This window comes from Myotis myotis, unplaced genomic scaffold (genome assembly GCF_014108235.1).
Source record: "Myotis myotis isolate mMyoMyo1 unplaced genomic scaffold, mMyoMyo1.p scaffold_m19_p_3, whole genome shotgun sequence".
NCBI classification, from domain to species: domain Eukaryota; kingdom Metazoa; phylum Chordata; class Mammalia; order Chiroptera; family Vespertilionidae; genus Myotis; species Myotis myotis.
Window position 1 is genome coordinate 123,246,026 of NW_023416335.1, and position 63,451 is coordinate 123,309,476.

At 45.9% G+C, this 63,451-nt stretch overlaps 1 protein-coding gene and 1 pseudogene across 1 annotated transcript; one reads left to right on the forward strand and one right to left on the reverse strand.

Moving 5' to 3' along the window:
- Positions 1-31,125: 31,125 nt before the first annotated feature.
- FGF6 (fibroblast growth factor 6) lies at positions 31,126-42,591 on the reverse strand. Its single transcript, XM_036297111.1, has 3 exons — positions 42,246-42,591; positions 41,150-41,253; positions 31,126-31,302 (listed from the first exon to the last, which is right to left on the reverse strand). Exons 1-3 carry the CDS (start codon positions 42,589-42,591, stop codon positions 31,126-31,128), a joined length of 627 nt encoding a protein of 208 aa, XP_036153004.1.
- A 4,864-nt stretch (positions 42,592-47,455) lies between these two features.
- LOC118650572 lies at positions 47,456-50,488 on the forward strand (annotated as a pseudogene).
- Positions 50,489-63,451: the final 12,963 nt, after the last annotated feature.

Consider the following 63,451-nt stretch of genomic DNA (forward strand, 5'->3'; position numbering starts at 1 on the left):
TTCAGAACTATAAATTTTGAGATGGGAGCTTACATTTTAATATTTTGAGATTTGTGGAATAAAGTCCATATATACCCTAATTACACTTAACTAAACTATCTTGCAGACTTTGATCATATCACATCCTTTTTCTTAGTATGCATTTTTTTAAAGTCTTTTAAAACTCAGGGCAAGGTTTGGGCTGATCTAAAAGCATCATTCATTTTAAAGCCAGAAAGGACCTTCAGGAGTGAAAGAACAGCTGTTCCCTAGTGTTGGTTAAGTGTCCTTCTCAGGAACTTTACAAGAGAAAGTTTACTTACTGTACTTATACTGCAAGTTTTGTACAAGAATTATTTTGGATGCAGTTTTCATGAAGAAAGCTACTATATACGGTGACATTAATCTGCACTAAAGTTGTCTTCTGGAGACGGTCCTCTTATCTCTCCCCATTTGTGTTGTCTTCCTGGTGAGACCCATCACTGATAGAAGACAGGGCATATTTCTAATAATTCTAGTTCTGCATAAACCATGCCCCATCCATAGTACTACACTGGTCTGAGCATGCAGAAGGCCCTTCGTGAATGCTTATTCAATGAACGGACTAAACCAATGGATGCAGCCCAATGAGAGAGACTCTTATTTCTTTAAGGCAAAGAGCGGCAAGACATACAATCATGCTAATTCTCGAAACAGCAACAAGGATACTATTCCCGTAAAGAATAGAGAAGACCTGTTTCCGGCTAGCATCTGCCAAAGTTGGTCCAGGAAGGAGGGCAGCAATGATGATCATTTCTCAGAAAGTGTTTTTGTCCAAGCACAGATGCAACGGCCCTGGGAAACGACACCACGCAAAGGTGCCGAGTCCAGGGGTCCTGCTGGCCACCCTCCCTTCCCTGACCCCAGCTTTCTCCTCTTCCTGCCCCTACTTGTCAGCAGTGTACCCCTGAGTATGCTTCAGATTCCAAGAATCTTTGAAACTCAGGAAGGGCCTGAATCATAAGGAGAGAAAGAAAGAGAGGCACTATACAGAGGCCTTGAGTGTCGCAGGGTAGAGCTTGATTAGTTAGGAATTCCCCATTTCTCTGCTAATAAGGAGGAAGAGATGGATGATGTGGAAAAGTGGAAACTTCAGACATGTTGGTTATGAAACTTCGGAGACCGTGAAGGAAGCCTTAGCAGATCGTCTCTGGAGCACACATCTACTGATGTGAAGTTCTCCATAGAGATAAGTTGCAGAGGCTTAGTGTCCTAGCGTATGTGAGGCCAGCAACAAGAACTGGCTTATTCAATTTAGTGAGGTCTGAGTGAAAGGAAGAGTCATTTTTTGGTTTTTGATTAACAAAAAAATGTTTGTTTAAGTTCTGATTTTTCAACAAGTTGTCTTCTCTGCGTAAACCATCAATTTGACCATTTTCTAAGAGATTTGATCATCCCAGTCATCTTAAGGAGGACAGTCAAGCACAAAAATCAGGTAACAATCTGGACTAATTCCTAAGAAAGCCTCAAATGTTGACCTAATCTAAGGGAGACTACACGTAGCTGCAACTTGTGGCACTTGGGACAAGATTTGGTGTATCACTTACTAGTAAGATGGGAAATGTTGCACTCTTCTGATTTATGGGTCTTTATAAAATTACAACTGGTGTTAATTCTTTCCTCCCCTCCACTTGCAGCGGACTTGAAATTAAGGATGGCATTCAGTTTGAGGCTGCATGGAGGGGAAGGACAGAGCCAGCACTCCCTTGAGTTCAAAGAGGAAGTTTAAGCTCATTATGATATAATTATAGGGAATATTGGGGGCAGTGCCAGCGACTGCCTCGGAGGCTCACATATGGGAGCCAGATGTATAGTTTTTATGAGATTTGAAAGGCAGTATTGTCCCCACATAGTGAGAAGTGACCTCAAAGTATTTATCCCCTCTGAGTCTCAGTTTTAAAGTCTGCGTGATGAGGGAGCCAGCTGGCATTCTTCATTCTCGGCCCAGGCTGAGTTATGCCTGGGAGTCATAAAATGGCTCTATGCCCAGGTGAGCAATTCAGAAATGATTCTGGGTTAGAATACGGAAGTGATTAGGGGGAAAGCCAGGCATCAGCATCCTGAAAAAGCCCTGCAGGTGATTCTCGTGTGCAGCCGGGGCTGACGACAGGCACCAACGGACAATCGCTGTGCTCTCACACAGCACTGACTTTCCCATTGTCGTGTTCTGAGCAATGGATGGCCAGCTCAATGGTAGTACCTGCACTGCAGTTATTCCTTCTTATTTGTAAGGGGCCTCTAGTCTAAAGGGATATTGTAGAAATCTGTGTACTTTATAACTGAGGGTGGGTAAAGATGTTATTTTTGAAAATTTTAAAGGGCTTTCATTGAAACTCGAACCATCTAGCTCCGTAAGCTCTTTTTTATGTGCGGGATGTACACATGAATATGTTTCTTGGGACTCGGGGAAGAGCATGGGCAGGAAAGCATCATCACTTGAAGAAAGGCTCCATAATTCGCTGGTCAAGCAGGCAAACAAGGAACCTTCAGGAGTAAGGCTTTAGTCCATGCAATCATCTATTCACCCAACAGTACTTAACAAACGCCTACTTTTTACAAAGCTATTCTGCCAGGCCAACTTATTGAGATTGCTTGGCAAGTGAGCCCTCTTGGGCTCCCATCAGAGAGGTTTCACTGAATAGGCAGTGCTAGGCTCCAATGCCAGGGAAGCTTTTCTGCTCAGATATTGTCAAGGTGGTGCCGGTGAGGGTTACATGGGCTCACCTTCTGTGCCCACATGGGCATTTCTGCCTCTTAGTGTCAAAAGAGTAGCAGCTAAAGTTTATGAAGAGCTTACTGTGTGCCAGGCATGCTGCTTTACATGTATGATCTCCTATACTCCTCCCAACCACGGTAGGAATCAGGCTTTATCATTATTTTTATAGGGGGAAAAACAAGGTTGAGAGGTTAATTAACTTGTCCAAGGCCATATAGCTAAGGAACGAGAGTTGTAACGCCAGCCGGGACTCTCTGGTTCCCTGCTGGACTTGTAGTATTGCCCACATCCCAGAACAGCGCCTCAGGCCCTCTGTTCTCCTTGACATTCCAGTCCTGCTTCTCTTTCAGGATCCAGTTTGAGACTCACATGTGCGGTGAAGCCTCCTCTGAGCGCTCAGCCCCACCCAGTATTTCCCTCCTGTTTGTTCATTCAGTGCGTGGACCTGCCCTGTGTGAGCCCCGCTTCTAGTGGTACGCAGTGCCCATAGGGAGGTCAGCCTTAAGGCACAGGCTTGTTTCCCTATATGTATTATAGACCCTCTGAGGGTCCAGGCTCAGCTTTATACTTCCCTTCACTGTGCCCAGCTCAGACCTAGACCTGTGTGAAGACCCAACACATGCTTTATGATTGCTGAAAAGGAAATAGATTAATAAATATTCTAAGTTCTTGTTTCCAGAGAAAGAATCAACCCAAATACCAAATGCACCCTCACTGTTGATTCATTCAACATGTTGGTTGAAAACATGTCAGATGAGAGCTCTTCAAGCATTATCTCCAAGGATTTCATCCTCACCATTTTCTTAAGAGTTAATCTGAGACCTGGCCGGCGTGGCTCAATGGTTGAGCATCGACCTATGAACCAGGAGACCACGGTTCGATTCCCAGTCAGGGCACATGCCCAGTGTGGGACGTGCAGGAAGCAATCAATGATTATTTCTCATCATTGATGTTTACATCTTTCTCTCTTCTGCTCTGAAATCAATAAAAATAAATAAATAAAGAGTTAATCTGAGCAAAAATCTATTGGAACAGGGCAGCACCCAAATCAAAAGTGGTTAGGAGTGCTCCTCACCAACTGTTTTTAGGTAGCCCCCAAATGTACTTCCCACCCTATAAAATCAAAGAAGCAGTTAAAAGCGGTCCTTGTTTTCTGAAAGTTGTACGGAGTAGTTTCTATCACAAATGATATCATGTAGCTAAACTGTGAAGCCAGAATCTGGCCAGGGTGGCTGTGCCTTCAGCCCCTTTCCTTGTGCATTATACTCCTCAGTCTCACCGTCCCCGCCCCTCCCCATCAGGCACCAGACGGGGCTGAGCACAGTGTAGCACAGTCAGAAAATGACCTGGTGGGGAGTGAGCTAATTGGAAAAGATGCTGGTTGTGGGTGAACTCCCTCACCTGAGAAATTTCCAGAACATGCATGCCAAGGCACCGATGGGTAATGTTCTGAAGACATCTAAGAACTGGGCAAGTGCTCTGAGTAGCTCATCTCGAGGGTATAGGCTGTTGGCCCCTGTAGGCTCCTTGCAGCCTAAGCACTCAGTGTCCGCTTCATTCCTAGAACTGCTGGCTGACAGAGAATGCTTACGATAAACCGCAGCATGGGACCAAAGGTGACAGGAACCGTGCCTTTGGCCTGATGCTTATCTCGTGGGCCAGCCAGCCACAGGCGACCATTTACTAGCATTTCATCAGCTGTTGTAGGGCTTTCCCCAGCAGCTTCCTTTCCAATTACAGTACTCAGAAGCACCATACGAGGAGGGAAAGGAGGACTTGTGGGGGAAGGGATCTCCCTCCTGAGCGCCACCCTGACAGGAGGCTGCAGGGAGCTTGAAGCGCTGGCCTGTTTGCTGTCGGGACTGGAAAACCTGATGGCCCACCTTCCAATGGTCCAGAGCCCAGAGCTTAGTTAATGATACACGCCACTCATGCACCTCATCCACTGATGGTTTTACTCTCTGAACAACAAAAAAATGGATTCATTCTAGGTCCTCATTGATACCACTTTCCTTCTAACTACTTTTCTAGCCCATCTCATATACTCCCAAGTATATTCATGCGCTCATTTATCCTTTCAATGCAAATATGTTAATGAGCACCTATCATGTTCCAGCAGGTGGGTTTGGGGTGGTGATTCTTGGATCAATCTAGCATCAATCTCTGCCCTCAAGGAGCAACCGGCAAGTGGGGGAAGCCAGCAAGGACTCAGAGAGTGGAGTGCGGTGTGAGAAATGTGTGTGCAGAGTGAAGGGAGCTGGCCCTGAGGCTTCCATTGGGGGTGACTTTTGAGCTGGGTTGTGAAGATTGCTTTGGGTGGGAAAGGGAGGAGCAGCTCATGCAGGAGGCAGAGACTCAGAAGGAGTTGGATGTGGGGGAACAGTGAGTTCTGTGTGACACCTGGGGGTAGGTATTGAAAGTCTCCAAAGATTAGATTGTGAAGGGCTTGTACAGGGAGTTTAACGTTGTGAGGGAGTTTAGCTCTCATTCTATAAGAGATGTGGGTCAAAGAAAGCTCATCCTAGTGGCAACATGCAGGTGATGCCAGAGGGACCGCGCAGAAGGCTGAGAGTCAAGCTCGACACCAGTTGTCACTGTCCAGAGCACCTATGAGGAGGCATGAGGAGGCTCAGCAGTGGTGCTGTAAATTAACAAGTTTGATGAAGACGTAGTGCACAGTAGGTAAGAGCCACAGCTTAGAGTCAGACTTCCCTGGGTTTGCATCCTGGTTCTGCCCCTTTCTTGTATGACCTTAGGCAAATTCCTTAACATCTCTGTCCCTCCGGATCCTCATCTGTCAGTGGGGAAATGGTCAGAGTGCCCACCTTAGAGACATGCTGTGAGAATTTAAGTGAGATGATGCCTGACCATGATGGGTGCTGTATGCACAGTGGCTCTTATTAGTAAGGAAAGCAGGAGGGGAGTCATGGGTGACTGGCTTCAGCAGCTAAGTGGGCGGTGCTGCCAGTATCAAGAAGAGGATATTGCCAGAGGGGCAGGTGTAGGAGAGGGACATGAAGAAGGGTAGAGATGTTGGGTTGGGCATAAGGCTTGAGAGGACAGGCTCTTCGTATCTAAAAAGGCTGAGATGAGGCCATCACTCCGTGTTACTCCAGCTACAGCCACTTCTTTGCCACAGGAACTTTGCACTTGCCGTTCTCACTCATTCCAGTAACGACTGCTGCAAACAAATCACAGTGAAACTTAATGGCTTAAAATCACATCATTTTATTATTACATCTCTCAGTTCTGGGGATGTCTGGGCTCAGCGAAGTGGTTCTCATTCGGGGTCTCTCTTGTGGGTGAAGCCAGAAAATGGCCAGGGTGGAGCCATCCCAGAGGCTTCCTCACTCATATTCCTGGGTTGATCCTGGATATCAGCAGGAGCACCTACAGTGGCTCTCCACCTAACCTGGACTTCCCCGCTGTAGGCTGGCTGTCTTTCCAGAGCGAGTGTCCCAGGAGAGCCAAGTGGGAGTTGTGTTGTTGGTGGTGATGCAGGCTTGAGGGCCATGTTGTGCCACTTCAAGTAGAGGGAGTGAGGACCTCATCTCTGAATGGGAGCACTGTAAACTCACAGTGTAGTCAGATCATGTGGGATGAGAGCTATTGCTGTGTCTGTCTTTGGAAATAATATCTGTAATTGCTTGCCTAGCCTGCTTCCCTCTCCCTGCGGCACCAGCAGCTAACGCCCCCTCCTCAGGGAGCCTGCTGCGACCTTCTGGCTAGGTCAGATGACCCTGTTGTGTGCTCCTGCACAATAGCTTTGTAATTACTTTGTCATGTATGTGACTTGAGGGTTATGTCTCTTGTCTCCAACAGTAGATAGGTGCTCCTTGAGGAGGGATTCTTTTGACTGTAATTGTACAATATTGTATTTCCAGTCTTTGGCAAAGTGCTTGCTACATATTAGGAGCTAAATGACTGTGAAAGAAAGAGAGAAAGAAAGAAAGAAAGAAAGAAAGAAAGAAAGAAAGAAAGAAAGAAGAAAGAAAAGGAGAAAGGGGAAAAAAGAAAAAGAGAAAGGAAAGGAAAAGAAAAAAAACGAGAAGGAAAAACAAAGGAAGGACAGACGGAAGGAAAGAGAATACTAGTTCTAGAAGCTAAGCTGGTTAGGGTTTGGACTCTAGGCCTCAGTCCCCATAAGGGCAGGAGAGACCCTGAGCTGTTGGGTGGCCTGGCCGTGGAGACAAAAGAGCTGGCTCTGGAGTAGGTTTTGTAACCTCTGTGCTTGCTGTCCACCTCGCTTCTCTGTCCACACTACAAAAACAACTGTGCATAGGTGCAGAGGATGGTCTTAGAGGCCTCTAGAGTATGTAGGGCACAGTAGTGATCATGGAGGGCTTCCTGGTGGCGATGACAGAGTTCAATGGAGCCTCTCTCCCAGGGCTCCTTCAGGGGAAGTCTCCCACAGCGAGGGATGTGCCTGACCCTGGGCTGTGTCTGCAGGAGCTTTCAGAGTGGGAAGACTCCGGGAGGGCCTATGACTGACCTGAGAAGCCCCGTAGCTACGGGCAGACGGGCAGGCTGATTGTCAGAGAGGGCTCTGGGGCCAGGGGAGGTTGGAAAGCAGCTGGCAGGGCTGGGATGGTGAGGCTGATGGGACCAGTCACAGTGCTGTGGAGACCCATACTGGGACCTGGGACAAAAATGGTAATACTGATTGTCTTTATTTAAAATTGTATTTCTGCCATCATGGATCATTTTGTATTAAATTAGGTTTTATTTACATTGATTATTGAGTTTTGGGGCATCCTTTAAAATTTTGTCCCTTACCCTAACTCTAATCCCAACCCTGCCTCACTCACCTGACCCCAGCCCAGCCTTGGTAGCTGGACTCACAGTGTCTCATTCTTCTGGCCTTGGCTCTGCAGTTCCAGGGTCAGAAAACTCTGCCCTGCAAATGGGGCAAAGCTCCCAGATGGTCACAGGCCACTCCTCACAAGGTCTCCCTGTGAAAAGCCTCGAGGCACAGGCAGTGCCATGGTTCCTTCCCTTGGGAAGTGCTCAAGTGCAGGCTTCCCCCAGGCCTGGAGGGGAGCACCCCCCCACCCCCACCCCCAGAGGTCTTGCCCTTCCCACGGGCCTTCTGCTTGGAACAAATTACTTCCATGGGTCACAGTGCAGCAGAGATGTCAAGCACCATCCCCCTGCCCTCCCCCCGCCCCCCTCCCTCCCCCGCCCAGCCCCTAGAGATGCTACAGGAAGCTACTTGGTGCCAAGCTACTTAGTGGCAAGGCACAATTCCTGCTGCACCTCCTGCAGTCAGGGCCCCAGATGGGCTGGCAGGCTGGGGGCTCAGAGTGGCGAGGGCAGGGGAAAAGTTAGGGGGACTGCCAAGCAGAACTTGGGGGGCCTCCCTATTCTGGGCCCAAGGAGGGCAGGAGAATTTCAGTTGCATGCTGGGCTCTCCTCTGAGTTCCTGAACCTGGACTCCCAAGACAGCCATGGATGATGCACAGAAGGAGCAGGGCTGCCCAGAGTGATGGGCGATTCTCGGGCTCTAGAAAAGCGCCCGTTTGCCCCTTGTCCGTATGCTCTCTCCCCACTCACTAAGGCAGGTAATACCTACATATGGGGGTGAAGTGGGAGTGAGGAGAACCTGTTACTCTGTAGTTAGAGCAAAGAAATAAATAATATGTATAAAGAAAATTCACACATGACTCTTAAATCCACACTGTGGAGCTGCTGTGATGATCTTCATTTCTGATGAGCTAAATGAAGCTCAGAGAGACCAACTGATTTTTTACCAGCTGGGTGTGGAGCTGAGGTTCGAACCAAATATTCTAAGTACAAATTTCCTATGTTTTTCACTTATATTTACTGCTTACACTTGTAAGAAAGTACACATGATGGTGGGGAGGGAAGTGTAGGAGATTCCCAAGGCTGTGGAGGGGTGTTAGGACAGGGTTGCCAGCTCAAGTACAAGATGCCCAGTTAAACTTAAATTTCAGATAAAGACTGAGTAATTTTTTTAGGATAATTATGACCCAAATATTGCCCGGGGGCATATTTATACTAGAACATCATTTGTCGCTTATCTGAAATTCAGTGTTAACTGGACAGCCTGTATTACTATTTGCTAAATCTGGCCACTTCCCTCCAAGAGTATGAAAAGATGCACAGTAAGAAGACCAGGGATCTGAAAGGAAAATTTGAATCCACATCCTCTCCTCCAATGTTTGTGTGTAACAGGCTGCCCTGAGGGGGCCCTCTGTGTCCACGGGTTCTGCATCTATGGATTCAACCAACTGCAAATTGAAAATATTCAAGAAAAAGAAATAACATTGGGCTGACATATTCTATGCAGTTCGACCTATGATAGTTGTGTCTGTAGTGAACATGTACAGATTATTTTTCTTGCCATTATTCCCTAAACAATATAGTATAACAACTATTTGCATAGCATTTACATTGTATTGGGTATTATAAACAATCTAGAGACGATTTAAAGTATGCGGGAGGGTGTGCATAGGTTATATGCAAATACCACATTTTTTTACTATGAGGGACCTGAGCATCCTTGGGTTTTGGTGCCTGTGGGGGTCCTGGAACCAACTCCATTGCAGATTCGGATGCCGAGGGACAGCTATAATCCTGTATGGAAGGTGTAAGTTGGGGCGAAAGGAAGGTTCTAAGGAGGAGAAAAAGGCTTAAGAATTTAGTCTGATACCACCACATAGGGGACCCACGATGACATTATGTTCAGCGAACAGGCCAGAAGCAAAGGCAAACTAGTGGCTGATTTCACTATATGAAGTAACTACAGCGTCACAGTCACAGAGACAGGAAACAGAATGGCGGCTGGCAGGGATGGAGTGGGAGGGGTGGGGCGTGGTGTTTAATATGTGGCAGGAATGTCTGGTTAAAACGAATTTCAGTTGGGGAGGATGAAAAAGTTCTGAAGAGGGGTGGGGATGGTGGCACGATGATGTGAATGTATTAAATACCACTGAACTGTACACCTAAAAGTAGTCAAGATGCTAAAACTTACAAACAAATCCATAGAAAATAATTCAGTCCAAGATCCTCCCATGTCCTTAGAAGAACTCCAGAGGGTTGCGGCCAGCTCACACCTGGGTCGCTCTGGGCTCTGGGTGTGGAGAATACAGAGGACAGGCTTCCCGCTGCTTAGCACCCAGCCTGTGGGGCCCGGGGTTCAGTGCCCACCCACAGGCAGAGGTTCATGTCACTCAGTTAAGGTCACTCTGGGCAGAGGCTCAGGGAGCCCCAGCCTCCCAGGCTCCAATGTGGGGCCATTCCTCTGCCTTAAAGGGAGAGGACAACACCAGCATCCTGCCCCCTCTCCTTCCACTCCTGTCCCCCGGAGCTGATGCTGGAAAGAGCCCTGAGCTCTTCTCAGAAGGGCGCTCTATAAATACAGCATCTTCTTGCTAATTGGGCCTCCAGCCGTCACGGTCAGATCACCCGCGGGATCCAGATGGGGGAGGGTCCCGTGGGGACTTAAATTTAGCCCAGGCAACTCAGCTCAGGTCACTGGCTGCAAAAGGCCTAGACGCTGTCCCCAGAGGAGCCATCAGGGGAACACTGCTCATTCTTTGTAATTTGGTGGCTTCCTCTTCTCCCAGTCCCAGCCTATGAGCAGAATGGATTAATATGGGGGCTTGGATGCAGAGTATACATTTTTACGAACAACCGTTAGGACACCCTCCCTGGTCCTTGCTGTAAGGTGCCGGGGCCCTGCTAAATTCAGACCAGACAGAGTTGCTGCTCAGACAGACCTTACAAGGAAGCCTCAAGGCCAGGGAGGCATGAGCTAAATGCGACAGTTCTCCTGCCTGAGCCATGGCTCGCCAGGGCACTCTGGATGCCAAAGCCGCACCTTCTCCAGTAATGTGAACTCACAGAGCAGTTCTCTACCCTAGCATGCAGAACAGTACATTTAACAAAAAGTATGTTATAGCATCATCTTCACTATCTTAAAGTGAAATTCAGAGTTAATATAATTTATAGATAGCATTAAAATCAATATGATGTATTAACTATAGGATAAGTGAAAGGAAAATAACTTAATAGTCCATATTTCAATGCTTTTTTAAAAACTATTTTAAACTTGATTTTTAGAGAGAGAGGAAGGGAGAGGGATAGAGAGATAGAAACATCAATGAGAGAGGAAGTCATCAATTGGCTGCCTCCTGCACGGCTCCCACTGGGGATCTAGCCTGCAACCCGGGCATGAGTTGGTGACCTCTTGGTTCCTGGGTCAATGCTCAACCGCTGAGCCACACCAGCCAAGCTGTATCTCAATATTTAAATGCTCAGGCGCAGCCACATTAACAGACTTATGAAGTATTCAGATGCTATTACCTAATTATAATGGATACATTTGAATTTAAGAGCAGTAAAAAAATGTTCAATTAAAAATTATGTGCCTAAAATTAAAAACAATGTACCTTTTGACATTTTTTTTTCTTTAAAAAATATTTTAAACAAAAAGAAACAGTGGGAAGGGAAGACCTTCCTAAAGGACAGAACGATGAGTGGTACACCTCATTATCCACTTTGTGGGGAAGGAGCAGTGGCTCTGGGTGGGAATACCTATCTATGTAGCTACCTATCTCAGTTGAATGATAGCTCCCCCCGACAAAGGATAATATCCCCAGAACCTGTGAGTAGGACCTTACTTGGAAATAGGGTCTTTGCCAATGTAATTCAAGTAAAGAGGTTGAGATGGGATCCCTTTTGACATTTAAAATAAGAGTTAAATTAGTATATCTGTATATATATATATATATATATATATATATATATATATATATATATTACGCTGTGAATGCGGAGCTACAAAAGCAGAGTGCTGATGACTCAGCACCACCGGCAGCATGATCATTACATGATTTTCCAAAACGGTAAACTACTGTTGAAAAATTCCAAACAAAAAAGGTAGTTTTACACCCTAATGGGAAAATTCAATGTGTGTTAAGCTCATGGGAAAAAGACTTTTTGCATAATTAATCAGTGTCTGCTTCTAGGCTCAGAGTTATAAACAGGTGTTTCACTTACATGAAATTTTATTTTAATTTTTTAAAATAATTTTTTATTTTTCAATTACAGTTGACATACAATATTATATTAGTTTTAGGTTTATACCCCAGTGATTAGACATTATATAACTTACTAAGTGATCATCCAATAAATCTTGTACCCATCTAACACCATAAATACTTATAATATTAATGACTATCTTCCCTATGCTGCACTTTACATCCCTATGACTATTCTGTTACTGTACTTCTTAATCCCTTCACCTTTTCTACCCAACCCCCCAAACCCTCTCCTATCTAGCAACCATCAAAAGATTCTTTGTATCTATGAATCTGTTTCTGTTTTGCTTGTTCATTTATTTTTTAATAGATCCAATTGTTGATAGATATATATTTATTGCCAATTTATTGTTTTTTTTTGTTTTTGGGGTGTTTTTTTTGGTTAATCCTCACTGGACGATATTTTTTCCATTGATTTTTAGAGAGAGTGGAAGGGAGAAGGGGAGCAGGAGAGGAGAGAGAGAGAGAGAGAGAGAGAGAGAGAGAGAAACATGGATGTGAGAGAGTCACATCAATTGGTTGCCTACTGGCATGTAGCCCAACTAGGGTGGGGAACCTGCAACAAAGATATGTGTCCTTGACCAGAATTGAACTCACGACCCTTTGGTTCATGGGCTCTAACCACTGAGCAATGTCAGTCAGGGCTTATTGTTCATATTTTTAATCATTTTCCTCCTCCTCCTCCTCCTTCACCCCCCCTCCTTCTCTCTCTTCTTCTTCTTCTTCAAGAAGACCCTTTAACATTTCATATAATAATGGTTTGATGATGATAAGCTCCTTTAGCTTCTTCTTATCTGGGAAGCTCTTTATTTGTCCTTCAGTTCTTTGCTGGCTAGAGTAATCTTGGTTGTAGGTCCTTGCTTTGCATCACTTGGAATATTTTTTTGCCAATCCCTTCTGGCCTGCAAAGTTTCTTCTGAGAAATCAGCTGACAGTCATATGGGACTGTCACTGCTTTTAATATTCTCTTTTTGTCTTTAACCTTTTGCATTTTAATTGTGATGTGTCTTGGTGTGGGCCTCTTTGGGCTCATCTTGTTTGGGAGTCTCTGCTTCCAAGACTTGTATGTCTATTTTTTTTTCACCAGGTTAGGGAAGTTTTCTTTTTTAAAAAATAATTCTTCATTGTTGAAAGTATTACATATACCCCCCTCTTCCCCCATTGACCCACTCCAGCCTGCCCCTGCCCCCCACCCCAGGCCTTCAGCTCCCTATTGTCTGTGTCCATGGGCTATGCATATGTGCATACAAAGTGTTTGGTTGATTACTTCCCACCCACCCTCCCCCGCCTTCCCTCCGAGATTCCCCACTCAGTTCCATGCTTCCTTGTCTCTGGATCCACTCTGTTCATCAGTTTATTTTGTTACTTAGATTCCACATATGAGTGAGATCATATGATACTTGTCTTTCTGTGACTGACTTATTTCACTTAGCATAATACTCTCCTGTTCCCTCCATGCTGTCTCAAAGGGTAAGAGATTCTTCTTTTTCACTGCTACATAATATTCCATGGATAAATGTACCACAGCTTTTTTATCCACTCATTAACTGATGGACACAGGGAAGTTTCCTGTTATAATTTTTTCAAATAGGTTTTCCATTTCTTGCTCTCTCTCTCTCTTCTCCTCCTGCCACCCCCATGATGGAAATGTCGGTATGCTTGAAATTGTCCCAGAGGCTCCTTACACTATCCTTATATTTTTGGATTCTTTTTTCTTTTTGCTGTTTTGATTGGGTGCTTCCTTATATTCCAAATCACTGTGTTAATTTTCAGCTTTATCTACTCTACCGTTGATTCCCTGTAAATTATTCTTCATTTCAGTTAGTGTATCCTTCAGTTCTGACTGGTTCTTTTTTATGGTTTCCATGTCCTTTTTAATGCTGTTGAAGTTCTCTTTAAGTCCATCTACTCTTCTCCTAAGTTCATTAAGCATCCTTATAACCAGTGTTTTGAACTCTGTGTCTAGTAGATTGCTTCTCTGTGTTTTGTTTAATTCTTTTTCTGGAGTTTTATTTTCTTCTTTCATTTGGGACATGCTTCTTTGTCTCCTCGTTTTGGCAGCTTCCCCATGTTTCTATATATTAGGTAGAGCCTCTATGTCTCTTGGGCTTGGTAGAGTGGCTGAATGTAGGTGTTCTATAGGGTCTTGTGGAACAGCCTCCCCAGTCACCCAAGCTGGGCACTCCAGGTGTGCCCCCCACCCTGTGTGGGCTGTGTACACCCCCCACCCTCCCTGTTGTGTTGAGCCTTGCTTGCTGTTGGCATGTCAGTGAGAGGGATTTACACCCAGGCTGATCAGCTGTGGGGACAAGCTGTGACCACCATGAAGGATCAGCTGTGCAGGGGCTCATCCCACAGAGCAGTACTCACTTTAGCGGGGCTCTGGTGTCCACTGAGTATGCCTCTTGAGTGTGTCGCTTGTAGAGGTGGTTGGATGGTGCTTCAATGTGGTCTGAAGCTGTCCAAAATGTGCGCTGGCTCTGGGGCCTACTGGGAGGTGCAGGCCATGGTCAGCCGCTACCTGTGTTCTGCCTGGGGCCACCCAACCTGAGCTACAAAGTCATCTGCAGATGCCTGCTACTTGTACTGGGTTTGGAGATGCCCAGGAGAGGCCAAGCTCTAAACTAAGGTTGGCTGCCTCTACTGCCAAGTCTTGGACCTCTTAGTGAGAGGTATGGTGCACACTGAGACCAAGTATTACTTGTTTGAGAAATTTTGGAAAAGTCTGAAGCATGAACCAAGACTGGTCATTCCTATGGGAAAGCCACTGGAAACAGCTTGGGTGAGCCCACAGGTTGGTTGGGTGGGATTTCAGGGAATCACTGGGGCAGGGCAAATAGTGTTAATTCTGCAGACTCTGTGGGGGGAAGTCTCAACATGGAACAATGGTCTCTGCTAGCACTTCTGTCTGGCAGAAAGCTGCCTCCCCCCAGCTCTCAACCTGATGCCAGACACTTAAGTTCCTCCCCATATGTCCCTTGCTTCTTTGCTGCCCTACTGCTAGAACTCAGAGGAAGTGAGTCCAAGTAAGTCTGTGTATGAATCCTTTAAGAAAAATTCCTGGGACTCTGCAGCCTCTGCATCACTCAACTCAATTCCAATTTTTTTTTTTTTTAAATAGCCAGCAGTTATGGGGACTTCTCTTCCTGGCAACTGGAATCCTAGGCTGGGGGCCTGGTATGGGGCTGGGACCCTCTCACTCCTCAGGAGGGACATCTGTAGTTATATTCCTCCTGATTTTTATCCAACTCACGTGAGTGTGGGACCAGTCAGTTTTGCATCTCCACCCCTCCTACCAGTCTTATGGTGGCTTCTTCTATATATCTTTAGTTACAGGACTTCTGTTCAGCTAGATTTCAGGTGGTTCTGAATGATAGTTGTTCTGTAGTTTAGTTGTATTTTTAATGTGGTTCTACATGACTTTTTAAAGTTGAGTAAAGTACAGGGCAGTTCATCATGAAGGGGAACTGTCCTGCATACTGCAGATATCTCTAATCTGTGGCCCCTGTCCACTAATGCCAGTAGCATCTCCAGTCATTGTAACAGCAAAGCACCCTCCCAAATTGCCAAAAAGTTCCCATGGATAACCATGGACATAACAGTTCTGAAGGTGCTTCCTTCCTTCATTTCCTTTCCTTTTCCTCCTTTTGTTTTTCCGTATGATTCCAAGAAGTGGGAGCAGGAACAGGGAAAGAAGAACTATATCTATCTTGCTGTGCAGAATGGCTAAGGAAGGACCAGATGAGTCAATTGCCAGGGGACCCATGGGCAAAGGTCTCAAAGATTTTCCCAAGAAGTCATCGTCAGCAAGAAAAGAAAAACTTCCTTCTTACTTCTATAGTGATTGCACTTCACACAACTCTCCCCAGCATGTCATTTTATTCGAATCTACTCACTAACTCTGCATGGTAGGTAGGGCAGGGTTATAAACAACATTTAAGAGATTAAGAAACTGAGGAACAGACAGCTTAAGTGACTCACTGGCCCAAGATTATCCACTATTTCAGCCTGTGTTTGTTTCCTTGCCAGCCCTCCCATGACATGTAATGATGTTGTTTGTTCTGTGGTGACTTAATGGACTGAAAGCTCCCAGTAGCAGGAGCCCACTGCCTCTCCAGGTCACCCATCGTCACGAGCACTAGCATGGTTATTTAAAGTGAATGGGGTTTAGAGGAGAACCAAGATGGCGGCATAGGTTAACGCCGGAGTTTGCTGCTTTGAACAACTACTTCAAAAGTGAAACCAAAAAACAGAAGGGACAGCACCCAGAACCACAGGAACGCTGGCTGAGTGGAAGTCCTACAACTAGGAGGAAAGAGAAACGCATACGGACACTCAGAGGAGGCGCAGTGCTGAAGTCAAATTCTGAGGTGCGGAGTGCGCGGAGCGGGCTGGCGGCGGAGGGCGCGGTTGGCATTTTCAATCGGGAGGGAGTCGCAGACTCTGAGCTCCAGATCCGGGCGAGTCTCTAGGGACCCAGACTCAAACGGGAGAAGCGGGACTGTCTGGCTTCGGTCAGAGCGAGTGCAGCTTTCTCTCTGAGCTTTGCAGCGGGTGCTGGGACTCAGAGAGGCAGAGCCCCTGGGGACAGGACTGAGAGCCGCCATAACTGCTCTCTCTGGCCCACCCTGTTGATCCTGTGCGACCCGCCCCGCCCAAGCCCTGCACAGAGGCATTTGCCGGATAGCCTCAGGCAAAGGCTAGATTAGCACCTCCCTAGAGGACAGAAGTTCTCTCACTGCTGACACAGCTGATTCTCATAGCCACTTGGCCTGGAGGTCAAACCCTCCCTGGAATTAGCTACAACAATCAAGATTTAACTATAAGACTTCAAACAAAGACCACTAGGGGGTGCACCAAGGAAGCATAACAAAATGCGGAGACAAAGAAACAGGACAAAATTGTCAATGGAAGATATAGAGTTCAGAACCACACTTTTAAGGTCTCTCAAGAACTGTTTAGAAGCCGCCGATAAACTTAATGAGATCTACAAGAAAACTAATAAGACCCTCGATCTTATATTGGGGAACCAACTAGAAATTAAGCATACACGGACTGAAATAACGAATATTATACAGACTCCCGACAGCAGACCAGAGGAGCGCAAGAATCAAGTCAATGATTTGAAATGCGAGGAAGCAAAAAACACCCAACCGGAAAAGCAAAATGAAAAAAGAATCCAAAAATGCGAGGATAGTGTAAGGAGCCTCTGGGACAGCTTCAAGCGTACCAACATCAGAATTATAGGGGTGCCAGAAGATGAGAGAGAGCAAGATATTGAAAACCTATTTGAAGAAATAATGACAGAAAACTTCCCCCACCTGGTGAAAGAAATGGACTTACAGGTCCAAGAAGCGCGGAGAACCCCAAACAAAAGGAATCCAAAGAGGACCACACCAAGACACATCATAATTAAAATGCCAAGAGCAAAAGATAAAGAGAGAATCTTAAAAACAGCAAGAGAAAGAAACTCAGTTACCTACAAGGGAGTACCCATACGACTGTCAGCTGATTTCTCAACAGAAACTTTGCAGGCCAGAAGGGAGTGGCAAGAAATATTCAAAGTGACGAATACCAAGAACCTACAACCAAGATTACTTTATCCAGCAAAGCTATCATTCAGAATTGAAGGTCAGATAAAGAGCTTCACAGATAAGGAAAAGCTAAAGGAGTTCATCACCACCAAACCAGGATTATATGAAATGCTGAAAGGTATCCTTTAAGAAGAGGAAGAGGAAGATAAAGGTAAAGATACAAATTATGAACAACAAATATGCATCTATCAACAAGTGAATCTAAGAATCAAGTGAATAAATAATCTGATGAACAGAATGAACTGTTGATTATAATAGAATCAGGGACATAGAAAGGGAATGGACTGACTATTCCTGCGGGGGAAAGGGGTGTGGGAGATGCGGGAAGAGACTGGACAAAAATCGTGCACCTATGGATGAGGACAGTGGGTGGGGAGTGAGGGCGGAGGGTGGGGCGGGAACTGGGAGGAGGGGAGTTATGGGGGGAAAAAAAAGAGGAACAAATGTAATAATCTGAACAATAAAGATTTAATTAAAAAAAAATAAAGTGAATGGGGTTTAAATAAATATTTTTAAATAAATGAGTTAGTAGCTAACTTGCTTCCAATCTTTTATCATCTTCACAGGATTTTTTTTTTAAATTAAATCTTTATTGTTCAGATTATTACATTAGTTACTCTTTTTTCCCCACCATAACTCCCCTCCACCCAGTTCCCACCCCACCCTCCGCCCTCACTCCCCACCCACTGTCCTCATCCATAGGTGCACGATTATTGTCCAATCTCTTCCCTCACCCCACACCCCTCCCCCCCCCCAAAGAATAGTCCATTCCCTTTCTATGTCCCTGATTCTATTACAATCGCCAGTTCATACTGTTCATCAGATTATTTATTCCCTTGATTTTTAGATTCACTTGTTAGTAGATGTGTATTTGTTGTTCATAATTTGTATCTTTACCTTTTTCTTCTTCTTCCTCTTCTTAAAGGATACCTTTCAGCATTTCATATAATACTGGTTTGGTGGTGATGAACTCCTTTAGCTTTTTCTTATCTGTGAAGCTCTTTATCTGGCCTTCACTTCTGAATGATAGTTTTGCTGGGTAAAGTAGTCTTGGTTGTAGGTTCTTGGTATTCATCACTTTGAATATTTCTTGCCACTCCCTTCTGGCCTGCAAAGTTTCTGTTGAGAAATCAGCTGACAGTCATATGGGTACTCCCTTGTAGGTAACTGATTTTCTTTCTCTTGCTGCTTTTAGGATTCTCTCTTTGTCTTTTGCTCTTGGCATTTTAATTATGATGTGTCTTGGTGTGGTCCTCTTTGGATTCCTTTTGTTTGGGGTTCTCTGCACTTCCTGGACTTGTAAGTCTATTTCTTTGATCACGTAGGGGAAGTTTTCTGTTATTATTTCTTCAAATAGGTTTTCAATATCTTGCTCTCTCTCTTCTTCTGGCACCCCTATAATTTGGAAGTTGGTACACTTGAAGCTGTCCCAGAGGCTCCTTACACTATCTTCATATTTTTGGATTCTTTTTTCATTTTGCTTTTCCGGTTGGGTGTTTTTCATTTCTTCATATTTCAAATCTTTGACTTGATTCTTGCGATCCTCTGGTCTGTTGTTGGGAATCTGTATAATGTTCTTTATTTCAGTCAGTGTATGCTTAATTTCTAGTTGGTCCTTTATCACAACATCGAGGGTCTCATTAGATTTCTTGAGGATCTCACTACATTTATCGGCGGCCTCACCAGTCTTTTCGAGGGCCTTATTAAGGTTATCGGCGGCTTCTAGACAGTTCTTTAAAGACCTTAAAAGTGTGGTTTTGAACTCTATATCCAGCCATTTGCTTTCCTCCCATTCTGTCGTTTGTGTCCTGTTTCTTTGTCTCGGCATTTTTTATGCTTCGCTGTGCCAATAGAGTTCCTTTCTGTGCTAAGTGTCCCAATTACCTGAGGTAGACACTCTTGGTGCACCCCCTTGTGGGCTTTGTGCACAGTCTTGTTGTAAGTAAGCCTTGATTGTTGTAGTTATCACTGTGAGGAATTGACCTCCAGGCCAATTGGCTGTGAGAATCAGCTGTGTCTGCAGTGGGAGAACTTCTTTGCTGGAGACACCCCTCTGGGGCTAGACTTGCTTCAATGGGGCTTTGATGCTCACTGAGTCTTCCCCCTGAGTGTGTCTTTTATGGTTCCACAGAGCTTCAAACTGGATGGTCCCACTCTGACCTCTGGGCTTCCTGGCTCCTGGATCTCTAGGGAGATGCTAATCTAGCCTTTGCCTGAGGCTATCCAGCAAAAGTCTCCCTGCAGGGCTTGGGCGGGGCGGGTCCCACGGGATCAACAGGGTGGGGCTAGCAATTATGGCTGCTCTCAGTCTTGCCCTCAGAGGCTCTGCTTCTCAGTGTCCCAGTAATTGCTGCAAGCCCCACGGAGAGAAAGCTCTAGAGCTCTGAGTGATGCCAGACAGTCCCGCTTCTCCCGTATGAGTCTGGGTCCCTAGAGACTTGCCCAGAGCTGGAGCTCAGAGTCTGAGACTCCCTCCCGATTGAAAACAACAACCACACCCTCAGCCGCCAGCCCGCTCCGCATGCACTCCGCACCTTAGTATTTTACTTCAGCACTGCGCCTCCTCTGAGTCTCGGTATGTTTTACTCTTTCCTCCTAGTTGTAGAACTTCCACTCAGCCAGCCTTCCTGTGGTTCTGATGATGTCCGTTCCGTCTTTTAGTTGTATTTTTGAAGTGGTTGTTCGAGGCAGCAAACTCCGGTGTTTACCTATGCCGCCATCTTGGTTTCCAGCCACAGGATTCTCCTCTTAAAGTAGGATCTCATTATGCCACCTTCCTTGCAAAAGTCTGCAATGGTTCACCACCATCTACAAGACAATGTTGAGCTCCTTAGCTTGGCATTCAATATCTGGCTTCAACTTATATTCCCCTCCACACCCATCCATGCCATCCATACTCTAAACCACCTGAACTACTTGCCTTTATCAACTAGCATTTATTGAACACTTATGTAAGCCAAGTACTGTGCAAATAATGTATGTTATTCCATTTAATCTTCACAAGGACTCTATGAGATAGGTAACATTATTATCCCCATTTTTGTGTGGAAGAGAAAACTGAGGCTTGAATAACTCACCAGCAGTTCTTAAATGGACATCCAAAACTCGGCCTCCCACCTGTCTACCACCCAAGCCTATACTCTTAACACCCACACTAAGTGAAACTTACGCTTTGCTATCTTGACGGGGCCTGCTTCAGGCTCTTCTCATCCTTGCAGTCCCCTATCTAGTGGCCCTTTCTCCATGAGTCTTCCCATCCATCCACTCCAGTGAGTCACTTTTCCCTCTGTAACCTCTTGTATTCTGACTTAAAGCAGCATCAGCTGGGCAGCTGATTGTCCTCCATTCAGGACTGTGAGCTCTTTCTAGGAAAGGACTGTGATATATTCATTTGTAGAGTCAGCATCCAAGTCCTAACACACAGTTGGCATTAAGTAACTCTTTCTTGAACATCTAGGGTTGAAATCCAGTGATAAGATCATTATTATTAAGGAAGTAACCACAAGGGCGCAGTAGCAAGGGACTGAAGATGGATTGCCCTGACTTCCTTCTGGGAGATGGTTGTTCTACATGAGGTTCTGTGTAAGAGGCACTCAGGGACAAAGGAATCAGGGTATAAAATAATTAAAATGTACTTAGTCAAAAACAGTAAATAACAACATGAAGTGTGAAGGAAAATTGAAGAAAATTAGAAAAATAAAAAATTTTGGAATATTTCACTTTTGAGATTTCTAAAAAATTTGGAAAACAAATTTATTTACATCTTTTGTTTCCCGAATATAATTTTATTAACAAACCAAAAAACATGCAACGTTCTATTAAGGAAAACATATATTTAGATCTGTAAAGACAACTAAAAATATAGTTGGTCTTTTCTATTACAACCCTCCAAATTTTGCCACCTTTCTCCCTCTACCCTCCAAATCATTATCTACAGATTTTAAATGTTTTAAATCAATAATTATGGATTATTTGCTTTTCATTTCTATGTTGTTTTGCTAGGTTTTCCCAGCTGGAAATGGATAGAAGACCACACAAATTTTGAAGAGTGTTATTTTCCAAGCACTGCTGGAGATCAGAGGACACCTACAGCTAACCCTGCAGAAGGGTGGGTTAGAACTGGATGGAGAAGAATGGAGAAGGCCCCCCTATATTGTTGAGCCATAAGTGCCAGAATTCATTCATATTGAGGTTCAGAAAATAAGAGAGTTTTGAGAAGTGGGTTCTTAGGGGGAGCCTTCTTAGAGGACTTTTAAGGAGGGCCTAGAGTGCCTTAACATGTCAAGAGAGAGATTTGGGTGGAATCCTGCAGAAGGCTGGCTATGTGTTCCCAAAGCTGAGGGCCGTGATGGGCGGCTGTGCTAATTCCTTCCTGGACAGTGTCCAAAGCAGCAGGGAGCAGGGGTCATTGCCGCTTCCGTGATAAGAGTGAAGGGCAGGCTGCTGCTGCTCTGGGGTCAGTCTTCACTCCTGGAATTTGTAGGGAAACATGCAGACTCAGTACAGGGCCACGCAGGTAAGAACTTACTGTCCTTCCTGGCTTCCCTTCTCCCCCCAGAGGGTTAGAAACAACAGCTAACAAGTCAAGAAGGAGGTGATGGAGGAAAAGGGGAGACTGAGCACGCCCTCCCTCCCCATCTGTAGCAGGCCCAGGGGAAAGCAGTCTTACCTTTGAATGAAGACCAAAGTGCAGATTACTTCATATTACCTGACATTATAATTTCTGGACTGTGGCTCTGTTTTGCAACTTTAAATGTCCAAATGCCTTTGTATTAACTTAGAGTGGCCAGAAACATCTTGGGAGTGGCTGGGTTTTCCTCCAGGGACACTAGCTCCATGGAGCCAATTGAAGGTGGGCAGGGAGAGTCAAAAAGAAAATCGCTTTGCAGTAACATCTCATAAGCTGTGCGTGTCCTATATAGTTTGTTTTACGTATGCAAAGCTGAAGGGAGATACAATAGAATCTAACATCAGTAGTCTCTGGGTGGTGAGATTATGAGTGATGAGATGATTTGTTAAATTTCCTGGAGTTTCTAAATTTTCTACCATGAACATATTTTAATTTTATAATCTTTAAAAAATGAAAATAAACAGTGTTCTTTGGAAAAGGAGAGAAGAAATTAAGGTGATGTAGGTAAGAATAATTTATTGCTAAAGTTCTGTAGAACAGTCCTGCATGGCCATGGTGGGGGTGGGGTGGAGGCTGGAGATGAAACCATGATCCAGGTGTAAGGCGCTGAAAGACAATGGCAAGAAAGAAGAGTAAGTGCCTGCTGAGTGTCTTCCGGTTATTCCCCTGGATACTAGTCACCTGCCCTTTGCTACTCCTTTGACCCAGAAACTCTTATCTGACACCCAGGTCCATGGTTCCTCAGTGCCCATCTGCCAACTCTCTGCTCTGGACAATTCTTGATAGTCCACCGGGACTTCCTGGGGATCAAGATGTGCATGTGAGGGTGAGAATGGCATCTGAAGCTTCTCTCCCAGCTTTTACTTCCTCATTGGTCTTCAGTGGGGTTAATTTAAGAATTTCAGGACAAATAAGAGGGTGCATTACTTTGGAGCAGAAATTCCTCAACCTTGGCATTATTGCTCTGTGGAACTGAGTCACTCACTCTTTGTGGCAGGAGGCTGTTCTGTGCATTGTAGGATGTTTAGCAGCCTCCCTGGCTGCTACTCATCAGATGGCAGTAGTACACACTCCCCACTCCCAGTTCTAGCAATCAAAACTGTCTTCAGCTAGTGCTAAGTGCCTCCTACATGTCAAAATCATCACTTATTGAGAACTATTACCTTGGAGGTAACTACCTGTTTCACCCACTCAAAAAAATAAGGCCCTGAAATTAGAACTATATGTAATTATAAGAGACCCTTGGGAGTCTGGTAAATGGGTGACTGATGATTTCCCTCCTGAAATGTTAGAATGACATAGGGTCTGAGGTCAGGCTTCTCCAGATAGAAGTGGGACACTTTTAGGATGGAACGTTTATGTCCTCCCAAAATTCATGTTATATTTGGAGATAGAGCCTTTAAGGAGGTGATTAAGATTAAATGAACCTGGCCGGCATGGCTCAGTGGTTGAGCGTCGATCTATGAACCAGGAGGTCACGGTTCAATTCCTGGTCAGGGCACATGCCTGGATTGTAGGTTCAATCCCTAGTGTGGGGCGTGCATGAGGCAGCCGATCAGTGATTCTCCCTCATCATTGATGTTTCTCTCTCTCTCCCTCTCCCTTCCTCTCTGAAATCAATAAAAATATATTTTAAAAAAGATTAAATGAGGTCACAAAGGGCAGGAATTTAATCCTATAGGACTTGTGTCCTTATAATGAGTGGAGAGACACCAGAGAGCTCTATCTGTCCACACTCACACACAGAGGAAAGGCCATGTGAGGACACAATGAGAAGACGGCTATCTACAAGTCAGGAAGAGAGGCCTCACCAGAAACTGACCCTACTGGGCCTGGATCTTGGGCTTTCAGAACTGTGAGGAAGTAATAGTGTTTAAGCCCCCAGCCTATGGCATCTGTGGCTGAGACAATGAAATGAGCACTCTGTGCATTCTCTAAGAGCAAAGGGACTGTGGTCCCTTGGAACTATGAGTAGCCTTGCCTCATGGGGACATATTATGACCCATTGGATGGAGAGTATCCCACCAAAACCAGATGGGAGGGCTCTTGTGCTACCAATAAAAATAAGTACTAATTAGCCATTGATATTTATAATCAGCACTGTGACCAGACAGTTAAGTGACTCTTCAGCCTCCCAAATGGCCACAGTCAACAGCCTCTCTTCTCTCTTGCAGGGCAACTCCAGGAGGAATGCTTGGAAATGGAATATTTTGATTGGCTAATTAAACACACACACACACACACACACACACACTGAGCATTAAACTCTTTTCTGATAATTGTTCAAAGTTTTGTGTTGAAAATGTTTTTAAAATATGCATTTATTCCTTAATAAGCACCTTTGTCACCTGAAGTTTCCATCGGTCTTGAGGTGTTCACTCTGAGTGTCACATCCTGTTGTGTGAGACGATAGCAGAATGTGGTGCGGAAGTTTGACCGAGTGCGGTCAGACTTCAGAATATCCCTGGAATAATGTTTTCACAACAAAAGAACTCCAACACCTTTTATTAGCTTGTTTCCTTGGCATTCGGCTCTTTCTCTGAAAGCCAGAGGAAAGCCAGAGGAAAGCCATGGCCAAGCATGTGCTTGTAAAATGAGGTCATAGTGTCCCTTTGCCTAAGTCAAAACCATCATGTGGCCTCAGGGCCTTGACAGACACAGATCGACAGAGGAGCTTCTTGTCCATCCATCCAGGGATGTGAGCGGTCATACACAGGATGTGCAACCTGTAGAGATCCACCTCAGAAAATGGTGGGGACTGGTTCCTATGTTTTTGGTTTTAAAATTTTTAATTAATTAATTATTATTATTTTTTAGAAGAATCAGGCTCATTCTACAAAGAGCTCCCTGGAGTCAGGGCTGTTGTATGAAGTGAGCAGCCTCTTTGCACCCTCCTGGCACCGTGCTGTCCTGTGGGCATCTGCTGCAGCCGGGCACTCCAGCGGCTCCACACTGCTCTCCCCTCACAGGGCTCACCTCCTCCAAGTCACTTTATATAAGACAGTTCCAGCGATCATTCTGGTCTTATTCCTTCTTAAACTCAATAAGGACCCCTCATTGTTTTAAGATGAAAAGGAAAGGTCCTTCAGTGAAAGAAGCCAAACACAAGGAACCACATATTGTGTGATTACACGAAATACCCAAAAAAGGCACAACTTTGAAAACAGAAAGGAGATTGATGGCTGCCTGGGATGGACATGGGAGGTGGGGAGGGAGAGTGAATGTGCGAGAGGGATCTTGTTGGAGGAATGAAAATGCTCTAAAACTGCTTTATGGTGATGATTGTATAACTGGTGGCTTTACTTAGAAATCACTGGCTTGTGCACTTGAAAGGGGTGAATTATATGGCAGGAAAAATTTAAATACGCAAGCAGCTGACCGTACTTACCAGGTGCCCCATGAGCCAGCTCCTAGCAGACTCAGACTGTCTTGAGCCCCATCTGGCCCAACTCCCCTCACTCTGTACCTCGTTCAGCGCCTCCAAGCTGCCCTGTTCTCCTCCTTGGCCCCCATCTGTGCTGTCAAACACCTCCCGTGCCCTCGCTCCCCCAGAACACTCCTTCCCTGCTGCCTGTGACCACACCCACAGGCCCTAAATCTGGCTGACCCCTTAGAGTTCAGCTTTCTCTGGGATGCATTCCTCATCCACCCACATGAGGTGGGGACCCTGGTCTGTGCCCCCATAGTATCTGAACTTTCTCTTTCTTGTCACTCGCCATGTTCCACCGTGATTATTTGTCTAGTGTCCATCTTCCCTGCCAGTACATAAGCCCATATGTAATCTGCCAAGTGATATTCCTGGCGCCCAGCATGATTCTGGCACACAGTAGGAGCTTAGAAACATTGTGTGAATAAACACAGCGCTGAAGTTGGAGGCCACGAGCGGGCAGCTCTCCTGAGAGAGCACATTGATTTATTCCGAGCCCACAGTGCTCACCTGAAAGCACAAGTTAGCCCCCTGAGACTGCATGAGGAAGCAGAAGGCGCTGTGGGGTGCAGGTGCAGGGGGCGTGGCGGGAGGATGACAGGTGCAAGGATGGGGAGGCGTTGGGGGGGAGTGCACCTGGGAGGGGAAACACAGCCATTGAGGGTTCTAGTTCTGGTTGCATGGTCCTGGATAAGAAACTGAAACTCCCTAATCTTCTTTTAACCTATAAATAGTTTTTTTTGTTTGTTTGTTTGTTTTTTAAAATAAGTTATAGAGTCTCTCTTAGCTCAAATGTTCTACACTTCCAGCCGTCCTGTGAGGCCAATGTCAGCATTACCTGGGAGGTGGGGTGTTGTAGAGCCAGACTCCTGAGCCTAGCATCGGAGTCTGTACATCTGTGCAATCAGCTGGGAAGTCTGCACTGTAACACATGCCTCGGTGACTTTGCTCAGTACGTGTTTGCAAGAGAATGGGGACTGTGTTTGCCCCGTGCACTCACATATCCCCAAATCCAGCCCCATGCAGCAGAGATAGGATGCTCAGTAGATGTTCCCTGGTGGGTCACTAAGGGACTGAGCGAATGTGCTGGCCACAGACATGTGGGCATCTGGCCTTGACCAAGGCAGGAGGGAAGGGCAGCTGCCTCACCATGTTTTATGGTCCACAGTAGCTTCCTTCCCCTCCCCGCTTTACAAACACAACGATCAGACCAAGTGACCTGCGTGACTTCCTCCTGCCTTAGCAACCCATAGCTCCGTGACTCTTTCATACCCACAGCAGGAATGTGCTTCTATTCCCCTTGCGGCCTCCCTGAGAGGTGGGAAAGAGTGAAGATGAAAATCGACCACAGCCTGGAGATTCACTGTCAGTTTTAATGGGAGGGTGGCGTCAGTGTAGAGGAACGTATAAAAAGGCCTTTCACTTTTGCTGGAACATGATATGGTTTGTGCATAGCACATACATATTAACAAAATGGAAGCATCACATTTTACAAGCACATGACGGAACAAATTCCGAGCTTTCCTACTCGCTAGACCCAGGCTTGAGAACGCTTTGCGCTGGGATCCAGCCTGAGGTACGTAGTGATTTGTAGAAAGGGAAAACCACAGTGATTTGTAGAAAGGGACACAGCTGCCCGAGTGCTGGAGCCTCAGCGGTTCGTGAGGTAAACAACATGTTCTGCGTGGCCTGTCTGCGCGATGGACTAGATTTGGGGTCTGTTTGGGGTATCATCACTCCCCCCTGTCCTGGGAAGAGGAACCCCAGCTCAGGTGCAGACAGGAGTGTTCCTGTCTATTCTCTCGCCTTGTCCCACGCTTCCCTGCCCTGGGAGCTTTCCTGGGAGGTAGCAGAATGAGTGGCTGGTTCCTTGGCTGGAGGAGGGGGGACAAATGTTAGAGACCTGAAGTGGCAAAGGAAACCTCTTCAGAGCCATTGGGGAAAGCACTGGGAGGGAGGGAGGTGGGAGTTTCCCAGTGTGCGCTCTCATGAGAGGCTCAGAGGGGACAGGGCAGAGGGGACAGGGCGACAGCAGTGGTGGAGGCGGTGCCTGTGGCTGTGGCATTGGCAGTGAAGCCCAGCGCGGGAGGCAGGAGAACGCCAGCTCATGGGCTTTTGCACCTGCTTCTTCCTCAGGACTTGCACATGTGAGAACTTGAAGGGTTTGAGGTGGAGGACAAGACAGGGCCCTGAGCCAGCATGGGCAGGAAAACTCCCAGCGCTCAGGGCAGGGTGGGGGTGGGAGAGAATGTTAGGCCTGGTTTATTGGCCCGAGGAGAAACCTACTTGTCTGCAAAGGAGAGAGGTGTATAGCCTGCATCAGATGAAAGAGAAAATATTCTCTTTCTTAAGTCATAGGATCAGGGTCCCGATTGGGGCTTGGAGTGTGTGTGCTGGAGGTATCGTGGGACGTGGAGGCAGAGGGGAGGCTGTGAAGAATAATGACAGGGTATTAATCACATCATTATATGCTGCTTTCCAAAGGTGGGTCAAAAATGTCTGGGCAGTGGGAAGGGAAGAGGGATCAGAAGGCAGCGAGTGATGACGCAACATAATCTACAGCTTGAGCAGGCAGCTGGCGTTTCCTGGTTCCCCTGACGTCCATCCATTACCCTGAAGGGTGCAGATCTCACCTGGCCTGGGGCTCCCCATGGTGTCTGAGCTAACCTCTTCCAGCTGAGAAGTCTGTCTTCAAAGGGGTCAGTATGTTGCTCTCTCTATCATTTACTCTTGAAGAGGGAACAAGGCGGCCTCAGGGCTGCTGGAACCCCAAGTTTGCATGGAGCTGCCAGAGAAGTTCAGGGTGGAAGAGAGACCAATTAGCTACAAAACTCTCTACACCAGTCTCAGAGCTCAGGGTTTGGGGGAGGGAGGACCACATCATTCATGGGACATTGTCAGCCGGAAGGAGGGGACACCTTTGTTCCCCTGCCTATGCAACGTTTTCTGCAGCCCCTTGGAGCCCACGGGGCTGGCATCGGAATTCAGATTCACAGACACGATGATCAGATAGGTGAGGACTCTGCACACCTGTGCGCCGACACGAGCAGGAGGGAGGGACTGAGGAGCCCTGCGCAGATTTTGCCCTGTTCCTGCCCCTTACCCTGCTTCTGTGAGGGGGGACTGATTTTTCTTAAGCCCAAGTCACCTATAGGCCAAAGAGAAAGCCTTGGGAGATTTCCTTTGGATGGGAAGGATTTCAGAGTCAAGGATGTGTGCCTCCACCCAGCGGTGTAACACAAAACGCTTACACCTGGCACAGCAGGGACCTGGCACCGATTAGAACAGACGCCCAGCTGCTCAGAACTGATTCTAGTCACAGCCGGCACGCTGGGGCCGCTGTGTGGTGGCCGAATATCGCCTGCCTGGTCCTGGGCGTTCCACAGCTTCTCCTTCTCACTCCCAGCATGACAAATGGGAGCAGACATTTGGGGAAACTCCTTGTCGGGATTTGAGTGCTTTTATGAGCCTCTAGACCAGCAGTTCTCAACCTTCTGGCCCTTTAAATACAGTTCCTTATGTTGTGACCCAACCATAGAATTATTTTCGTTGCTACTTCATAACTGTAATGTTGCTACTGTTATGAATCGTAATGTAAATATCTGATATGCAGGATGGTCTTAGGCGACCCCTGTGAAAGGGTCGTTCAACCGCCAAAGGGATCGCGACCCACAGGTTGAGAACCGCTGCTCTAGAGAGATGCAGGAAAGGCCTGGCAGCCTGCAACCCCTCTCACGCCACCTTAGCTCAAAGAGCTAGGCAGGAAGGAACTAATGCTTTGGGACCTAAAACTTGTTCCTCCTCCATCCATCCACCCAGCCTTCCCGCACTCCCACCGCCTTCCATCGGAACGGATACGTGCCTCGGGTTCTGAGAGCACCGGTTTCTGACGAACCTTGTTATAGAGACAGATTGCTCTGGACCGCCTCCTAGAAAACAATCAGCTTCATCCCCTGCCTCCTAGCAGGCCTGCACTTCAAATATTCCAGTCACGATGGACCGCTTTTCTCTCTTCTGCTTGATCCAGGACCTCAGCCCCCTCCAGTTTCTATCCCAGGCATGGCCATGCTTTTCTTGGTCCTCAGCTCTTACTGTCTGCTCACCTGGGGGTGGACTTTTCCTCCTCACCCAGCACATGTGCTCCTGCTGTTTGCTGGGCAGAGGAGGCGGCCAGTATGGCATCTCTCCCTTGGATTGCCAATGGCCGTCTTGGACTCACAGTCGTTCAGGTCAGGCCTATGTATAGATGGCACATCTGCACTAGTGCGGCACGCCAGGGATGAGGCACGGCAGCAGATGGGGGGCTGTCTTGCAGGCAGGGGCCCCTGGGAGTAGCGGAGGGTGTCAGGTCATCGTGTAACTTGTGGTTCACATATGCCAAAAATATTTGCATTCTGACATGGCTCTCTCTGGTTTCAGATTTAGGAACGGTCCGATGGCTCAGGAATCTGAAAGCTCCGGGAAGACAACATTTATAGTCGCTCGGGGGAACCTCTGCTTTAAATACTCTCAAAGGGCAGGAGGCAAGAAGCCATCAAGCAGCAAGGAGCTGCCTCAGCTTGGCTGCTTGAGTTTACAGGATTAACACTCTTCCACTGTAGGGGGCCAGAGGGGGCAAACCCCAGACGCCACGGTGCCCATTCTCCCGCATCCAGGCACAGGCGTGTATGTGAGACGAGGACGACCAAGAAGGAAGTGCAGGTATCGGATGAGAACTTGGGTGAGTTTCCTGGACGGAGCTGGAGAGGAATTATCATCTGGAGTCCAGAGCTTCTCTACTTCCTTCATGCTCTATTTTGCTCCCCCTCACCCCTTGCCAAAGAGGTTGCCATTATTAGGATCCTTGTCATCTGAGGTTAAAATAAGACCTGGTTCACAGTGAGGAAAAGTTATGGGCAGGCAGCCTGGCCCCACTTGATCTCGGAGCCACACAGCACTGAGTCCTCCAGCAGAATGGCTCTCCATGGAACATCCAGTCCCTCTGCTGCCTCCAGCAGGCCTTCCCCAACCACCCGGGAAACTGCTGTCCTCTGAGAAGGGGACCCCTTCTCCCCCAGCTGCCCCAACAATGCGTCTGTGTCCCCACAGTCCTCCTGAGCAGGACGATCAGAGTGCCTGCCCACTTTCCTTCTGGTTTGCAGTCAAACCTTACTCCTGCTCACCCTGCCTCTCTGCTGTGCAGCCAGGGGCCTCTGGACGCAAAGGTGATTGGAAAGAGGCAGAGTGGGAGCACGCATCAATCCTGGTGGTTTGACAAGTGACACTCTTGCAGGCAGATGCCTGCCACAGTGATCTGGAGGGAAGAAACCCGATGCTCTGAAATGCCTTTGCTCTGACAACATAGACAGAGATGTATGGATACACACCAGCACACACATGTTTCCTCGCTGGCCTCTCCTGGGCACAAGGTCACATTCCACAAGTGTCATCTGCACCTTCTTTCCTCAGGTGAGGTCAGAGCATGGGCTCTGCTGCCATTCTACAAAGCTGGCTGCAACCCCTCACCTGGGTGGGTTACATGTCCTGGGGTCTGGTGGCCGAGGGAACCAACTCGGGCCTCCCCCAGTATTAGAGAAACCTGACTCAGGAGGCATGGGGGTAAGGGAAAGTGTTCACTGTGCAAAATTCCAGTAGAAAAAATGTCACTTTCCACCTTGCACCTTCTTTCAGGGTCCTTATATCCTGGGAAGGAAGTGAGTGACGGTCATGATTGGGGACACCTTGCTGCCCCGCTTTACCCGTCCATGTTTGCTCAGTGCGATGTAGGTCCCTCGGTACAGGTCTGACTCATAGGCGTTGTAATTGTTGGGCAGGAGGGTTTCTCTGAACTTGCATTCCTCTTGGAAGCTGGTCTGTGAAAGAAGGGGCAAACAACAGGCCAATTACACGTGAGGCCCAGCCGACCCACTGCCACCCCCCCCCCCCCCCCCCGCCCTGCTTTGTAGAACAGCCACTTGAGATGCAAGGCACTCCGGGTGAACAGAATCATGAAAGGTTGGAACAGAAAGCGACCTCAGAACTCTCATGGTCCCCTCGCACCTTCCCTCCTTTGCAAGGAGGAAACCAAGGCCCAGGGACGTAGGTGGACAGTCTGTGGCACAGGGGGTGAGTCTCCTGATTTCCAGTTCGGGGCACTTTCTACTAAGCACCTATGATCATTTATCCCGCTCAGAGAAAGGACCAGAAAGGGATGTAACGGGCTGTTTTCTCCAGTCCACTGCGAGAGGTAGTCTAGTGGAGCAGGACTGAGAGAAAGATTTGGGGTTCTGGTTAGTGGCTTCTCCACTCCCTGGCTGTGTGCCCCAGCAGGCTGCTCCTCTCTCAGCCTCGGTTCCCTTTTCTGCAACTGTGTGGTGGTGGCCGTGGTGGTGAGGAAGGGGCGCTTGGAGAAAGGTCAAGACACATGATTCCTAAGTCCTTTCTCATGCTGTCTGTTGATCATAGTAACTCACTCACTCACTCCACTTGTGTTTCCTCACTGCCTTTCCTAGTTTAAGTCCCAAGTTTGCAATTCCTTAAAGAGGCATTTTGACTTTGAACCCAAAGATGCCCTGTGCCTCCCTGGACACTCGTAGTTCTCCAGGGAAGTGCAGGAATAGAGAAGGTGGGGAGCAGTGGTTTTTGTGGGGAAAGGAAGCTGGCTGCCTGTGTGACAGCGGTGCCATGGGGTCTGGGCCAGTGATAAAGCGCTGATCTGGTAGAGGACGGTATGTGAACCGCCCGCTCAGAAGTGAGTGCTGGACTTCCTGTCACGCACCCACAGGAAACAGCCCACGTCCTCCTTTATTCCTAGAAAAGAGAGCCCTTTGCTCCCTTGGGGCGCCGGGTCCCTGTCCTGAGGGGAGCTGGGAGGGTTCTGTGCTTTTGATGAGGAGCAGCTCCTTGGGGTCTAGAGGAAGAGAGCGAGCTGGGAGCCAGGAGACCTGGGATGTAGTCTTTAAAAAAAAGGATGAAACAGAGAAATAGGTGGAGTATCATTTTTGATTCCTTCCTCCTGACTGAGGCCATCAGCTATAAAATGACCCACTCGATGGCTGACCGCACCAGAGGTGTCATCTGACCTTCTCTGCAGGAATTGGACTGTGAGCTCACTGACCCGCTGGCAGTGGGCTTCTTCCTGTTTTGAACAGAAGGTGACGCACTCGCTCACCAGGGCTCCCAGCCCCTCGAGTTCACCTCTCAGGCAGCATCTAAAACAACGTGTGATCCCTGTGGACGGGTTTTTCTTTCCCAATAGACTCCAAGTTCCTTAAGACAAGAACTGTGCCTTGTTGAGTACATGATGCTGAATGAATGATGACTTATTAGGGACAACACTGAAATGTATAGATACCCCCACATGGGTGGCTGTATCGATGCAGGGTGGGAGTGAGCAGGGGGGAGGTGTGGTCTTTGGGAACACACTGCGTACTCCCCTCCTGCCCTTGCTCTTTGCCTCTCACGCCCCTTGTTTACTTCTTTGAGACAAATGTGAAAACTCTCATCAGCCACCATCAAATGGCTCCTTGATACCATCTAGGGAGTTGCCACAAGCTTTCCTTTCTCTCCTATGGGTGCTCAGTAAATACTTGTGGTATGTGTGAAGGAAGGATTATCCCAAAGGCGGGGAGAATAAACAAATGCAAGTGGGTAAAAAGCACATTTGAGCAATAGCTTTGAGGTTAGACGCAGCGGTGGGCAAACCACGGCCCACGGGCCGGATCCGGCCCGTTTGAAATGAATAAAACTAAAAAAAAAAAAGACCTAATCCTTTTATGTAATGATGTTTACTTTGAATTTATATTAGTTCACACAAATACTCCATCCATGCTTTTTTTCCGGCCCTCCGGTCCAGTTTAAGAACCCATTGTGGCCCTCGAGTCAAAAAGTTTGCCCACCCCTGGTTAGAGTGATGATGCTTCGCCTCATACTTAGCTGTGTGGACTTGGGCAAATTAACGTCCTAAGCCCCAGTTTCCTCATCTGTAGAGTGGGAGCAGTAAGAATAATTATGTCATAGAATTGGAGTAATTATTAATTGAGATAATGCATAAAAAGTCCTTGGTATAATGCCTGGCACATAAAAAGTAAAAAATAATTGTCTGGTGCCACAATAAAAGTCTGGTGCAGACAAATGAACCAAATAGAAAGTCAAGAAGTAAACCCAAAGATACGTGAATATAAAATAAAAATGGACCTGAAGTGAATATAAAATCAAAGTGTATCTAGAAATAGAAGTGTGTTTCAAATCAATGAGAAAATTGTGTTGGTAAGAACAATAATAACAATAACAATGAATTTGATGTATGCCTTCATTCTTATATTAAAATAAATTTTAAAAGGAGCAGAGAGTTCATTGCAAAAAAGAGAAACTTAAAGATAAAAAAAATTTTTTTAAGTCAGAAAAATCTTTCTAAGCAGGACACAAAAAAACTAAAAGCCATAATAAATAAATAAATAAACAAACAAACAAACAAATAAATAAATAAATTTGACTGTCTGGAAAAAAATTTAAAGACCTTAAAACAAAATAAAACTATAAGTAATATACTGGATAAAAAATATTTTCAATGCATTTTATTTTGTAGTGCAGTTTGCAATAAATTGCAAAGAGGACATTTTGTTACTATATTCAGAATCCTTAACTCACTGAAAAATGGATGTTAATGAACAGACAATTCACAGAAAGGGAAATACAAATAACACTTAAACATAAGAAAATATGCCCTAGCTAGTTTGGCTCAGTGGATAAAGTGTCAGCCTTCGGACTGAAGGGTCCAGGGTTTGATTCCAGTCAGGGGCATGTACCTTGGTTGGGGTGTGTGCATGAGGCAACCAATTGATGGATGTTTTTCTCTGTCTCTCCCCCTGCCCCCACTCTCTCTAAGAAGCAATGGAAAAAATATCCTCCGGTGAAGATTAATAACAACAACAAACAAAAAAACCACATAAGAAAATATGCTTAATAAGAGAAATGTAAATGACATAAAATGTGAGGTCCCATTTTTAACTGTCAGATTACAAAGAGAACAATATTTGATAATATACTTTCACTGGTGAGGACACAGAAACTAGGATTTCTCATTTAATGTCCGTTGATGTGTAAATTGTTATATACTTTATAAAGAGCAATTTGACAGTGTTTATTAGAATAAAAAATTGTTACGGCTTTGATGAGTAATTCTGCTCCTAGAAATTTGCCTTACTGTTACAGGCTCCCACATGTACAAAAGTGACTGTAAAGTTGTTTACAGTAGTGAAAGCCCGACATTAGCCTATGTGTCTATTAGGAGGAGTGGTGAACTCAATTACGGCAAGTCCACACAGTGGAACACTATAAGCCATCCTATATAATAAAGAGGTAATATGCAAATTGACCCTCACACCCTCACAAGATGGCTGCCTACAACCAGGCTGGCAGGGGGATTAGTTAGGGGCAACCAAATGATTGAACAAGCAGGCTGCATGGGGTGACCAGGCTGGCAGGGGGTTAGTGAGGGATGACCAAATGACTGAACAGCAGGCTGTGTGGGGCGACCAGGCCAGCAAGGGGGGTGCAGTTAGGGGCAACCAGGCCAGCAGAGGGGGCCAGTTGCAGGTGACCAGGCTGGCAGGGGGGGCAGTTAGGGGCAACCAGACTGGTGGTGGGGGGTGCATTTGGGGGCAACCAGGCCAGCAGGCAGGGCAGTAAGGGGTGGCCAGGCAGGCAGGAGCAATTAGGAGCCAGCAGTCCAGGATTGTGAGAGGGATGTCCGACTGTCCCTGGGATCGGGCCTAAACCGGCAGTCGGACATCCCCCAAGGGGTACTGGATTGGAGAGGGTACAGGCTGGGCTGAGGGAAGCGCCCCCCCACCATGCATGAATTTCATGCACTGGGCCTCTAGTGAGAAAATAAGAAACCTCTTTGTGCACTGACTTGAAATGGTCTCAAAGATATACTGTTAAGTGAAGAAATAAGCTTCAAACAGTGTGTGTACCATACTCCTGTTTGTGTGATTTTAAAAAAAGATCCTGTGTGCATGCGCAGGGACACAGGTGCTTCCTGGGATGGTATTCAAGAAACTGGTAAGGGCGGCTGAATCTGGGAGGAAGTGGGTGGCTTTAGGACAACAGTGAGAGTGAGGCTTACTTCCCATGCCATATTCTTTTGTACTTGTTCTCCCCCTTAGGCCATGTTCATGTATTACCTAGTCATATAAGTAGGTTACTTAAAATGGAAAAGGAACTCAGGATAGAAGATGGGCCAGGAAACGAAGAAAACATTGGTATCAGAACCCGGTGGTCTCCTCCTCCTCCCATCACAGCCCAGTCTCCACCCACCACTTTCCCCTCCCTTCTAATTTTATACATCCCTGGAGAGTAACCGCCCCGATGATTTCCAGGAGAATTCATTTCTGACGGGGATGGTGGTTAGGAGAGAGGTTGCATATGTGGTTTGCAAACTCCAGAGATGGAATCAAATCCTGGGGTAGAGGGAGGGGGAAGAGAAGGGGAAGGGAAGAAATTGAGCCATTCTGGCAAGAAGCTATGAAGGCCTTTGCTCATATCCTCTGTTCTAGAATGTGTCCAATTTAAGAACTCAGCCTTTCCTTAGTGCCTGGGTCTCCTAAAACATATTTGTTTACAAGTGGACAATGATGCTTTATACATCAAGTTTTGTCCTCTGTTCATCAGATTTTGATTATTCAAGTTCCCCCTCCCTTTTAAAGAAGCTTCTGACTTGGTTTTTTTTTCCCCCCATTCTGTCCCTTTTATCTAGCTTATCTCATATTCTTAGCCTTTCTCAGAATTCTGTACAAATCTAAAGAGAAAAAAGAGAAATAGATGGAGTCTGCTTTAGAAGCCCTCTCTACCTTCCCCTGGCCTGTTCTTTTAAGCACACCCCCACCCCCCATGCTCTAGTTCAGGTGGCTATAGACGTGCAGCAAGATGCCAAGACAACTTCCCAAACTCTTTGGTGCAGCCAATGCTTCAGGCCCTTGGGATTTTCCTGAAGATTGGTGCTCAACGTGGTATCACGACCCAGCCCCTAATTCATCTCCACCATTTCCCTGACCTCTGAGTTCTCGTGGCTCAGGAAGATTGGCTCCTCAGCTCTGGTGTGAAATGCACTCGGCCCAGTGAACACCTTGATAATAAAAGCAGCTACAACATATTATTCCTTGAGAACAAATGAAAATAATTCCAGCGGATCACATTTCCTGGGCCTTCTGGGCCTCAAGCCCCAGTGTGACAATGTCTTAAATTCCATATAGGTCTCATCAGACTTCTGTGGAACCAGATCAAGCACCGACACTCACTCTGGAGAAGGCCTCTGCAGAGGGTAGATGTGTGGGTGTTTCTGCAGGAGTTACCGCAGGCAGAAATGCCTCTTGAAGTCTGGGTGGACCAGACAGCCATCTCCTGCCTTTATGCAGAGTCCAGTCACCCAGGCTGATGGGAGTGGATTCTTGTCTTTAAAGTTTTTCCTCCTTCGGCTGCCTTTGGCGCTTGTCCCTATTTCTCCTGGTTGTGCGTGCGTGTGTGGAGGTGGGGGCGGGTGGGTTACGGAGTGGGCGGTAGAAACGAAAAAGAAAACACTTTGTCCTGAGACCCTTTCCTCCTGCGGCCACTGACTGCTTCTTTCCCTGTCCTCAGCTGCAAAGAAGTCATAGCACCTCCCGGCTCTGAAGAGAGGTCTGTACTGTATTCGCTAACCCTCATTCCTAACACACAACTGCATTGACAATTTAGAAGTGTTAGAAAATGTTTTCACCAGGCACATCATTCTTCTCATTCCTGTAGCTCTTTGCAGCAGGCCACGCGTTCTGAGACTTCTCTGCTCTGCGGGGCGCTCTGGCCTCACTGCAGCACGGCCTCCCCCGCGCCCAGACCTCGCACACGCTAGATGAGAGGAGCGGCAAACTGAGCATGGACAGAGGGAAAGGCGTGGGCCTCCTGAATTACCCCCAGGGAATTCTCAAAGGCCTCTTGGGATGAAGCAAGTAGTGTGTTCTGCACATTGTCACACTACTATTGATATAAAAGATGTAGGCACAGTTATAATTTGTAAAGCTAAAATCATTTAAAAGCATAACTGAATTTCTAGTACCGTTTTGCTGCCGTGTATTGTGGATGAAAAAGGGGCTACATACTAGACCTGACAAGCTCAGGGGAGGCCTGCATGGTGGGCCCTGCAAGCTCAGAGACTAGGATGGTCTGAAATGAAAACTTCCTAACAAAAAGCTCGTCACGGCAGGTAGGCCCATCTGAGGCCTGTAGCTTCCCTGACAAAGGTCAGCCTTTACCTTAACGGAGCCTGTCGATGGTCTTTTTGCTTCTCTGATAACATACCTTTGGAGCGTCAGACTAATCCCCTTTTCCAGACCTCTCAGGGCACAACTACAGGCAACAGGGCAGAGACCACAGAAACCCCCCATTGTTATCTTGTGCCCCAAATACCATCTCTACATGCTGTAAACATTAACCATTCTATACATCCCAATGTAAACGAAGTGTCTCTCTGTTTTACCTTTTATCCAGTCCCAGAGATTTCCCCATTTTCTTTTCTCCCACCTCCCAACTCTACCACCAACACATCCTTACGTCTCCTCCTTTGATTCCTATGTATAAAATAAGCTGCAAAACTGCCACTCTGTGGACAATTTTCTCAGTGTGTCGAGATTTTGCTTCCTGGCAATTGTCCTCAGTTTGGCTCAAATAAACTCTTCTTAAGATTTTTTTTTAAGCTGGATGTTGTTTCATAGATGGCATTTTTTTTTTTTTCCGCCAAAGGATTCTAACAGAACCACTGTCCAGTGGAGAGCCTTGATTTTTTTTTATTATTATTATTTTAAAGAGGAGATTGGGATTCACTGATTTCTGCCTCATTTGACACGGGTCCTTGTCTGTACATCACATGCACTTCCGCTATGGACCTCCACAGCCATGATGGACACAGTTCCTTGGAGATCTGGGGTCTTAACTATAAAGTGAGGGTCAAACCTGCCTTGGGGGGGAGGGAGGTGGGGTGCAGGGCTGCTGGGGGATAATGCTCAGAAAGCCCTCTGCAGGGCACCCTGCAAACAGTAGGTGCTTAAAACGGGGTGGCTATCTGTATTGTCCGAGGAGGGACAGGCTCTGCAGTCCTCTTTTCTGCAAGTGAGACAAGTGGGAGGCTACTTTTCCTCATGAGGGCTTTCATGACACGTATTCTCCCCCCAAGGGCTGTCCCCTGTCCCCTGTCCCCTGTCCCCTGCCCAGCACGGTTCCCTCCCTCCAGGAGAAGTCCCATTTAGCGGCAGGAGCAGCTGAGCCAACTCGGGATGAGGCAGCTCTGGGGGCTTAAAGGGAAATAGTGTGAATGAAATCATCGCCCAGCAGGAGTCTTCCTGGCTCCCGGATCAGCTGGCAATTGTTTTTTCAGACTGTGATAACCAGCCCTGCGGGGCAGGGCAGCGACTCCAGGCTCAGCTCTACACTCCCCTGTCCAGCCCCACTCCTGCCTGGCCCTGGGCTCCATCCGGGAGGAGACTCTCGCCACTTAGAGAAGGTGCTTCTGGGCCTAGTGCTCCTGGGGAGCGAGTGTGGGGGGTGTGGCAATCGGGCGATCTTCTCCCCTCCTTCCTAACCCCTGGTCATTTAATGAGCCCTGCTTGTCCCCTTAAAAGTCATGTGCCTAAGCACGAGGGCCAGGGGTGTCCCCGGCACTAGCAGTCAATCTACCCTTCAAGCGATGGCTCCCCCTTCCTGTGGTTACTCTGAAGGCTGTACGCTGTGCAGCATGTCCCTGATTGTTGAATCTTGTATTCCCAGCCTCCTTGGCTTCTCCTCCCGGGACTATGGACTTAAAGAAAGTGGGGAGTGGATAAAGATCCTCCATATTTGTGCCCTTTCCCACCTCCCAGGTGAATTTCTTTCTGGGCAAGGAGATATATTGAATAGCTTGTTAACAAAGGTGGCGAGAGTAAGGGTTGCTGTACTGAATGCTTCCTTCCAGATTTCCCTGCCTAGGAGCCCTTGCATAGGGTCCCCGAGCTCAGAAGTCTCCAACCTTTCGGATGTCATGGACCACCAGTGGGCCTAGCTCACACCCGCATTGTGGCTCTCAACCAGTGGGCTCCAGGCATCATGCAGGCTGCGAGGGGCTCTGAGGGATGACGCACGCCTCAGAGGGGTCCTACTCTGTGGACATCCCTGGCCCTAATGCTTAGGCACATGGCTAAAACCTGGGTTGGTCCTGGCTGCATCCTGTCCCCTCCATCACCGGTGTGGTGTCGAGGTGTAAAAGGTGTCTGAGAATTCCATGCTTTCATCTCCCCAGCCCTCCGGCTCTCAGGATTGGGGTCACCCTCAGGCAGGGCAGAGGCTCTGTAGCCTGGTGGTTCCCAAGCCTGCCTGGGCCTCAGAAACACCAGAGAAACTTAAAAAGCAAAAACAGACAAGCTGATTTCCAGGCCCCAGCCCAGCTTTCCTGGATAAGCATCTCTGAGAAAGGTCCCTGGAAATCTGTACCTTTAACAAGCTCTCAAGGTGATGTGAATGCAAACGGTGCTCCCACATGTCTCATGTGTAGGAAAGAGAGGTGTTTGCAGGGTGCCCTGTGGAGGGCTTTCTGAGCATTATCCCCCCAGCACTCCTGGGAAGCGGTTTGATCTCCATCCTCACTTTATAGTTAAGACCCCAGGTCTCCAAGGTCTTATGTCAATCATGCTGTGGGGATCTGCCTCAGGGCCTGGCAGGTAAGGCAGGTAAGGCCCACAGCAGACGTGCATTTGGTGTACAGACTGGAACCCGCGTTCTAGCTCCTGCCCCACTGCCCCTCTGTTACTTGTCTTATTTCAGAGACCCACGGAATTTAATCCATGCCCCTCTCCATGAAAACCAGCTCAGACGGAGAGGTGTTCAAGGGCAGAGGCCACGTGGGCACCCCATTCAGGTATTTAACAGACCTGAGCTGTTGGAATAGTCTCCCCAGAAGCCGGCACCAATCCCAGATCACTCTGTCTACTTCCTGATCCTCAGTCTGTCTCCAAGGAGAGGTAGAGCAGCCCTCCACGCCCTTCCCATAAATAACTCTGGTATTCCTTGACCATTGCTCAGAGCCCTTTCTTTTTAGCCCTCTTATTTCTGTCGAAAGAACTCTTGGTTTCTTCAACATCATAGGGATACATTCCCAGCCTGTATTTTGGAATCAGCCAAGGGGTTATAATAGGGCCGATGCTTCTCCAGGCTCTGGGGTCAGGGGTTGGACTTAAAACCTACATGAAAAGGTCCCCATACTGATGAAGGCGAGGAGAGCGTCTCTGTTTCCCCTCCTCCTGTTGCACTGGGGCTGGAGGCGCCTCTCCGATGGCGGGTCATGGAGAACTGCACACTGGACACTTGCTTCTGTGGCCTCTCCAGTTCAGGGGATCAAACCTGCCATAGCCCAGAGGGTGGCCGTAGGCCAGAGTGCAGCTTTTCCTCAGGCCAGCAGCCCTCTGAGCTGCGGGTCCCTGGAATTACAAAGCGCTGGGAGGCAGGACCAGGAGGATCATGGTCCAATGCAGAGACCGGGGTGAAGCTTCCGAAGCCTGAGTTTCAAGACCCCCCACATGCACAGCCTCCTCCCACAGCCCCCTCTGTTCTCATTCTAGAGAAATATTCATCTCCATACTCCCGAGTTTGTATTATTTTCCTCAGTGGAGTCAGTTTTAGGCCTTGTACAACCTAGAGCTTCCCCTGGCCGGATGAACTCACCGTTGTGTATAATCTTCCTTTACTGTTCATAGCAACGAAGAGGGCGCTTTTCACTCCGAAGAGACTCACAACACCTCGCTCCACGGTGGAAATCTCCAGCAGGCCTGATGAGGAAATACGGGCTGTGTTACCTGAGGCTTGTGCAGATCAGACTGAGCTGTCAATCTAAAGGTGACCTGGCGAGGCCCATCCCCCTGCTCCTAGAAAGTCAGACCCTCGTCACCTCCATCCCTGATCTGTTTAATTTTAGGAAATCCCGCAGCTAGACTTGGCAGGTCTTGCCAATAGACTGTCAAAATCTGGTTCTGCAAGGGGATGTTCTGACATCAGAGTTAGAAATCACAGTGGCCACTTAGGTATCTACTTAAGATTAGCTTTGAATCTGGGCTTTCACTGACTTAATCACTTCTTGAGTTGGGTAAAAATTGCATTCAGATTCATTTTGTTAAAAATGTACACTCCACATGTTTCAACAAATCCCAGCCCACCTAATCTTGCAAATGCATCAGCAGAGGCTGATGGTTTGCCTGGATCCTGCAGCCCTTCCCCTCCCCCCGCCCCCTTAGCTGGGAGAGCCTATTTATGCAGCAACCATCAACATGTAGGACACAGACCCCAGGACAGAGGGGGCAGGCTGAAATGAAAAGAAGGATGTGCTTCAGCTGGAAATTGTGCAAACCACTTGCCTTCCCTTCTCAAAGGGGAAGCTAAATAAAAACAAGCTTGTGTCTAATTTGGTCCAAGTAGCCTCACTCGTTCTCCCCATCCTTGCCTTTGGTTTCCCAGGCTGATGGTTCCCAGTGGTCTTAGATGGCCACAGATGGCCCCGTAATGCTGAAATATGAGTGCCACAGGGGCTCCATGAGATCATGGCAAAGCACTCGGGGATGCTGGGACCGCCGCATACTGAGCCTGCACCTGGGCAGAGTCAAAGTGAGTCTGGAAGGGGTGGCTCTGTTAAGGGCATCCAAGTGGAGAATAGCATTTCGCTCCCCTTCCTAACAGGACCCCATGCATCAGAGCAAGTCCCCTTCATCCGTTAGCCCTGCTTGAGCTCAAGCCCCCAGCTTCCCAACTGGCTGCAACTGGCACTCACTGTAGGGGTTCTCCTCGTGGGTCCCGCTGATCCGGCCGTCGGGGGGCACCTGGAGGTGAAAGCCGATGCCCACGTTGCAGTAGAGCCTCCGCTGTCGCTTGATCCCCACCAAATAGCCACTTTCCCAGTTCACCCCGGCAATCTCTCCAGCTAGCCCAGCTCGGGACCTGGACAGCAGGGTGCCCCAGCCCCTGGAGTCCAGCAGCGTGCTGTTGGCTCGGGTGCCCGCAGGGGAGGGCACCACCATGCCCACTAGGACGCCTAGGAAGAGGAGAGCCTGCAGCGTGCCCTGAAGACGTCCTGCTCCCCGGGACATAGCGATGAACAGCCTCTGTCCCAGGGCCATCCACCTTGCCTCTCAGGCACGTGGTCAGAATTAATGGCCCTAAAAATACCGCCCTTCTTGTTTTTCTCCCTTCGGCATGGCGGCAGGGGCTTATTTTTGGAAGGCAGATGAAGGCTGCTGACATAAAACCAAAGCCTGCTTCGGGCACTCGGGTCGGGAGCAGAGGGACCCAGGCTGAGCCGCGGCTGGTAGGGACCATGGCTTGGGGACGCTGTCTAGTTCGCCCGCTAGCTCTGTCCCGAGTTGATTACATTTGATTTGACCTGTCTTTATAGTTCAGCAGCCTGGCGCTCCCCTCCACCCATCATCACCCTGACGTCAGCTGGCCCAGCTCACTTATCCAGGGCTGTAACATTAACCTGCTCCTGAGCTGGCTGCTCCCCAGACCCCCAGCACCCTCCCCATGCCTCAGGGATGCTGGGAGCCACTGTCATTCCAACTATGAGGCAGGAATGAAGTGAGCAGGGAGCATCTCTGAGGGAGGGAGGAATTGGCTGGGGGCCCAGGGAAAGAGACAGGCGAGAGGCTACCCAGGATCCAAACTGGGCAGAAGTTCTTGGCTTGGCAGCTCTGGCTTCCTTATTTAGAGGGCAAAGGTAAAGACGGGGATAGGGGAAGGCTTGGTGGCACGTGGCGACCAGGGCCTATGAATTACCCTAGAGACCTTTACATGGAAAGAGCGCATGGTTGACAGCAGTAGTGGCTCAGGGGACCCTTTCAGCAGGAGAGGACAGAGATTGGGTGGCGAGGGGTGGGGGGTTATCCAAGGAGCATTAGGGTCATGGAGGGAGGGAGGTTGGGGTCTGGCTTCTGCTCACTGTCCTGGCCATGGCATTCACCCAGCCAATGGAGTGGATGTTGTCTCTGGCCCTTGACATAGCCCACTGGCCATTTTCCTACCTGGGCTCATCCTTGGCATCTGATTGGTATTATTCCTATTTACAGACAGGAAAGCTCAAGCATAGAGAGCTTAAATGACTTGCCTGAGTTACCATAGCTAGTGAGTGGCAAAGCCAGGACATAAAGTTGGCCTGAGAAGAAAGCCCATGCCTTTAACCTCTGTGGTTGCCTGGAGTGGAAATGGGATTTCCAGGCTGGCCCTCGGGGACTACTACTCATTCCATACCACGAGTCAAACACAGGATTATTTCAATAGCCAACACGATTCACCCATGTCCACAGGCTGGAGGCTGCAGGCAGCACGGGAAAAGCTCCTAGGGCGGGTCCACTGCGCAGGGACTCTTCCAAGACTCCAAGTCTTCTGCTTCTGCTTGGACCTCAGCCTCATCTGTGGCATCTACCTGCCTTCTGCTTCTCTGCCTAGTTCACTTAGAGCGATGCTTTGGTTAGAATTTCTGTCAAACCACACATTTCAGTTTTTCCCTTGACATGTTTTCTCAGATCCTTTGGAGCCCAGACAACTTCTGTCATTACTTTCAGCTGATAAACTGAGTGGGCCCCCAGCTTCCAACCATCTTTCCCCTCCCTGTCACATACATTGCCTTATGCCCAGCTGTATCATCACCAGCACCATTTCCCACCACAAGGAAAGACTGGTACCTCTTGGGCACAGAATGAGTCTACCATGTAGGCCTTTGTTGGGAAAATAGTAAATAAATAAATGAAAGCTAAAAGCAAGCAAGGGTCTCTATGAAGAGTAGGAGAGTCGCGAATAATGCAAATACAAAACTAAAAAACAAACAAAGCCCACAACCAAACGCCCTTCCCTTTGGATTCCCAGCTTGGTTTCATGTCTTTAAGCTTTCATGTATGCAAGAGCAGTGAAGACACTCTGACAATGGTGTTTACTTTGGGATCTTGTGTTAACTATGCCTGCGGGACTGAGCTGGGGAAAAGGCACCCAGAAGTGTGTGGGTGGCCAGAAGAAGTTAGCCTGAAATGAACACTTGCCCTGGATAACTGGAGAGGTTCTCATCAGCAGAGGTCGGAATCTCTGGAATTCTTCTTGGAGACCTCTTCTTTGGGACCTCCTTAGAGGAGAGATCAAACTATAATAAAGTCCATTCTATCTATTAATAAAAATGTTAAATCTCTTTAGATTCCCCTCATCCAAGATTCTTCCTTGTACAGAGCAATGGGCTTTGGAATGGGGGACACCTGGGTTTGAATTCTAACTCTACTACTTATTAGCTGTGTGACCTTGCGAAAATGTTGAGCCTCAATGTTTTCATCTGCAAAATGAGATCATTACTTCATAGGGTTGTTATAGGCATTAGCAATAATATATGCAAAGGTCATGGTGCAAAGCACAGTAGAGCTTCTTCCCCAGTCTTTCCTCTGAAACATATTGAAAATCTCCTACCCGATTAAAGGAGGACAAACCCAAAGTGAGAAGGCCCCTCTCTCATCTCAGGGGTGAGAGAGACACATGAGCTTCTAGCTCTTAGCTGCCAGCCACCAGAGCATATGTTGTGATGGCTGTTAACATATGCACAAACAGGCAGCCCAGATTCCTAAAATATTCTGAAAACCAGTAATAGCCTTGGTATCGTCCCCTGTTAAATATAAAACTTAAGTAATTCATGCTATTAAAAAGCCTGGATCTTATTTTTATCAGGTGATGTGATGAGGCCCTGTTCTAAATGTGCCTCCTGGGCCTGTCTCTATAGCAACTCCACTGTGCTCATATATCCATATATTTTTCCTGAAGGCTAATTAAGTTGACAACTGCTAGGGCTTCTTGGTTTACCAGATTTGCACTTGACCCTTCTCTTGGGGCTTAGGGACCCCTATGGATGTGAAGTGATAAAGAAAAGAGTAACAGGTGGAGGAGGCCTCTTTGTGGACCCCTCTGTCAAAGTTGTCCAGCAGCCTTTGGAGCTGTCAGTCACTTTCTCTGGATGAGCCAAAAGTTAGTGGAGGTGAGTGGGAAAAAATGTTAATGTTTGTCTCCTTTCACGACAGGGTCCTTGACCCTAAGTGGGGTACCATGCGGTCCAGGTTGGCCAAATTCTACCTGTATAGTGGAACTACCTTGGTCACAGCCAGGCAGGTGACCTTCTATGAGTTCTGTTTATCTATACTAATAAAAGGGTAATATGATAATTAGACCAGATGTCTTCTGGACATCCTTCCAGATGTCCTTCCGGACAAAGCCATGATGGTGGGGGCCAAGGCAGAGATGGTTAGGGGTGATCAGGCCAACAGGAGAGAGCAGTTAGGGGCGATCAGGCCGGCAAAGGAGAGCAGTTAGTGGTGATCAGGCCAGCAGGGGAGAGTGGTTAGGGGCAATCAGGCCAGCAGGGGAGAGTGGTTAGGAGTCAGCTATCCCAGATTGTGAGAGGGATGTCCCCTGAGGGGTCCCGGATTGGAGAGGGTACAGGTTGGGCTGAGGCCCCCCCCCCCCCCACACACACACAAATGCACGAATTTCATGTACCGGGCTTCTAGTTACATAATAAAGTCAAACACCTCGGGAGTGACTGTAGGGAGAACACATAAAGCTTATGTAGATTGTGAAGAGCTGTTTACTTGTACTTTTTACATTTGATTTTGAAAAAGATTTGCCTTTTTTCTATAGCTAATTTGGCAAAATAAAGAAAATTATAAGGTAAAGAATAAAATAGCTGTTGTGCTTAGTGTTTTTCTATTGTCTTGGTCTTTCTTTGAGCTCACCTGGCACAGGGCCCTGACCACCTGCCTTGGTCTCCCCCTTCCTCTTGCTTAGATAGGTGTTCAGTGGCGGAGTTTGCTCAGGGGCCTTGATGGATGGGAGAGGGGGGTGTGCCGAGGAAAGGGATGAGGAAGCACCTCTGCTCTAGAGCTGAGCAGGAGGGCGGTTAGGGTTCATGAAACTCACTATACATGGGAGGATTCAAGAGAAAAAGTTTCTACTAAAACAAAGGTCTCCAAGGAGGTGTCAAGTATTATCTTGCAAGTTGGTCTCTGGAGGAATCCATACTTTGCACTTTCCTAGTGAAATTCAACTTTCCCCATGTCTCACCCATATCCCAGTGGGAACCCATTAGCATTCGTAATCCAAATTCTCCTAGTTAGTTTTTGCTTTGACCAGTTCGTGTGGAACCTCCTCATGCCACTCTAAGTGAGCCCCGAGTTATTTCTGGAATTCCAGAGCAGTCTCACATGTGTTGCCAAACAAGTGACTGCCCCTGCCCGGGGCCATGGCAGTGGGTTGGCGTGGACCACCCTGTCCACTGTCTCCCACCTCCTGATGGACAGCTGATGGGTACAGTAGTCCTCGCTATTAGCAGTCTCACTTTCTGTGGTTTCAGTTACCCGTGGTCAACTGCTGTCCAAAACTATTAAATGAAAATTTTGGAAATAAACAATTCATAAGTTTTCCGTTGCAGATTGTGCTGAATAGTGTGATGAAATCTCATGCCACCCCACTCCATCTTGCCTGGGATGTGAATCTCCCTTTGTTCAGTAGCAGCAGAGTAGGGGTACATGCAAAACATGAAGGAGGTAAGGCCAGGAGGGGAGACAGGGACACCATATCGACTGTTGCCACATCAAAGTGCTTGTGCGCAAATGGCCCTTATTTTACTTAATGATGGCCTAAAAGTGCAAGAGTAGTGATGCCGGCCTTTGGAAATGCCAAAGAAGAGCTGTAAAGTGCTTCCTTAAAGTAAAAGGTAAAAGGTCTCGATTTAAAAAGGAAAGAAAAAAGTTTGTGCTGAAGTTGTTAAGATCTACCGTAAACACAAATCTTCTACCTGTGGAATTGAGAGAAGGAAAAAGAAATGTGTGCTAGTTTTGCTGTCACACCTCAGATTGCGGAAGTTACTGTCACAGTGTGTGACAAGTGCTTGGTTAGGACGGGAAAAACATACAATTTGTGGGTAAAGACATGAACAGAAAGTGTGTTCTGACTAATGGCAGCATGTTGCGCCAGGAAGCCCTGAGCGTACAAGAACACATCAGCAAGGGGCCCTCTGAGATAAGTGACAACAAACTGTTCACTGCAAGTAAGGGGCGGTTACACAGATTCGGGAATGGGTTTGGACTGAAAAACATAACAATTACTGAGCGGTTGTATTTTCCGATGAAAACGCCGCTGCCCCCTTTGTGGCAGAGTCAACGTGAATTAAGGTTCAGTACGACCTGTGGTTTCCGGCAGCCGCTGGAGGTCCTGGAACGTATGCCCATGGGTAAGGCGAACTACGCTATTACCTTTCTCAGGATAGTTCAGGACCCATGACCTCGAGGAGCCGACCCACAGCCTTATGCTGTTTTCCAAAGCAAGGACGAATGCCTCAGTCCTCTTCTTCACAGTGATGCTTGTTAAAGGGATGCCTGTGCGCCGCTGATTCCCTCGCCTGCATTATATGTCAGTCTGTCTGTCTGCACAGAGGGCTAAACCTTTGTTGTGGGTCCGGGCCATCAGGTTGGATCCCCTTTTCCCCCAGGATGGGCTCTTTCACAGGAGATCCTTCACTTTCCGGCAAATACAAGTCCACGGGGGCCGCCCATCGGCTGTCCAGATCTGTCTAAATCCCGGCCTACGTTTAGACTGAAGACGCTGCTCTCCTCCCAGCAGTCCTTCCCCTGGGAGGGAGGGAGGCCCTGCACAGTCAGCTTTGTGGCCTGGGCATCCAAGGATTTGCAGAGTCTGCAGGGAGGAGGACGTATTCTCCTCTCCACCCCAGAAATCATCTTCTTGGTTTAAAGTTCTTTGTGATCTATTTCTCCAATCTGAGGCCCCAGCTTACTGTTTCAGTGTAATTCCTGTCTCCCAGATCTGTCTTTTCCCTCTCACTCGCTTTCTCTTCACCCCACTCTGTCTCCCTTGTCCTCTCCTGTTCTGCAGCCATCTAGACAAGCCTAGAGGGTTAGCCAGCTGCCAAGGAGGCAGCACCTCCGAGTTGGCTGACCACCATGGCCACACATCTCAGCTGAATTTGCAAAGGGGCAGAGGAGTCAGATAACTTTCTGGAGTCTCAGAACATGAGAGACTTGGCTCTGATTAGAGTTTTGCAGTTTCTCAGGTTTGCCTCTCACGGTCATCATCTAATAATACCTACTGCGTGCTGAGGAGTCATGCTCCCTGCCAGCCGCCGTGCAGAGTTATGTAAAGGACTCGGCCTAATGGCAGGCTCCCCAGTGTGGCGTGACAGGCCCTCCGTGCCTGACCTCTGCCGGCCTCTCCAGGCCATCCCTGCCTCTCCCTCTTGGGGGTTCTTGCTCCAGCACCCTCACGTGGTCTGTCGTTCTCAGGCAAACGTAGTCCATGTCTTCTGCTTTCATGTCTTCACTTTCACTGTCCTCTCCTTGCCTGGTGAACTGCTTCCCATCTTTAAATATTCAGCTTAAATGTCACCTCCGGAAGCAATCTCTGTCCACCTTCCACCCGTCTCTAAGCTGGAGCTGGTGTCCCTGTCTCCCCTCCTCGCCTTTCCTCATTAATGTTTTGCATGTATCTCCATCACTGCCCTTACCAGGTTATATTATGATAATCTGAATAGGTTTTTACTCTGATAGTAAAATCATTGAGGCAGCAATGGTGTCTTATTCAAAACCAACGCAGCGCCTGCCACAAAATAGGGTTCATGAAATGTTTGAATAAATGTTGAATTAAAGGCTTTGAATGTATGGACTTCACTAGATGAGTGATTCTCAACAAGAACCAAGCCCTCTGTTAACGGGTGATCAGAATTTTGGTGGGGGTAGAGCATATTAATTAGAAAAAAACCCCACTTTTAATATTATAATTTGCATTTTGTCATTAAGAAAAATAGTTACATTGGCAATTTCTGCTTCCACCATGTTGGAGAAACTTGTACTGGATTTGTACTTCCAAAACATCAACAACAAAACTGGACAAATATATAAAACAACTACTTATAGATATTGGGTAACGGGTAGGACTGTGATCCTTCAAGGAAAGAAACAAATGAAATGGTCCTAAGATCACATTTTCTTTCTTTATGGATGCACTTTCCAGAACACAGAGCAGGAAAGGAGAACCCAAGTGGAGCCCAGAGGACACAGTGAGTTAAGCATGCAGAGATCGAAGTTTGGGGAGGCAAAGGCAGGCAGTATTTGTAGGGTGGAGTACCAAAGAAGAGGGCGTATGTAAAAAAAAAAAAAAGAGCTCGAAAAATCTGATGTTTGTCCTTAAGTCTGTTGTCGAACACTAAGCCACACGAGTAGGGGGGAAAAGGTGGCACCGGCCCCTGCTATCGAGAAGAAGCAGGAGGCCAAGAAGGTGGTAAGTCCCCTGTTGGAGAAAAGGCCCAAGAATTTTGGCATTGGACAGGACATCCAGCCCCAAAGAGACCTCACCCACTTTGTCAAATGGCCACACTCCCGTCAGCTGCAGTGGCAAAGGGTTATTCACTATAAGCTGAAAGTGTCTCTCACCATCAACCAGTTCACCAAGGCCTTGGACTGCCAAATAGCTACTCAACTGCTTTAAGCCGGGCCAAAGTACAAGCAGAGGACAAAGCAAGAGAAAAAGCTGGGATTGTTGGTCCGAGCTGAGAAAAAAGCTGCCTGCAAAGGAAATGTCCCCACCAAGAGGACATCTGGCTTTGGGGAGGGGTTAACACTGTCACCACTTTGGTGGACAACAAGAAGGCCCAGCTGGTAGTGATTGCACAGGATGTGCCTCCCATCGACTGGTCTCCTGCCTGTGCTGTGCCACAAGGTGATAGGTTCCCTACTGCATTATCAGGGGGAGGGCCAGCCGGGGCGTCCAGTCCACAGGGAGACCTGCACCACTGTTGCCTTCACACAGCTTAACTCAGAAGACAAAGGAGCTCTGGCTAAGCTTGTGGAAACCACCTGGACCAACTACAACAGAGATGAGATACACCACCACTGGGGAGGCAGCATCTTGGGCCCAAAGATGACGGCTCACATTGCCAAGCTGGAAAAGGCCAAAGCTACAGAACTGGCCAGCCAGCTGGGCTAAGTGTATGCTGCTGAGTTTTCTGTACATAAAAGTAATAAAAACCCTCCTTCAAAAAATAATAAAAATAAGTTACCATCTTGATTATAAGATTAGCATTTAGTAATTTTTCCTAGATACTTTGCATAAGTATAGAAATGTAAATCAATAGAATAGAATTGAGAGTCTAGAAATACATTCATACATTTATGGCCAGTTGATTTTAGAGAAAGGTGCTAAAGAAATTCAATGGGGAGAAGGGATTGTCTTTTCAACAATGGTTCTTAGACAATTTGATGTCCATGTATAAGAACATGAATTTAGTCTTTTACCTCACATCATACACAAAACTTAACTTTAAAAAATTGACTAACTGAACTTATTTAAAATTAAAAGTGTGCTTCAAAAGACACCATTTAGAAAGTAAAAGAAGCCACAGGCTGGGAGAAAATATATGCAAATCATATATCTGATAAAGGACTTATCCCCAGAATATATAAAGAACTCTTACAAAGGTAAAATACAAATAACCCAATAAGAATACAAATAACACAATTAAAAAACAAGCAAAATTTCTAAAATGTTTTTAAAAAAATGGGCAAAAGATATTGGTAGACATGCTACCAAAGAAGATCTAGGAATGGCCAATAAGCAAATAAAAACATGCTAAAGATTATTAGTCATTAGGAAAATGCAAATTAAAAGTACAATGAGACACCCATTCACACTCACCAGGATAACACTATCATAAACAGGACAAACAATAACAAGGGTTTGTGAGATTATGGAGAAATAGGAACCTTCTTTGTGATATTGGCAGTTATAATATGGACTATATGTTTGGTCATTGTCCCATTTCTGAAACAAAATTCCTAAAACCTTTTGAATTTCCCAAGTGATGAGAACAAAAAAGGTGACTTTTGTTTTGTAAATGAGGCGAGTTATGGACCCAACCAGTTATGGAGGCTGGTTGCCAATAAAGCCGATCATGTGATAACCATATGACCTCTGCTGAGAGGAGAGGGACTGGTGATAGAGTTCAATCACCAATGGCCACTAATTTAATCAATCATTCTTACGTGAAGCATCCAGAAAAACCAAGAGAGCTTCCAAGTTGGTGAACACTTGGAGATTTGGGGAGAGTGGCTCACTCAAAGAGGGCAGGGAAGCTCTGCACCCCTTCCCCTCGCATCTCTTCTATCTGCTGTTCTTGACTTATGTCCTTTTATAATGAACCAGTAACCTAGTAAATAAAAGGTTCCTCAGAGTTCTATGATCACTCTAGCAAATTAATTGAACCTGGGTGGGAGTCACTGGAACCTTTGATTTATAACCATTGAATCAGAAGCCCAGGTGACAACCTGGACGGACTTCTGATTGGTGACTGAAGTGTGTGTGTATGTATTGGGGAAGTTGGAGGGACAGTCTTGTAGGACTTAACTTAGGGGATCTGACCCTACCTGTAGGTAGATAGTGTTGGAATTGAATTGAACTGTAGAACAGCCAGCTGGTATCTGAGAATTACTTGCTGGTGAGGGGAAACCCCTTTCCATATGTTGGAATTCGGTGACCAGAATGTATTTTATTTTATTTATTTTTTAATCCTCACCCGAGGATATTTTTTTCCATTGATTTTTAGAGAGAGTGGAAGGGGGAGGGAGAGGCATTGAAAAACGTCGCTGTGAGAAAGATACATTGATTGGTTGCTCCTGCACTTCCCGGACCAGAGCCCGGAACCTGTAATCGAGGTACGTGCTGCCTTGACCGGAATCAAACCCAGGACCCTTCAGTCCACAGGCCAATGCTCTATCCACTGAGACAAACTGGCTAGGGCTTGGGTGACCAGAATTTAGATTTATACACTGCTGATGGGAATATAAAATAAAATTAGTTTGGCAGATCCTCAAAAAGTTAAACATAAAGAGAAAGGAAAACATATGTCAATATAAACACTTATATATGAATGTTCATAGCAGAATTATTCACAGTAACCCCAAAGTGGAAACAATAAAATATCCATCAACTGGTGAACACATAAACAAAATATGGTCTATTCTTACAATGGAATGCAATTTGTCACTAGGATTACAAAGAGTTACAAAGTACTGATAAGGGGCTACAAGATAGAACCTCAGAAATGACAGCAGCCAGACAGAAGAGATCACATCTATAATTTTATTTACCTGAAATGTTCTAAAAGGAAAATCTATAGAGACAGAAAGTAGATTAGCTGCTTCCTTGGGCTGTGGGTTGGGAAAGGGCAGTTACTACAAATGTACCTGACGGACCTTTGGGGATGATGGAAATGCTCTAGAGTTGAATTGTGGTGATAGTTGCACAATTCCGTAAATTACTAAAATTCTTTGAATGTTATACTTATGAATAAGTTTTATGGTATGCAAATTCTATCTCAATAAAGCTATTAAAAAAACAGGAGGGCTTTTAATAGAAATTAATGATTTGTTTATAACATCTGTAGGAAATGTAAAGATCCTAGAATAGCCATTAATAAAAAGAGAGAGAAAAGAATAAAGTTGGAAACTTACATTACCTGACTTCAAGACTTGTATAAAGCTGCAGAAATAAAAAGATGTAATATAAGACAGATATATAGATTAATGAAGCTGAATACAGACCAGAAATAGGTTTATACACATGTAAACAACTGATTTCAGCAATGATGCCAAGGCAATTCAACAAGTTGTGCTGGAATAATCCATGCGTGTAGCAGGCGGACAATTTATGCATACTTTATGATTTCATATTTTAAATGAAATGCTACAATAGCCAAAAATAATAATCTATAATGACAGAAGGCAGATTGGTAGTGCCCTGAGCCAGGAGTGGTGGAGATTGACTGCAACTGGGCATGAGGGACCATTCTGAGGTAATGGAAATGCTCTATAACTTGACTGTGGTGGAGGTTCACATTTTTTAAAACTTATGGAACAGTACAATTAAAATGATTATCTTTTATTCTATGTAAATTATGTTTTAAGCACGTTGATTAAAATATGACTTTGAAGTTTCAAATAATAAAAGGAAGGTCATAAAATATCGATTCTAATTGAATGGGAGCTCTGACTCAAAATATTTGAGAAATACAGAGATGACAGTCTCTAAGGTCATCACCTCCCATATTCTATGACTGCATGAAATAGATTGAAAGCTCAATGAAAGAGGTTTAGGCTTGGCATCAGGAAGAAGTTCTAAGCAGTAAACATAGAAAAATAATTGACTTTGGAGTTAGTGAGGCAATTAGTGGTCATCTTAGGCAACTTTCACCCTTTATAGGAATCCCCATTATAGAGTCTTCTATTAGAAATTTATTACAGAGACTCTGCTTGCAAATGCCACCTTGCAAAGAAAATCCATTTTGGACTATCCCACTTGTTGAAAAAAATTCTCCATTCATATTACTCATTCACAGTGTCATACCTGCACATATAGATGAGGAATCTGTGGCAAATACTATGAGCTGGTTACCCAACACATGTCCCTTTCTTTCTGCTTTGACATGCAGCTGTGTAAGCATGTAATGTGGGCTATGCCAACCATCTTGTGATCATGAAGGAAGAGCCACGAAAACTGCAGAAGGTTGAAGAACCTGATATCATCAAGCTGCTGCATTTACCAACCCTGAAACCTCCCACCTCTAGATTCTTTTGTAAGTGAAATAAATCCTGTTTCACTGAAGCAACTCTACCAAGTTGGGTGTCATGTTTTGACCTATCTCTCTCTTTTTTAATTCTTTATGATCTCTTTCTCTAGACAGATGAATTGTAACTAACACAAACTCCTAGGTCATCCTAATGTGCAGATCCAAGACTGAGCTGGAAATACATCTTTTTAGCTCTCTTAGTACTTAGGGGGTAGGTAGCTAGCCTCTGGGATGGGCCCCATTGGACCTTGTCTCCTGGTATTTAGGTTCTTGGCCAGCTTCTCACTGTATTGAATCAGGGCTGGTCACGGTGACCAACAGAGTATGGTAGATGTGATGGTGTATGACTCCTGATGCTAAAGTCATAAAAAGATTAAAGCTTCTATCTGGCCTCGTGGTTTGCTTACTCTTGAGTAAGCCAGCTGCCATGTTGTGAGGACACCCAGTGGCCCTGGTGAGAGGCCCATGTGGAGAAGAACTGAGGCTTCTCCCCAATAGCCAGCACCAACTTGCCAGGCGTGTCAGTAAAGCAGGTGCTCCAGTCCCAGCTAAGTCTTCAGATGACTGCAGCTCTGGCTGACCTCTGATTTACCTGCTGAGAAACCATGAGCCAGAACACCTGGCAAACCATTCTTATTTCTTGACCCACAGAAACTATGAGAGATAATACTTTTTTTTTTTTGTTTCAAGTCAGTAACTTTTGGGTTGATTTGATACACAGAAATAGATAATATAGAGAGAAAGTCCTTTTGTGTTAGGACCCAAATGCTACTGCTCAGTACTTGCTTTCCTTGCAGGCACTCAAAGCCCCACTGATGGTTTGTTAAATTTCACCCACAGATAACTCAAACTGGGGGTTTTCTTCTCTTTGCACTCAGCCTCCAAGTCAGATGCTCCAAGTTGTCCCTGTTCTAAAAACAACTATTTCCTGTTCTTCACCCCTTCCTTTCCTTCTCCATTCTTTCTAAGTCTGTCTTTTAGTTTTTACTCTAAAAGCATTGAGATTTTCAAAACCAGTTCCTCAGAGTATTAAATTCTTAGGAGTCAGCAAACTATATCCTAATGGCTGAATCTGACCTTCTGCCTGTTTTTATACATAAAGTTCTATTGAAACACAGCCTTGCTGATTTGTTTACATATAGTCTATGTCTACTTTTGCACTACAGAGTTGAGTACAGTGGGGTACAGTGGGGCCTTGACTTACGAGTTTAATTTGTTCCGAGACCGAGCTCGTTAAGGAGCTCGTTAACTCAAATTACTCTGTCAACTCAGTGCAAAAAATCTGCCGAGAGACAGCTGGTATCTCAAAAAACTCCTTAGTTGGGACACTCGTAAGTCAAGGCCCCACTGTAGTTGTAACAGAAACCATATGGCCACAAAGCCTAAAATATTTACTATTTGGCCCTTTACAGAAAAAGTTTGCAACCCCACACTTAGGGTTTCTAATATTTTATATTGTGTGCCACTCTTTCCAGGGCTTCTGCATTGCAAAACTCCAGGAAAGAAGCAGTCACAGCGCATCTTCAGGAGGCAGAGTTCACGTTAATGATCTAGGGCAGCCGTGGGCAAACTACGGCCCAAGGGCTGGATTCGGCCCGTTTGAAATGAATAAAACTAAAAAAAAACAAAAAAAAAAAACCGTACCCTTTTATGTAATGATGTTTACTTTGAATTTATATTAGTTCACACAAACACTCCATCCATGCTTTTGTTCCGGCCCTCCGGTCCAGTTTAAGAACCCATTGTGGCCCTCGAGTCAAAAAGTTTGCCCACCCCGATAGGACATCGGTTCTCAACCTGTGGATCGCGACCCTTTTGGGGGTCGAACGACCCTCTCACAGGGGTCGCCTAAGACCATCGGAAAACATATATATAATTACATATTGTTTTTGTGATTAATCACTATGCTTTAATTATGTTCAATTTGTAACAATGAAAATACATCCCTGCATATCAGATATTTACATTACGATTCATAACAGTAGCAAAATTACAGTTATGAAGTAGCAACGAAAATAATTTTATGGTTGGGGGTCACCTCAACATGAGGAACTGTATTTAAAGGGCCAGAAGGTTGAGAACCACTGACAGGGAGTCTGTTACTATCAGGTTCTCATATCCTGTACTGTAAATATCAGTACAACCCACATGTGAAGTTGTGGGGTGGGGGAATGGTTCTCCCTATTTTTTCCTTCCCTTCCCTTCCTTTTCTTTCTCTGTGGTAAGAATGTGTAAAATAGCACAAACATTTTAATTCATTAAAAAAACACCCAAAGAGAGGGGACATTTTTGTCCTGGAAGCAGACATTCGCGCGGGCGCGCGCGCACACACACACACACACACACACACACACACACACACACACACACCACAAACCAGGCCAACAAGTTTGGCATAGAGTTGTCATGCCCTGACCCATAATCACAGAGCACTTCTCAGCTCTGGCCCTTCATAGAGGAAGAGGAACAAGGGTAATTCCAGCTATTACAGGTTCCTGGGCACCAAATGAAACACTGCTGTAAATTGTATATAATCAGTGAGGAAGACTTCTATTTCTCCGTGGTTATGAATGGGACTTTTCCTTCCTCTTGTCTAGGAGGAAGGGAACAGGTTTAGATCAGTCTGGGGGAGTGTCATTTGGTGGAGATGACCAGAACTCTCCCTGGATCCTAGGAGGGTCCCAGTTCTATATTCAGGGCCTGTGTAAACAGAGATTCTTATGACTCGTTTCTTATACCAAAATTTCCCTTCTTACCACACAATTTCTGTCCTTAGAACCAAGCACATTATAAGGGGGTGGAGATTTTCAGATGCCTGGAAAATTTCTTGGTCATCCTGTGACATTTTTGCAACTTTATCCACATAGTCTCTGCCCTCTGGAAGATCACAATTTTGTAGGAAAATGCTGAGTTACAAAGGTCTGGACCCTTTAGAAGCACAAGGGGGAGGACTCATCAGATATGACATACATTTCTTTTCTATTCCTTCTAGGTTAAGCTTTTAGAAATGAACCTTCCAGGGGTGACTGGTGATGTACCACAGGTGGTGAGAATGGTAATTGGAGGTTAAAGTTCCCTTAACTATTCCCACATATATATCAGGACTGCCCTTCAACACATTCTCTCTCAGCCCCGCACACTGTGTGGGACACCAAGAAAGTGAGGTGGGTAGAAGAACCACTCTCATTTGGGACAGTCTTCCAAAATGGAGACAAGAATTGCACACACAAAGCAATTAGAAAACCGGGCAGAAGAAAATACATTTCTGAACTGTACAGAGAACAGAGGGTTCCCAAGTGGAGAAACATGGTATGAAAGTCAGGGAAGATGGAGCTAAGTTGTGTAGGAGTCGGGTGAGCGGAAAAGAGGGGGCAGGCTGGGCAGGTGGATAGCGTGTCCTCCATCCCACAGACTAGAAGTCATTCAGTCCATTCTGACCTAGTTCTCACCACCAACCTTCCTTTCAGCTTCTCTTTGTGCTTAAAATATATATATTTTTCAGAGAGGAAAGGAGAGGAAGAGAGAGATAGAAACATCAATGATGAGAGAGAATCATTGATAGGTGCCTCCTGCATGCCCCATACTGGGGATGGAGCCTGCAACCCAGGCATTTGCCCTGGTCGGGAATTGAGGTCAACACTCAATCACTGACCATGCCGGCTGGGCCCTTTGTGCTTTTTTTTTTTTTTTTTTTTTTTTTTTGGCACTTGACACTATTTTCTGTATTTCATTCTGAGTTTGCTATCTATCTGTATCAGGTGATCTTTCTCATATATCATTTTTTAAAATTTATCTTTACTGTTTAAAATATTACAGATGTCTCCCTTTTCCCCCATTGATCCCCACCTCCTTGATCTCACTTATATGTGGAATCTAATGAACAAAATCTAATGGACAAACAAAATAGATCTAGAGGCATGGAAGCATGCCGCAGACTGAGGATCCTCAGAGGGAAGGGGGTGGGGGGAAAAGAGATGAACCAAAGAACTTATATGCGTATATGCATAGCCCATGGTCACATATCAGTTACTCTTTTCTATCATTTTTTTCCTTCTATGGTGTTTTCATTATGTAATCTATTTCTCAATCTCTTTTTATCTTTCTATCTATTGTCAATCAAATTATCTATTTTTATCCTCATATATCTTCATGTATATGCTTTTATTTTACTGTCCTTTCTCTTTCATGTCTAAATGGTTATTTATCTTAAATCTTTCATTCTTCCTTTTCTTCATTACCCTCTACTCTTTTTCCCACCCTGACTTCCACCCAATAGCTGTCTTCCTTTATAGGGCAACACTCCTTCCTCCCCCAAATATTTGTTTTCCCCTCATTAATTAATAATAAGTAAACAGTTATGTGAGCATCTCTTATGTGCCAAACAGTGTTACTAATATAACTTTTATAGATGTTCATTCACTCAATCCTCCCAACAACATTGAGGTAGTTGATTCTTATTATCCCCATTTTAAGGAAACTGAGGTACAAAGAAGTGAAGTAACAGACCCAGGGTCCTACAGCTAATAGCAGAGACATGGCTCAATCCAAGACAGTTGATTTCTAGAATTTGTGCTCTAACCCACTATGTAATACTACCTCTCAAGAAGGTCCACAGTACTTCAGCTTATTTAAATGTGACTCTGAGGTGGCCAAGCTGGTGGTTAATGCGGTCTCCATCATTACTGAGGCCCCCCAGCCCCTAGGACAGGGCCAGGTCCCAGGAGTGCTATGCAGAATAGAATGCTTAGGTGAGAGGCTCTTCTGGTCCTTGATCCCTTTAGAGTTGATATGCTCACTGTGCCACACTTGGGTGCAGGAGTCCTTCGGGGGCTGGGGACCCTCTGCAGCCTGGGGTCAAGCTTCCAACAGGTAGAATGCTGCTACCTCATTTCAGGTCTCAACTACTCTTAGGACCAGAAATTACTGGTTCTTCAAACTTTTAGGGAAACTTCCCCCTGTTCTGTTCTCTCAACTTCGGCTCTGGCCCCAAACAGTCTCCTTTCTCTCCTCCCACAACATTATCCAACATGGAGCTCAGAATTCCTAAAGTAAAAGTGAGGCAAGGTGGTTGTCCACAGGCAACTTGCTTTTAGCATAGCTCCCTAAACGGCTTATGCTAGGGAACACAAATGTCTGCCACCTTCTTGGAATGAGGGAGGGAAAAATACAAGGAGACAAAGATATAGATTATTATCTCAACAAATCATCCTGCCCCAAATCATGGATGAAGGGAGATGAGCATAGACTGGAGATTCCACGATACCTTACTCCTGTCCAGGTCTCCAAGCCTGTGAGCCTCTTAGCTTGCCTCTGTGTCCAGTTTCTCCCCACACAAGCATTCCTGCTTTTGTAGCAGGGATAATCTACTTGAAATACCAGTTTGCCCCATGAAAGCTCTGTTCAGAAATATTCAAAGCCATGTTGTCTGTTTTGAAGTTAGATCGCAGTGAAGAGAGAACTTTGTGAAGAGTCTACAGCCCATGAAATTTTGATTTCTAAAACGGCGGGTTTTATGGCATGTGAATTATACAGTTCAGTTAAATAAAGAAAAGGGTTATTTTCATCTCCTCTTGCAATTAAATGCTTGATCTTCAAGGTCTTCCATAATATGATCCTCCACTTTCTCTTCAGCCTTACTTCCTACTACTCACTTTTCTTCTCCACTCTCCAAACTCGGTTCTCCACAACTCTGGTCATGCCACTTTCTCTAACTGAAATCTTTTTCTCTTTCCATTCATTAATCTCTATCCCATACTTTTCTCAAAACCAGTTCAAATTTTGCTTTCTTGGTGTAACGTTCTCTGACAACTTTAGCTTTTATTGATTTCTTCAACTCTAAGTCCCCTTTGTATTATAATTCTTACTTTGGTGTAAATTTTAGTAGGCTGACAGTTCCTTGAGTGAAGTTTGGCTCAACATCCCATACTGTGTCTGGCATTGAGTAGGCACTTTAAAAAGTGAATGAGTGAATAAATAAATGCATGTTGCTAAAACTCTAAATGGTTCATATGTGTGCGTATTTTCAACTAGATCACAAGGTCTTGCAGAAAGGGACAACGTCTTTACCTGAGACTTAGCACTAGTTCAGAACAGGTCACATGGTTGACCCCTCAGCTACTTAATTATTGGATGGCTTGTCAGAGAAAGTTGCCCTTTTCCCACTTTATTGGTAATGGGCTGGAAAGGGAGGACACTGAATAGGCAAGGAGAGTCCCCAGGATGCCTGGTTGAATGGTGGTTGCTCCGCCCTTAACCACAAATGGTTCATTGTCCACCGCCTTTGGCATCTACAACAGCCTTTGGAAAGAGATGTAGCAATTTCCCCCTCAGGGCTTATTTTTAAAATCAGCAACTCAGGATGCTTGTCGGAAGTGGGGTCAGACAGCTCTGAGCTGCCGGGGAGAAGATACAGTAGTTGGTCCTTAATTTTGGACCTCTAGTTCCCTGGAAGAAGAAGCCAGGCCAAAGGAAAGAGATGGCTCACCCAAAACAGGTCACAGCTTCCATGGAGATACAGCTTCCATGGAGATTCAACCTCCTAGTCAGGCAGCGTTTTCCCAGTCCTAAAGTTTCAAGACTAGGACTGGGCCTTCCATTCACTCAAAGGAAACAATAAAAGTTTTATTGAGTGCTAATATGTGTCAAGCACTCTGCTAGGCACTAGGGATTAACCTGTGGTCATGAAATAGTTTCTGCCCTCCAGAAGCTTATAGACAAGTGGGAGAAGACAGATGAGTAAGCAGGTAAATACATTAGTGTGAGAAGTGCAACAACAGAGGTAGGAATAGGGAGTCCAGGGAAAGAGTCTCTAAAGTAGTTGCATCCAGATTGAGAGCAATCCGGTGCTGAACTGAAGGCAGCCACACAAAGGAGAGACACATTTCAAACAGACCGTAGATTGTGCAATACTCAAGAGATGTGAGAAAACGCCATGTCCACAGATTTGTAGGTAGTATACTTGTCTAAAGGGATCACCACATAATGGTCCCTGGGCCATATCCAGCCAGCCACTTACTTTTGTAATTAAAATTTTATTTGCAAATAGTCCCAACCATTTATTTACATATTGTCTATGGTTGCTTTGTGCTACAACTACAGTGCTGAGTAGTTGCAACAGAGGACACATAGTCCTCAAAGCCTAAAATATTTATTATGCTGGTATAAAGAATATAGTTTGGGGGGAGGGGTTGGAGAGTGGCAGCAAATGAGGCTAGAGAGGTGATCAGGAGGCAGACTATGAAAAGTCTTGTAACCAGGCTAAAAAAAGTCCACTATTTTAAAAGCAATAAGGGAGCAACTGATGTTTTAAGCAGGAACACAATATGATGATATTTGAATTTTAGATAATTGGAGTGGGATGAAGAAAGTACAAGAGGCAAAACTAGAGTTAGGGAGACAATTTGGGGGGATAGTATGTAGATAAAAAAATGATGCCCTGTTCTATGAAGGCACCAGTGGGATGGAGAAATGAACAGATTTGAAATAAACTGAGAGGATTTGGTAATTTTTTAGATATAGAAGTGTGTGAGAGGGATGGGCCATGAGGCAAAGTTTCCATTCGGAATTTTTCTAAGGGAAGAAGCAGTCATGATCTGATAGTTCTGTGGTACAATTTGACTTCTTATTTAGTTGAATGCATAAGACAAATTTCTTGTCTCAGTATTTTTGTTTGTTGGCTTGTTTGCACAGTATCACAGACTCAGTGTTACCACTTCAGTGGAATGTAGAAACCTATCACCATACAAATCCCTTTTCCTTCCTTCCTTTATGTTGTAGTTGTTTTGTGCATTCCATTTACGTACATTGAAAACCTCATTAAACTATGTTACAATTTTTGCTTTCAACTGTCAAATATGCTTTAAAGAACTCAAGAGGAAAATAGTCTATTATATTTATTCAGATATTTACCATTTGTGTTGTTCTTTCTTCATTTCTGATATTCTAAGTTTTCTCCTGAAAGACAATTTCCTAATGTCTGAATAATTTCCTTTAGCAGTAATTTTAAAGGATGGCTGCTGGTAATGAATTCTCTTAGTCTTCCTTAATCAGAGAGTGTCTTTATTTCATCTTCATTCCTGAATATATTTTCATTATATTCAATATAGAATTCTGGATTGATAGTCTTTCAGCACTTAAAACAAGTTGTTCCACTTTCTTTGGACTTTCATGCTTTCTGATGAGAAATTTGCTGTCTTTCAAATTGGTGTTCACCTATAGGTAATGCATTGGTTTTCTCTAGCTGCTTTCAAGATTTTTTTCTTTGTCTTTAGTTTTCAGCGATTTGATTATAATATGTGTCTGGATGTAGGTTTCATTGAATTTATCCTTTTTGGAATTTTTTGAATTTATTATTTTATATTACTCACTATACTAGAGGCCTGGTGCATGAAATTCATGCATGAGTAGGGTCCCTAGGCCTGGCCAGTGATCAGGGCTGATCCGTGGGGCAACCAGCGGGGTGATCGAGCCCCCGCTCACACCTGCCTTGGCCTGACACCACCCGCCACTGCTGGTCAGGGCCTGCGGGCTGGGGGCAGCTCCTGCATTGAGTGTCTGCCCCTTGGTGGTTAGTGTGCATCATAGTGACCAGTCATTCTGCCGGTCCTTCTGCCATTCAGACGATTTGCATATTAGGGTTTTATATAGATAGATTTGTTTTGCACCACATTCTTTTAGATTTTTTTTGCACCACATTTTTTCTCCTGTTGGGACTCCAATGACATGAATGTCAGATCTTTTGGTATTTTCCTACAGGCCCCTGAGGCTCAGTTAAACATTTTTTCAATCTTTTTTTCTCTGTTGTTTAGCATGGAGAATTTCTATTGATGTATCTACATTCACTGATTCTTCTCTTTGTCATTTCCATTCTGTTTCTAATCCTGATTAGTATTTTTTAAAAATTTTGATGATTGTATTTTTTTACCTGTAAAATTTTCATGTGGTTCTTCTTTATATATAGTCCTTTGTTAAGAATTATTCTTATTCATTTTGGATAAAGGACTTAAATGTACGACAGGAAACCATAAAAATTCTAGAAGAATCCAAAGGCAACAAAATCTCAGACATATGCCGAAGCAATTTCTTCACTGATACAGCTCCTAGGGCACTTGAAACTAAAGAGAAAATGAGCAAATGGGACTACATCAAAATAAAAAGCTTCTGCACAGCAAAAGAAACCATCAACAAAACAACGAGAAAACCCACTGTGTGGGAAAATATATTTGCCAATGTCATATCTGATAAGGGCCTAATCTCCAAAATTTATAGGGAACTCATACAACTTAACAAAAGGAAGATAAACAATCCAATCAAAAAATGGGCAAAGG

Coding starts and splice junctions, on each gene's coding strand:
- FGF6 (XM_036297111.1), bottom strand. CDS start 42,591: ATGGCCCTGGGACAGAGGCTGTTCATCGCTATGTCCCGGGGAGCAGGA. Junction 41,254..42,245: donor CCACGAGGAGAACCCCTACA/GTGAGTGCCAGT, acceptor TTTCCTCATCAG/GCCTGCTGGAGATTTCCACC. Junction 31,303..41,149: donor AAGGAAGATTATACACAACG/GTGAGTTCATCC, acceptor CTTCTTTCACAG/ACCAGCTTCCAAGAGGAATG.